We start from the raw sequence: 72,089 nt of genomic DNA on the forward strand, positions 1-72,089 counted from the left end.
ATGGGATAAAACGGACCGTCAAAAAGGTCTAGAGGAGCACATCAGTAGAACCTTAACATTAATAAGTAATACTTACCAAAATTTCTCTAATTAAAGAACTATATAACTGAAATTTCACAAAGATAACGGTAAACATTTTGTTGATGGTGATGATGCTATTATCGATCCGTTGAATTCAGGGTCAACGGAATTTTTTGCGTTGCGTTTAAATCATTGAGGCCATCTATTTTTATTGCGGGTTCCACATATATAAATCGGAATTAAAGAAAAAATGGAATGTTGTTAGCAGAATCAAAACAGAAATGATGAACATTGCAACATTTTCAGCAAAATATAAATAGGATGTAGGATCTGTGTATTCAACATTATTTGTAAAACTCTCCTTATTCATGTGAAGCGTGTGCTTTACATCGAGGCTTGCTATGCTTATCATTGACGCCACAGTACTTCAACCAATCAGACAATGTTTATTTTGGGCATTTGACTTTTTTTAACTCAGATTTTGGAATATTTTAATCGAAATTATAGAAAAATGGAATGTTGTTAGTACATATAAAATAGAAAATGATGAATACTTTTAGCTAAAGATAATTTGGATGGGGGTTCTGTGTATTCACATTATTTGCACAACTCTCCTTACTGATGCCATATTTTGGAATTTCCGTGACCTAAATGGTTCGCGAAAATTAATATTTTTATATATAGTATAGTAACAAAAATATTCCTTTTGGCCTTTTGCCACCTGCCACTTGCTCACACGTGACAGGGAGGAGGAGGGGGATTGAAAGCAGGATAAGTTTATTGCAAGTGTACATCACACTTGAAGTAGCACTTTATAAAATAAGATTGTAACTGTTTGACATAAAAAGCACATTTGCATATGCACAAATCTTTTTTAACTGAGTATTGTCATGCAACACTTCTGTTGAACTGCAACCTTGTGATATCTTCCCTACAATAAAGCATCCCCTTTTTTTATCAAAATTTTTATAAGTTAAAGCCTGTTTTTTTCTTTATGGCATCGGTTCCATATATGAAAGTAAATGTTCGGGTACCAGAAGTGTGATTAAATGATGATACCCATGAGCTCAACATGTGTCTATACACACATTTATCTATATCGTAGCTTGTGTTCATTGAATTGCTGCGTTTGGTTAAACAAGTTTAATTTTATCATCTAAATTTATCAGACCTAACCTTTCGAATCAATTTGGCGCAAATTGAAAAATGTCAATGTGCGCAAATGAAAAAAAATATGCTTTTTCAAAATTGGCGTAATTGTCATACGTACATTCACCGATCACATATTACTGGTTAGATTAAAACATAATATATGATTTAGATTAAGAAGTACTTTAAGAAATTGATTGATTGTTGTTTGCCATCAGTACAGCCGCAAATATTTCAGACAAGTTCAGGGAGAAAACTAAATAATGAATACAATAGGGAATGTTACTGGTCAAATAAATGTCATCGGTCATTCAAAGTGAAGTATAGATACGAAACTTTGGACTGTCGATTGAAAATAGTTTGTTTTGATAACAACCGCCGGTAGGTATAGACAAAAACGGTTGATAGACGGTATATAGGAGCACTAAATTCTATGTTAACCACCGACAGTAGGTATAAAGAAATACTATTGAAAGACGGTATATAAAGGAGCACTATATTTTACGTTAACCACCGACGGTAGGTATAAAGAAATACTGTTAATAGACGGTATATAAAGGAGCACTATATTTTACGTTAACCACCGACGGTAGGTATAAAGAAATACTGTTAATAGACGGTATATAGGAGCACTATATTGTATGTTAACCACCGACGGTAGGTAAATTCAGATACTTCTGACAGACGGTATATATGAGCACTATATACGGACCATATAATACGTTATATTGACCATCGACGGTAGGTATAAATGAAAACTGTTGATAGACGGTTTATAGGAGCACTTTATTGTATGTTAACCACCGACAGTATGTATAGACACATAATTTTAATAGACAGCACTATATTTTACGTTAACCACCGACGGTAGGTATAGACAAATACTTTTGATATACGGTATATAGGAGTACTGTATTGCTTGTTAACCACCGATGGTAGGTATAAACAGGTACTGTTGATATACGGTATATAGGAGTACTATACGTCATGTTAACCACCGACGGTAGGTATAGACTAAATACTGTTGATAGACAGTATATAGGAGGACTATATTGCATGTTAACCACCGACGATAGGTGTAGACAAATACTGTTGATATACGGTATATAGGTGCATTGTATTGCATGTTAACCACCGACGGTGGGTATAGAAACAGGTCAGAAACATAGTGTTGATAGACGGTATATAGGAGAACTATATTGCATGTTAACCACCGATGGTAGGTTTAGAAAAATACTGATAATAGACGGTATATAGGTGCACTGTATTATATGTTAACCACCGACGGTAGGTAGAGAAAAATAGTATTGATAGACGGTATATAGGAGGAGTACTGTAATGCTTGTTAACCACCGATGGTAGGTATAGACAGGTACTGTTGATATACGGTATATAGGAGTACTGTATGGCATGTTAACCACCGACGGTAGGTACAGACAAATACTGTTGATAGACGATATATAGGAGTACTGTATGGCATGTTAACCACCAACGGTAGGTATAGACAAATACTGTTAATAGACAGTATATAGGAGGACTATATTGCATGTTAACCACCGACGGTAGGTATAGACAAATACTGTTGATAGACGGTATATAGGAGCACTATATTGTATGTTAACTACCAACAGTAGGTATAGACTAAAACTCTTGATAGACGGTATATAGGAGCACTATATTGTATGTTAACAACCGACGGTAGGTATAGACAAATACTGTTGATAGACGGTATATACACATGTAGGAGCACCATATTGTATGTTAACTACCGACAGTAGGTATAGACGAATACTGTTGATACACGGTATAAGGAGCACTATATTGTATGTTAACTACCAACAGTAGGTAAAGACTAAAACTCTTGATAGACGGTATATGTAATAGCACTATATCGTATGTTAATCAACGACGGTAGGTATAGACAAATACTGGTGATTAACGGTATATAGGAGCACTATATTGTATGTTAACTACCTACAGTAGGTAATAACAAATACTGGTGATAGACGGTATATAGGAGCACTATATTGTATGTTAACCACCGACGGTAGGTATAGACAAATACTGCTGATAGACGGTATATAGGAGCACTATATTGTATGTTAACTACTGACAGTAGGTATATGTTAACTACCGACAGTAGGTATAGACAAATACTGTTGATAGACTGTATATAGGAGCACTATATTGTATGTTAACTACCGACAGTAGGTATAGACAAATACTGTTGATAGACGGTTTATAGGAGCACTATATTGTATGTTAACCACCGACGGTAGGTATAGACAAATACTGTTGATAGACGGTATATAGAAGCACTATATTGTATGTTAACTACCGACATGCAGTAGGTATTAGACAAATACTGTTGATAGACGGTATATGGGAGCACTACATTGTACGTTAACTACCAACAGTAGGTTATAGACTAAAATTCTTGATAGACGGTATATAGGAGCACTATATTGTATGTTAACCACCGACGGTAGGTATAAACAAATACTGTTGATAGACGGTATATAGAAGCACTATATTGTATGTTAACTACCAACAGTGGGTATAGACACATACTGTTGATAGATGGTATATATAATAGTACTATATCGTATGTTAATCATCGACGGTAGGTATAGAAAAATACTGTTGATAGACGGTATATAGGAGCACTATATTGTATGTTAACTACCGACAGTAGGTATAGACAAATACTGGTGATAGACGGTATATAGGAGCACTATATTGTATGTTAACTACCGATAGTAGGTAAAGACAAATACTGTTGATAGACTGTATCTAGGAGCACTATATTGTATGTTAACTACAGACAGTAGGTATAGACAAATACTTTTGATAGACGGTATATAGGAGCACTATATTGTATGTTAACTACCTACAGTAGGTATAGACAAATACTGTTGATAGACGGTATATAGGAGCACTATATTGTATGTTAACTACCGACAGTAGGTATAGACAAATACTGTTGATAGACGTTATATAGGAGCACTATATTGTATGTTAACCACCGACGGTAGGTATAGACAAATACTGTTGATATACGGTGAATAGGAGTACTGTATTGCATGTTAACCACCGACGGTAGGTATAGATACATACTGTTGGTAGACGGTATATAGGAGCACTATATCGCATGTTAACTACCGACGGTAAGTTTAGAAAAAAAATTAATAAGACGGTATATAGGAGCATTTTATTGCATGTTAATCACCGACGGTAGGTATAGATAAATTCTGTTGATAGACGGTATATAGGAGCACTATATTGCATGTTGATCACCGACGGTAGGTATAGACAACTGTCAATAGAATGTGTAATGGAGCACTGTATTGTATGTTAACCAACGACGGTAGGTACAGACAAATACTGTTGATATACGGTGTATAGGAGCACTATACTGTATGTTAACTACCGACAGTAGGTATAAACAAATACTGGTGATAGACTGTATATAGGAGCACTATATTGTATGTTAACTACCGACAGTAGGTATAGACAAATACTGTTGATAGACTGTATATAGGAGCACTATATTGTATGTTAACTACCGACAGTAGGTATAGACAAATACTGTTGATCGACGGTTTATAGGAGCAGTATATTGTATGTTAACCACCGACGGTAGGTATAGACAAATACTGTTGATAGACGGTATATAGGAGCACTATATTGTATGTTAACTACCGACAGTAGGTATAGACTAATACTGTTGATAAACGGTATATAGGAGCACTGCATGTACGTTAACTACCAACAGTAGGTAAAGACTAAAACTCTTGATAGACGGTATATAGGAGCACTATATTGTATGTTAACCACCGACGGTAGGTATAAACAAATACTGTTGATAGACGGTATATAGGAGCACTATATTGTATGTTAACTACCGACAGTAGGTATAGATAAATACTGTTGATAGACGTTATATAGGAGCACTATATTGTATGTTAACCACCGACGGTAGGTATAGACAAATACTGTTGATATACGGTGAATAGGAGTACTGTATTGCATGTTAACCACCGACGGTAGGTATAGATAAATACTGTTGGAAGACGGTATATAGGAGCACTATATTGTATGTTAACTACCAACAGTAGGTATAGACTAAAACTCTTCATAGACGGTATATATAATAGTACTATATCGTATGTTAATCATCGACGGTAGGTATAGAAAAATACTGTTGATAGACGGTATATAGGAGCACTATATTGTATGTTAACTACCGACAGTAGGTATAGACAAATACTGGTGATAGACTGTATATAGGAGCACTATATTGTATGTTAACTACCGATAGTAGGTAAAGACAAATACTGTTGATAGACTGTATCTAGGAGCACTATATTGTATGTTAACTACAGACAGTAGGTATAGACAAATACTTTTGATAGACGGTATATAGGAGCACTATATTGTATGTTAACTACCTACAGTAGGTATAGACAAATACTGTTGATAGACGGTATATAGGAGCACTATATTGTATGTTAACTACCGACAGTAGGTATAGACAAATACTGTTGATAGACGTTATATAGGAGCACTATATTGTATGTTAACCACCGACGGTAGGTATAGACAAATACTGTTGATATACGGTGAATAGGAGTACTGTATTGCATGTTAACCACCGACGGTAGGTATAGATAAATACTGTTGGTAGACGGTATATAGGAGCACTATATCGCATGTTAACTACCGACGGTAAGTTTAGAAAAAAAATTAATAATAGACGGTATATAGGAGCATTTTATTGCATGTTAATCACCGACGGTAGGTATAGATCAATTCTGTTGATAGACGGTATATAGGAGCACTATATTGCATGTTGATCACCGACGGTAGGTATAGACAACTGTCAATAGAATGTGTAATGGAGCACTGTATTGTATGTTAACCAACGACGGTAGGTACAGACAAATACTGTTGATATACGGTGTATAGGAGCACTATACTGTATGTTAACTACCGACAGTAGGTATAAACAAATACTGGTGATAGACTGTATATAGGAGCACTATATTGTATGTTAACTACCGACAGTAGGTATAGAAAAATACTGTTGATAGACTGTATATAGGAGCACTATATTGTATGTTAACTACCGACAGTAGGTATAGACAAATACTGTTGATAGACGGTTTATAGGAGCAGTATATTGTATGTTAACCACCGACGGTAGGTATAGACAAATACTGTTGATAGACGGTATATAGGAGCACTTTATTGTATGTTAACTACCGACAGTAGGTATAGACTAATACTGTTGATAAACGGTATATAGGAGCACTACATGTACGTTAACTACCAACAGTAGGTAAAGACTAAAACTCTTGATAGACGGTATATAGGAGCACTATATTGTATGTTAACCACCGACGGTAGGTATAAACAAATACTGTTGATAGACGGTATATAGGAGCACTATATTGTATGTTAACTACCGACAGTAGGTATAGATAAATACTGTTGATAGACGTTATATAGGAGCACTATATTGTATGTTAACCACCGACGGTAGGTATAGACAAATACTGTTGATATACGGTGAATAGGAGTACTGTATTGCATGTTAACCACCGACGGTAGGTATAGATAAATACTGTTGGAAGACGGTATATAGGAGCACTATATCGCATGTTAACTACCGACGGTAAGTTTAGAAAAAAAATTAATAATAGACGGTATATAGGAGCATTTTATTGCATGTTAATCACTGACGGTAGGTATAGATAAATTCTGTTGATAGACGGTATATAGGAGCACTATATTGCATGTTAATCACCGACGGTAGGTATAGACAACTGTCAATAGAATGCGTAATGGAGCACTGTATTGTATGTTAACCACCGACGGTAGGTACAGACAAATACTGTTGATATACGGTGTATAGGAGCACTATACTGTATGTTAACTACCGACAGTAGGTATAGATAAATACTGTTGATAGACGTTATATAGGAGCACTATATTGTATGTTAACCACCGACGGTAGGTATAGACAAATACTGTTGATATACGGTGAATAGGAGTACTGTATTGCATGTTAACCACCGACGGTAGGTATAGATAAATACTGTTGGAAGACGGTATATAGGAGCACTATATCGCATGTTAACTACCGACGGTAAGTTTAGAAAAAAAATTAATAATAGACGGTATATAGGAGCATTTTATTGCATGTTAATCACCGACGGTAGGTATAGATAAATTTTGTTGATAGACGGTATATAGGAGCACTATATTGCATGTTAATCACCGACGGTAGGTATAGACAACTGTCAATAGAATGTGTAATGGAGCACTGTATTGTATGTTAACCACCGACGGTAGGTACAGACAAATACTGTTGATATACGGTGTATAGGAGCACCATACTGTATGTTAACTACCGACAGTAGGTATAGACAAATACTGGTGATAGACTGTATATAGAAGCACTATATTGTATGTTATCTACCGACAGTAGGTATAGAAAAATACTGTTGATAGACTGTATATAGGAGCACTCTATCGCATGTAAACTACCGACGGTAGGTTTAGAAAAATACTGATAATAGACGGTATATAGGAGCATTATATTGCATGTTAACCACCAACGGTAGGTATAGACAAATACTGTTGATAGACGGTGTAAAGGAGTACTAATTCGTATGTTAACCACCGACGGTAGGTATAGACAAATACTGTTGATATACGGTGAATAGGAGTACTGTATTGCATGTTAACCACCGACGGTAGGTATAGATAGAATAAAATTTAAAACAGTGTGGCTGTGGCCATTGATTGACACATTAAATTCATCCATTGACTGGAACAATTTACATGAACGTTTGTCTGTAACGACCACTGTTCACGACGTACCTACGATAGACATTTAAACTGTGGGGTCACCAAAGGTTTCTTAACGCCTTTAATTATAAAATAATTCAAAAAAATAATCAGGAATAACCTTTATGTTTTGATTTATATAATTGATATAAATCAAAACATCGTGTTATTTCTGATTAGTTTTTCGAATTACTTTATTAAGTTGTTGAGAACCTTTGGTGACCCCATAGTTTAAGTGTCTTTAAAAAGTACATAGTGAGCAGTCTTAGTTACATACAAACATTCACCTTAATTGTCCCAGTCAATGTATGAATTTAATGTGTCAATCAATGGCCACAGCCACACTGTTTTGAATTTCATTATAAATACTGTTGGTAGACGGTATATAGGAGCACTATATCGCATGTTAACTACCGACGGTAGATTTAGAAAAATACTAATAATAGACGGTATATAGGAGCATTATATTGCATGTTAACTACCGACAGTAGGTATAGACAAATAATGTTGATAGACGGTATATAGGAGCACTATATTGTATGTTAACTACCAACATTAGGTATAGACTAAAACTCTTGATAGACGGTATATATAATAGCACTATATCGTATGTTAATCACCGACGGTAGGTATAGACAAATACTGGTGATAGAAGGTATATAGGAGCACTATATTGTATGTTAACCACCGACGGTAGGTACAGACAAATACTGTTGATATACGGTGTATAGGAGCACTATACTGTATATTAACTACCGACAGTAGGTATAGACAAATACTGTTGATAGACGGTATATAGGAGCACTATATTGTATGTTAACCACCGACGGTAGGTATAGACAAATACTGTTGATATACGGTAAATAAGAGTACTGTATTGCATGTTAACCACCGATGATAGGTATAGATAAATACTGTTGGTAGACGATATATAGGAGCACTGTATTGTTATTGGTTGCTGTCTTTGATATTGATTTTACGTTTTTCGTTTCAGCATTAATCGGGCTGTTAGTTTTCGTTTTTCGTCACATCTAGTCAGGAATGGGTTTTAATAGCATTTTACATGAATACATATGTGTAACTCATGGCTGATTCACATTCGTTTGTCTTTGGTGGATAAGTTTCCCATTGGCAATATTACCACATATCTTCTGAATTTTCATTGCATTATCTAAACATGTAAAATTCGTATATAGAAAATATATACGTATAGATAATATATATATAATATAAAAAAGTAGATGTTGTATGATTGCCAATGAGACAACAGTAGTGTTTGTGGGACAGAATGACCCCAATTAAGGTGGACGTCGGACGCTGACGCCATATTCGAAAGTTGGTGCAGACGCCGACGCCATATTTGGGCCTTAAAGCGGACGCCATAGTCGACCATGAAATCAAGACGCAAACTTCATGTTGGACCATGTTACTCGGACATTGAGACGCCGACCCCATATTTGGGCTTAAATCCTGGACGCTATATCTTAATGTTTGACCAGGCTACCCTCCAGGGTGGATACTTTTAGTGACCCTAGAAAGAGTTTTTTAAGACTTGAGACCTGCTATACATCCATGTAGGTGTTTTAAGATTTTTTTTTCTTTTCATCTGTTTTTTTTTCTTTCTTTTTTCATTATTTTTCATTTAACCAAATAGAGCTACGAGTTTACTGTCATTCTGAATCGTCTCAGTGGATGAAAAGTTGTTGATAATGTCCTTCATCTCGAGTCCCGACATCTCAATTTGACGTAATAAATGCAATACAGGCCACATGTATCTGAATCATCGGGTTGGATTTGATTGCAAACCACACAGTATTTCGGTCCATTGACGATGAGTACATTTCTGAAGTAGCGTTGGTACTTTTCCGGTAATCGTCCTAAGGAGTCGAAAAATTCTGATGGACCCGATGCGGGGAAATGAAATGCAACCCAAATGACTCCCCTTTTGATCACAGTTGTCCGTATTGACCACAAACCTTCTAAGCCTGTCGCTCACATATCTAGGCAAGTCTTCTGCACATCAAACGGTTACGGGCAATCCACTCAAAGCATCCTCTACATCTTTCCCGGTCATCGTTAAGGGCAATGCCGTTTTTATTCCCACAACCTTGCTGACGTTGGGCTTCTAATCCACGTAGGTGAGCAAACACTAAGTACTCCGCATCCTGACAGGCGATGAGATCTTTCCGTGTTTCAGCATCCTCTGACGAACTATGTGTTGTCTCGTCGGCAATATATTCGTCTGATGAGACCAAACTATCGTCTTCAAAAGTATTCGAGAGACGGTCATCATCCCTCTGTCCGTCTGGTGTCTCTCCTTGACCGACCTGCAAGACCTCTGTGTGCAATCTAGAGGCTTCTGGGGTTCTAGCTTTTAGGTCAATAAGAAAGTACCCGAAAGGTGTCCTCTTTGCCTTTTCAAATTTCCGGAGAAAGAAGTCCCCTCGAGAAGGATACATCTGTCGGCCAAGAGTCACGATGGGCTGTCGATCAATGCGGTTATTAAAGAGAATGAGATAATGACAGTTTCGTCTCTGGGTAGGGTCTTTGCCAAAGTATAAATTCTGATTAAAAACGACGACCGATAAATTCCTATGGTGACACCCTTCCGTAAACAAATCATTTATTCTGGAGTCTTTGTCCGATGTCGACATGAGGTCATCTAATAGGATCATGTTTCGAATGTTGGGATCGAAAAAATCGTCCCTTTCGAGATCAAAAGGAATTCCACGAATGAATTCAACGCGTGGAAGCACTGCATGTTCGTTGTATTTCCTCGTAATGAGGTTGCCACCTTTTATACAACCAAACGATCCTGTCTGGACTAGGACTTCACAGTTTTTTTTATGTGTTGAAACAAATAAAATAAAATAAGTTTTATCGCAGGAGGCTGGACCGGACACAATCATGGTGAAAGGGTGTCTAAACACGAAAGCCTTCTGCTGCTGCTTTTGCTGCTGCTGCTTCTTTTTCTGCTGCTTCTGTTGCTGCTTTTGCTGCTGCTGGGTAACACCTGGGTGGTATAGTGGCTCATCGGAAGAATGCTTACTTCTTATATGTCTTTGAAGATCGTGCGACCACACATACACTTTACAGCAAATATTACAATTAAACATACTCGTAATTTCCTAAATGACAGTGAGTAGTTTCCTCTTATAGATTTACTTCACTTCCTTCGAAAATATAGCAAGAGAAATACATGGTCATCTTTTAGACGACATATTTGAAGATGATCGTATCTCAAAACAAGTTCGATGTGATACAATTCATTGCTGGTTACCGTGAAATAGACTGGTTTCCCAAACGTCACGTCCGTGATATCTTCATTTAATCGTATCGACTGGAGAATATGGAGAGATTTTCCCTAACGTACGACTGGTGCACGAAATCGAAACAGAAGTACATACGTCTCGTTTAGGCTTCTAATTCCGGTATGAACGACACCTTCAATGCACATTCCCACGATCCATCCAACGTATAGCGTTTTGCAAGGCGCACTTTGAAATTAACGTACGTTATTTTCAAACGATGGATGAAAGCGAGTTTTCGCTATTAATAAATAAACAAAACTCGCCCATATCATTCTTTATTTATTTTTTGTCCATTATTCTCTATTCTGTAAACCCAATCCAAACTCCTTGTATATAAATATTGATTGATAAATTTTTTTTTCCGTGTATTTTTGAAGATAAAAACCAACTACGACCGTGGAATTTTCAAATATATAGTTAAGATTATGTTAAATGAGAAACAATTTTAAATGACCAGACGTGGTTTTAGTTAATCATTTGGGTTGAAATCCTAATCATATGATAGTAATTATATGTGGTTGAAATGAGTTGGAATGCAATACTACTCAATGTTTACGGTTCTCATGCTTATCTAAAAGATAAAGATAATTATTTAATGTCACAGACTATATTTTTATAATTGGTGTCCGTTAATTAGAACCAAATAAAAAAAGTGTACACCTGTAAACATGTTATTGAAAGAAAGTGTATAAAGATACTTATTTTTAATCACCAGATGTGCTTTATCTCTTAATCTAATTATTTGAGATGTCATGTTAAACAGGACCATAGGATATTAATTAAGTGGTTCAAATAAGTCGGAAAGCTACGGACGCCCATAGGACCTCCCACAAATATAATTTGAATTCGAAATCACGAATTTAAATCGTTATTACGAATTTTATAATTCGTTATAACAGCTTAAATTTGTGAGAACGAATTGTTGGAAATCGTTATATCAGATTTTGTAATTCGTTACGAATTATTACGAATTAAATTCGTTATCACGAATTGTATAAATGGTTATTACAGATTAAATTCGTGATAACGAATTTGTGGAATTTGTTATCACATTTTTTTTTATGTAATTTGTGATTCCAGATTAAAAACATTTTCACCTAAATTTTAACTACCTCACCTGGCACACAGGGTTAAGTGAGCTTTTTTCTCTTTACTGAAACCTTTTGGTCAAAGTTAAACAAACTTGACCACGAGCAATTTAGTTTTAACGATTTCTATTTTAAAAATTAGCAAAATTGATTGGTTGTTTGTTGGTTTTGTTTTGTTTTTGTAAATTAGCGCTGAATGGGGCACAAGTTCAGAACGGTAAAAGTGACGTCACCCAATTTCAAACTTGATCATCAGACTCAGTGTTTTGTGTTAATAAACATTGTGTATTAATTCAATAACATTTGGTTGAGGCAAACTAAATGTAGAGAGCGTAAATTACAGAATAAGCACTACATATTTGACCATTTGTAAAGGGGCATAACTCACGAACTATAAAAGAGACGCCCTTCAATTTCAAATTTTATCTGTGTGTTTTAGTAATTGGCATAGTGTATAAGTTGAATTTATAACATTTGGTTGAGGCAAACGGAAACCATTTCTGGGAACGTACCCGACAAACGGACTAGACTGACGGACAAGGGCTAGACTAAACTTCTCCCACGCCTAGCGGCGGGGGCATAAAAAAATGTGTTTGATACCCATAATTCGTGACAGTAACATTTGTATTCCTTTTTCTTAATTTAAAGTCTTCTTAGACAGGCGATTTCCTTCGTGTGTATCGCCAATTAATATATTTTACACAGAACCAAAAGAATTAGTTTCGGCAACATGGTTAATCGAAGTGTAAAACCTAAGATTTTTATCCCGAGGTTTACATTTCGATAAACCATGTTGGCGAAACTATTTCCGTTGCATCTGTGTAAAATGTATCCAGGTACACACACTAATGATATTCACCGCTTAAAAAAACTTTGGTAGAAAATAAAAAATAAAAATATTTCGGTCAAGAAATATGAGAATTAGACAAGTTTTCCCCCGGAGAGTTTCGGTGTGTAAACTGGGTCGCTGGCTAATAAACCCACCCGTTTACACGACAAAAATTTCTACGTATAGTGTAAAATGCGTTAAAACTAAATTGATTGCGGTCAAATTTGTTTCACTTTGTCAAAAAGGTTTTAATGATTTTTGTAAAAGTAATAAACAGCGATGGGCGCAGAGTGAGGAAGAAAGCTCTCTTAATTCTGTGTGCCATGTGAGCTAAAAATCTGTGATAATGAATTTTAATCTGAAATTACCAATTACAATAAAAACTGTGATAACGAATTCCACAAATTCGTTATCACAAATTTAATCAGTTTAAACAAATTCTACAATTCGTTATAACGATAAAATCGTTATAACGAATTTATCGTTATCACAAATTACAAAAAAATGTGATAAGGAATTTAATTCTTAATAACGAATTACAAGATCTGTTATAACGATTTTCACCAATTCATTATCACAAATTTAATCTGTTAAAACGAATTATAAAATTCGAGATAACATTTTAAATTCGTGATTTCGAATTCAAATAATTTTATACTTTTGGGAGATCCTAAATGGGCTTCCGTAGAAAGCAATACTACTGAATGTTTCACGATTGTCATGTTAATAAGATAAGAAATCCAAAAATTAAAAAGATAAAGACAAATATTTTATGTATTGATATCAAACATTTTAATCCAATTCTTTTTACACGGGAATAGTTCCGCCTACTGCATTGAGTGACAGTTTTTCTGATTAATATAAATAGTATATCTTGGAGAATTCTTACAGTTGTTATAAACATGTATAAGCAGTTAATTATTTAAGAGGTAGAAGATTCTTTTCAGAATTATCTCAGACTTATTACCTAGGGGTTGGGTAAGCGTTTATCAAAGACAAATTCTCGTCCATTTTCGAGAATATACCGTCCACTTTTAAGGGTATGACGTCACTTTAAAGGGAAGTCTGATGCAACATTAAGGTATAGCGTCCAAGTTTAAAGTCCAAATATGGCGTCGGTATCTCGATGTCCGAATCATACGGTCCAACCTCAAATTCGCGTCCCGATTTCATAGTCGACCATGTCGTCCGCTTTAAGGCCCAAATATGGCGTCGGCGTTCACACCCAGGTCCAAATATAGCGTTAGCGTCCGACGTCCACCTTTATGGGTTCATTCTGTCCCACAAACACTACTGACAACTCTCCAAAAGAGACCAAAATGGCACAGAAATTAACAACTATAGGTCACCGTACGGCCTTCAACAATGAGCACAGCCCATACCGCATAGTCACCTATAACAAGTCCCGAAATGACAATGTGAAACAATTTAAACGAAAAAACTAACGACCTAATTTATACACAAAAAAATGAACGAAAAACAAATATGTAACATATAAACAAACGACAACCACTGAATTACAGACTCCTAACTTGGGACAGGCACATACATAGAGAATGTGGCGGGGTTAAACATGTTAGCGGGATCCCAAACCTCCAATAATCTGGGACTATGGTGTAACAGTACAACATAAGAACGAACTATAAAAATCAGTTGAAAAAGGCTTACTCATCAGATGGAAAAAAATACAAATATATAAGATCCATACAATACATACAGACCATATATCGAAACCAATATATACTAAGCATTCAGCCAATCAAACAAAATGCATCTTAGAACCAAAGATCATTTTCACACTGTATATGGGTTAGAGATCTTAAAACAGAGTTTTTTTGGACACTGTATATGGGTCAGAGATACAGTTTGTATAGACTGTATCTAAAAATTAGACCCATAGATAAAGCATACAGAAAATGCATACAGACTGTATATAAGAGCCACAGGCAGTGAAACACTTTATCTTGCAGTAACAGGCAAACATACAGACTTTTATTTCAACTTGGAACAACTTACAATGCATACATACTGTGTCTCTGATCCATAGACAGTGTTAACCGACTAAATCTAAGATATACCGACAATAGAAGTATCTTAGACTCATAGTCAAAGCATATAAACAATGTATATAGACTAAGAACGACGTACAATACATAAACTTAATTTAATTTACAACAAAGAAAATGCATACAGACTGTATCTGGGAAGCACAGACAATGCATTGACTGTTTGTAATCAAAGAACCTTTGTGAGCACGCTCACATACTTCACAGCCCGACACTGTCACTAAGCAAACAAAATTTCAACAGATTATTTAGTTCAAACACGCATGAAATTCTGTTGTGTAATTTCAGAAGATATGCAGAAGTATATTTAGGCCGAAATTCTAAGTTCAGAAGGCATAGTTCCTAATTCCTAACAAGAGTACACACGTTGAAATTTCTCTCCTTATTTATGTTGATAGACCTAAATATAAAGTTTTACTACAATTATCACATAAACTTATTAATAACATGACCAAAGAAAATGAGATCAAGGTCATATGACCAAAATGAGGAATACATTTACCCCTTACAATCATTCAATACAAATGAGGTCAAGGTCAAAATCTTAGACTCATAGTCAAAGCATATCAACAATGTATAAAGACTAAGAACGACGTACAATACATAAACTTAATTTAATTTACAACAAAGAAAATGCATACAAACTGTAAATGGGAAGCACAGACAATGCATTGACTGTGTGTAATCAAAGAACCTTTGTGAGCACGCTCACATACTTCACAGCCCGACATTGTCACTAAGCAAACAAAATTTCAACAGATTATTTAGTTCAAACACGCATGAAATTCTGTTGTGTAATTTCAGAAGATATGCAGAAGTATATTTAGGCCGAAATTCTAAGTTCAGAAGGCATAGTTCCTAATTCCTAACAAGAGTTCACACGTTGAAATTTCTCTCCTTATTTATGTTGATAGACCTAAATATAAAGTTTTACTACAATTATCACATAAACTTATTAATAACATGACCAAAGAAAATGAGATCAAGGTCATATGACCAAAATGAGGAATACATTTACCCCTTACAATCATTTAATACAAATGAGGTCAAGGTCAAATGAGACTTGCGAGGCTGACATCATAAGATATTTCCAGACACCAAATAAAGTTGACCTTTTGCATATAGTATTAGAAAAAACGAACAAAACTCAAAAGCTTAACTTGACCATTGAACCAAGGAAATGAGGTCAAGATCAGATGACACCTGCCAGTTGGACATGTACACCTTACAATCCTTCCATACACCAAATATACAAGACATATTTCATATAGTATCTGAGATATAGAGTTGACCACCAAAAACTTAACCCTTTTCACTGATCCATGAAATGATGGCGACGAGGTCAAGTGAAAACTGTCTGATGGGCATGCTGACCAAGGTACGCAAATACTAAACATAGTTACCCATAATATGAGAGAAATTACAAAAACTCTTAACTTTTTTTCAAGTAGTCACTGAACCATGAAAATGAGTTCAAGGACAATGGACATGTGACAGACGGAAACTTCCAAACTTAAGGCATCTGTATCTAAAGTATGGAGCATCCAGGTCGTTCGCCGTCTAAAATATAAAGCTTTTAAGAAGTGAACTAACGCTGTCGCCGCCGCCGCCGCCGGATCACTATTCCTATGTCGAGCTTTCTGCGACAAAAGTCGCAGGCTCGACAAAAACAAGAATGTGTCCATCGTACACCGTTCCCCACTTGCCCTATCATTTTCTTTGTTCAGTGGACCGTGAAATAGGGAAAAAAACCTTCTTTGGCATTAAGCTTAGAAAAAAACATATTATTAAGTTTATTGGACCTGACCTTCAACAAAAACTACCTTGACCAAAACATTTAACCTGAAGCGAGAAAACGGACGAAGGAGCAGACGCATAGACCGGAAAACTAATGCCCATTTACTATCGTAGGTGGGGCATAAAAAAATTAATCATGATTTTCTGCCAATATGCACATTTACATAGCATGTCCTAACTATCTAAAAAAATCATGAAACTCTGTTGTGGTCTTTAGACAGATTTTATGACAAACTGTTGTAGGAGTATATAGAAAATCAATGAATTGATAATTTCATAATTTCCTCATTATCTACAAAGATTTATAAAACTCTGTTATGTGCTTTCAGAGGAGTTGCAATAACGAGAACAGGACTGACAGACCGATGGATCAAAAACATTGTACCATAAAGAACTTTGTTTGGTTTGGTATAATAAAGGGTCTGCTAAATAATGTAAGGCTGAGATAAATTAGTCATTTGGTCACACCAGTTTTTGGGCGAGGTTCGTTTTGTTCAGTCTGTGATGTTCTTTGTTGTGTTTTGCATTCTGTTGTTTGTTTTTTAATCTTTCTCTTTTTTTTCCGTGGTTTTGTCAGTTTATTATTGACTTATGTGTTTGAATAAGCCTTTAGTATCTTTCGCCTCTCTCTTCGGTCAATTTGATTATGTGGGACATACAGATTTAGACCCAAACTTGTCTCTAATTGTTTTGTGATTATTGCAGATGTAAATCATACTATAAAATTGAGTATGGAAATGGGGAATGTGTCAAGGAAACAACAACCCGACCATAGAGCAGACAACAGCCGAAGGCCACCGATAGATCTTCAATGTAGCGAGAAACTCCCGCACCCGGAGGTGTCCGTCAGCTGGCCCCTAAACAAATATGTATACTAGTTCAGTGATAATAGACGTCATATTAAGCTCCGAATTATACACAAGAAACTAAAATTATAAATCATACAAGACTAACAAAGGTCAGAGGCTCATAACTTGGGACAGGCGCAAAATTGCGGCGGGATTAAACATGTTTTTGAGATCTCAACCCTCCCCTATACCTGTAGCCAATGTAGAAAAAACAAACGCGAAACAATACGCACAATAAAACTCAGTTTAAGAGAAGTCCGAGTCCGATGTCAGAATATGAAACAAAAGAAAATAAACAAAATGACAATAATACATAAATAACAACAGACTACTAGCAGTTATTGACATGCCAGAACCAGACCTTAATTAAACTGATTGAAAGATTATGTCTTCATCATATGAATATCAGGCACAATCCCTCCTGTTAGGGGTTTAGTATTATACCGTCATGAAATATACAACCCTCTTATTTACAATATCATTTGATCAACACCTATTTACAAGGGTCTATTTGATATGATTTTTCTCATTGTTGAAGGCTGTATGGTTGCATATAACTGCTTACATCCACTTTATTTGAACTTGAGTGGATACATGTAGGCGTCTCATTGGCAATCATACCACATCTCCGTATTTTTACAGTATTGTATCAGTACTGTTACCTAATAACAGGACAACACAAGACAGCAATTTGACAAAACTAAAGACATACATACTTGATTTTACTTCTCTAAAGATATAAACAAAATTTTCATAGTTCGTATCTGAACATGAACACAGCCATGGGAATTTTAAGGGACTATATTTCAGTGTGCATATATATTTAGTAGCTAATCTAGCTACTTCCTGTTTATCAGACCGGTACCTTAGAAAGGAATTGTGACAATATATCCAATCTTTTCAAAAACCAAAGACTAACGTCACTAGGAGCAGCAGTTAGTTGTCATAGATACTCTAGATAGAAAGATAATCTGCCACTTTTATAAAAGGGACTACACATAGTTTTTGAAAGGGTATAATCGGTTTGTGCCGAAATTACTTTCTTTACTCCAAAAACTCATTTGTGCTAAATGGTAATCTCCACCCACATTTAGGACTGGCAGTTATTTGTAGTTTTTATCAACAGCTTGCACTTTTTCTAAATTATATTTGCTTCTTTTAAGACTGACCAAAACTGTTTTTTACCATTGTGGTTTGATTAAGGTAGTGTATATCAAACAGCTGTTGGAAATATTTTGGACAACCCTCTTATTTACAATATCATTTGATCAACACCTAGTGGTCTTTGGTGGTATCTCGCATAACATTAATAAGGTCTTTTTTAAAACTTGAAATTATTGGTCCCATATTTATCTGCTATAGCAAATGTATGGGCTGCTGATCTGCATATATGATAGCAATATATTCTTATGTTTTCAATGACCCCTTATTTCTTCACTCCACTTTATAAGATAGAAATAAATGTTATTCCATATTTTATTGGTTTTTTTAAAGGTATCATAAATTAGACATAAAGACACAACTAAGCACAGTGAAAAAAGTCTACTCTGTCCTGTAAAGTTTGAGATGTTTTTGTTGTTCAATCTTTGTCACTTGTATGGAAACACTAAATCTTGATAACCTACAACAGAAATATTATCACTTTTATTTCAATTGAATTGTTGCAGTTATCATGCATGTAATAGAGAAAATGATAAATTAGACCAGATCTCCACATTAATAATATCAAAACTAGAGGCTTCAATGAGCCTGTGTCACTCACATGATACTTTTATTTACAATTGATGCATGATACAGGAATTGTCCATACCAACCGTCAGTGTTTACCATACAATACAGTACTTCTATACACTGTCTGTATACAGTATTTGTTGGATTTTGTCCATACCTATCGTCGATGTTTGACATAAAATACAATACTCCTATATACCGTATATCAACAGTATTTGTCTATACCTACCGTCGGTGGTTAACATACAATACAGTCCTCCTATATACCGTCTATCAACAGTATTTGTCTATACCTACCGTCAGTGGTTAACATACGATATAGTACTCCTTTGCACCGTCCATCAACATTATTTGTCTATACCTACCGTCGGTGGTTAACATGCTATAAAGTGCTCCTATATACCGTCTATCAACAGTATTTGTCTATACCTACTGTCGGTAGTTAACATACAATATAGTGCTCCTATATACCATCTATCAACAGTATATGTCTATACCTACCGTCGCAGGTTAACATACAATATAGTGCTCCCATATACCGTCTATCAACAGTATTTGTCTATACCTACCGTCGGTAGTTAACATACAATATAGTGCTCCTATATACCGTGTATCAACAGTATGTGTCTATACCTACTGTCGGTAGTTAACATACAATATAGTGCTCCTATATACCGTCTATCAACAGTATTTGTCTATACCTACCGTCGGTAGTTAACATACAATATAGTGCTCCTATATACCATCTATCAACAGTATTTGTCTATACCTACCGTCGGTGGTTAACATACAATATAGTGCTCCTATATACCGTCTATCAACAGTATTAATCTATACCTACTGTCGGTAGTTAACATACAGTATAGTGCTCCTATACACTGTCTATCAACAGTATTTGTCTATACCTACCGTCGGTAGTTAACATACAATATAGAGCTCCTATATACCATCTATCAACAGTATTTGTCTATACCTACTGTCGGTAGTTAACATACAATATAGTGCTCCTATATACCATCTATCAACAGTATTTGTCTATACCTACCGTCGGTAGTTAACATACAATATAGAGCTCCTATATACCATCTATCAACAGTATTTGTCTATACCTACTGTCGGTAGTTAACATACAATATAGTGCTCCTTTATACCGTGTATCAACAGTATGTGCCTATACCTACCGTTGGTGGTTAACATACAATATAGTGCTCCTATATACCGTCTATCAACAGTATTTGTCTATACTTACCGTCGGTGGTTAACATACAATATAGTGCTCCCATATACCGTTGATGTCTATCAACAGTATTTGTCTATACCTACTGTCGGTAGTTAACATACAATATAGTGCTCCTATATACCATCTATCAACAGTATTTGTCTATACCTACTGTCGGTAGTTAACATACAATATAGTGCTCCTATATACCGTCTATCAACAGTATTTGTCTATACCTACCGTCGGTGGTTAACATACAATATAGTGCTCCTTTATACCGTGTATCAACAGTATGTGTCTATACCTACTGTTGGTAGTTAACATACAATATAGTGCTCCTATATACTGTCTATCAACAGTATTTGTCTATATCTACCGTCGGTGGTTAACATACAATATAGTGCTCCTATATACCGTCTATCAACAGTATCTGTCTATACCTACTGTCGGTAGTTAACATACAATATAGTGCTCCTATATACCGTCTATCAACAGTATTTGTCTATACCTACCGTCGGTGGTTAACATACAATATAGTGCTCCTATATACCGTCTATCAACAGTATTTGTCTATACTTACCGTCGGTGGTTAACATACAATATAGTGCTCCCATATACCGTTGATGTCTATCAACAGTATTTGTCTATACCTACTGTCGGTAGTTAACATACAATATAGTGCTCCTATATACCATCTATCAACAGTATTTGTCTATACCTACTGTCGGTAGTTAACATACAATATAGTGCTCCTATATACCGTCTATCAACAGTATTTGTCTATACCTACCGTCGGTAGTTAACATACAATATAGTGCTCCTTTATACCGTGTATCAACAGTATGTGTCTATACCTACTGTTGGTAGTTAACATACAATATAGTGCTCCTATATACTGTCTATCAACAGTATTTGTCTATTCCTACCGTCGGTAGTTAACATACAATATAGTGCTCCTATATACCATCTATCAACAGAATTTGTCTATACCTACCGTCGGTGGTTAACATACAATATAGTGCTCCTATATACCGTCTATCAACAGTATTTGTCTATACCTACTGTCGGTAGTTAACATACAATATAGTGCTCCTATATACCGTTTATCAACAATATTTGTCTTTACCTACCGTCGCTGGTTAACATACAATATAGTGCTCTTTGATACCGTCTATCAACAGTATCTGTCTATACCTACTGTCGGTAGTTGGTCCTATATACCGTCTATCACCAGTATTTGTCTATACCTACCGTCGGTGGTTAACATAAGATATAGTGCTCCTATATACCGTCTATCAACAGTATTTGTCTATACCTACTGTCGGTAGTTAACATACAATATAGTGCTCCTATATACCGTTTATCAGCAATATTTGTCTATACCTACCGTCGCTGGTTAACATACAATATAGTGCTCTTTGATACCGTCTATCAACAGTATCTGTCTATACCTACTGTCGGTAGTTGCTCCTATAAACCGTCTATCACCAGTATTTGTCTATACCTACCGTCGGTGGTTAACATAAGATATAGTGCTCCTATATACCGTCTATCAACAGTATTTATCTATACCTACCGTCAGTGGTTAACATGCAATACAGTACTCCTATTCACCGTATATCAACAGTATTTGTCTATACCTACCGTCGGTAGTTAACATACAATATAGTGCTCCTATATACTGTCTATCAACAGTATTTGTCTATACCTACTGTCGGTAGTTAATATACAATATAGAGCTCCTATATACCATCTATCAACAGTATTTGTCTATACCTACTGTCGGTAGTTAACATACAATATAGTGCTCCTATATACCGTCTATCAACAGTATGTGTCTATACCTACTGTCGGTAGTTAACATACAATATAGTGCTCCTATATACTGTCTATCAACAGTATTTGTCTATACCTACCGTCGGTAGTTAACATACAATATAGTGCTCCTATATACCATCTATCAACAGTATTTGTCTATACCTACCGTCGGTGGTTAACATACAATATAGTGCTCCTATATACCGTTTATCAACAGTATTAATTCATACCTACTATGGGTAGTTAATTTACAATATAGTGCTCCTATATACCGTCTATCAACAGTATTTAGTCTATACCTACCGTCGGTGGTCAACATACAATATATTGCTCTTATTTACCGTCTATCACCAGTATTTGTCTATACCTACCGTCGGTGGTTAACATAAGATATAGTGCTCCTATATACCATCTATCAACAGTATTTGTCTATACCTACCGTCGGTGGTTAACATACAATATAGTGCTCCTATATACCGTCTATCAACAGTATTAATCTATACCTACTATGGGTAGTTAATTTACAATATAGTGCTCCTATATACCGTCTATCAACAGTATTTAGTCTATACCTATCGTCGGTGGTCAACATACAATATATTGCTCTTATTTACCGTCTATCACCAGTATTTGTCTATACCTACCGTCGGTGGTTAACATAAGATATAGTGCTCCTATATACCATCTATCAACAGTATTTGTCTATACCTACCGTCGGAGGTTAACATACAATATAGTGCTCCTATATACCGTCTATCAACAGTATTAATCTATACCTACTGTGGGTAGTTAATATACAATATAGTGCTCCTATATACTGTCTATCAACAGTATTTGTCTATACCTACCGTCGGTAGTTAACATACAATATAGTGCTCCTATATACCATCTATCAACAGTATTTGTCTATACCTACCGTCGGTAGTTAACATACAATATAGTGCTCCTATATACCGTCTATCAACAGTATTTGTCTATACCTACCGTCGGTAGTTAACATACAATATAGTGCTCCTTTATACCGTGTATCAACAGTATGTGCCTATACCTACTGTTGGTAGTTAACATACAATATAGTGCCCCTATATACTGTCTATCAACAGTATTTGTCTATACCTACCGTCGGTAGTTAACATACAATATAGTGCTCCTATATACCATCTATCAACAGAATTTGTCTATACCTACCGTCGGTGGTTAACATACAATATAGTGCTCCTATATACCGTCTATCAACAGTATTTGTCTATACCTACCGTCGGTAGTTAACATACAATATAGTGCTCCTTTATACCGTGTATCAACAGTATGTGCCTATACCTACTGTTGGTAGTTAACATACAATATAGTGCTCCTATATACTGTCTATCAACAGTATTTGTCTATACCTACCGTCGGTAGTTAACATACAATATAGTGCTCCTATATACCGTTTATCAACAATATTTGTCTATACCTACCGTCGCTGGTTAACATACCATATAGTGCTCTTTGATACCGTCTATCAACAGTATCTGTCTATACCTACTGTCGGTAGTTGCTCCTACATACCGTCTATCACCAGTATTTGTCTATACCTACCGTCGGTGGTTAACATAAGATATAGTGCTCCTATATACCGTCTATCAACAGTATTTGTCTATACCTACTGTCGGTAGTTAACATACAATATAGTGCTCCTATATACCGTTTATCAACAATATTTGTCTATACCTACCGTCGCTGGTTAACATACAATAAAGTGCTCTTTGATACCGTCTATCAACAGTATCTGTCTATACCTACTGTCGGTAGTTGCTCCTATATACCGTCTATCATCAGTATTTGTCTATACCTACCGTCGGTGGTTAACATAAGATATAGTGCTCCTATATACCGTCTATCAACAGTATTTATCTATACCTACCGTCAGTGGTTAACATGCAATACAGTACTCCTATTCACCGTATATCAACAGTATTTGTCTATACCTACCGTCGGTAGTTAACATACAATATAGTGCTCCTATATACTGTCTATCAACAGTATTTGTCTATACCTACTGTCGGTAGTTAACATACAATATAGAGCTCCTATATACCATCTATCAACAGTATTTGTCTATACCTACTGTCGGTAGTTAACATACAATATAGGGCTCCTATATACCGTCTATCAACAGTATGTGTCTATACCTACTGTCGGTAGTTAACATACAATATAGTGCTCCTATATACTGTCTATCAACAGTATTTGTCTATACCTACCGTCGGTAGTTAACATACAATATAGTGCTCCTATATACCATCTATCAACAGTATTTGTCTATACCTACCGTCGGTGGTTAACATACAATATAGTGCTCCTATATACCGTCTATCAACAGTATTAATCTATACCTACTATGGGTAGTTAATTTACAATATAGTGCTCCTATATACCGTCTATCAACAGTATTTAGTCTATACCTACCGTCGGTGGTCAACATACAATATATTGCTCTTATTTACCGTCTATCACCAGTATTTGTCTATACATACCGTCGGTGGTTAACATAAGATATAGTGCTCCTATATACCATCTATCAACAGTATTTGTCTATACCTACCGTCGGTGGTTAACATACAATATAGTGCTCCTATATACCGTCTATCAACAGTATTAATCTATACCTACTGTGGGTAGTTAATATACAATATAGTGCTCCTATATACTGTCTATCAACAGTATTTGTCTATACCTACCGTCGGTAGTTAACATACAATATAGTGCTCCTATATACAATCTATCAACAGTATTTGTCTATACCTACCGTCGGTAGTTAACATACAATGTAGTGCTCCTATATACCGTCTATCAACAGTATTTGTCTATACCTACCGTCGGTAGTTAACATACAATATAGTGCTCCTTTATACCGTGTATCAACAGTATGTGCCTATACCTACTGTTGGTAGTTAACATACAATATAGTGCTCCTATATACTGTCTATCAACAGTATTTGTCTATACCTACCGTCGGTAGTTAACATACAATATAGTGCTCCTATATACCATCTATCAACAGAATTTGTCTATACCTACCGTCGGTGGTTAACATACAATATAGTGCTCCTATATACCGTCTATCAACAGTATTTGTCTTTACCTACTGTCGGTAGTTAACATACAATATAGTGCTCCTATATACCGTTTATCAACAATATTTGTCTATACCTACCGTCGCTGGTTAACATACAATATAGTGCTCTTTGATACCGTCTATCAACAGTATCTGTTTATACCTACTGTCGGTAGTTGCTCCTTTATACCGTCTATCACCAGTATTTGTCTATACCTACCGTCGGTGGTTAACATAAGATATAGTGCTCCTATATACCGTCTATCAACAGTATTTGTCGATACCTACTGTCGGTAGTTAACATACAATATAGTGCTCCTATATACCGTTTATCAACAATATTTGTCTATACCTACCGTCGCTGGTTAACATACAATAAAGTGCTCTTTGATACCGTCTATCAACAGTATCTGTCTATACCTACTGTCGGTAGTTGCTCCTATATACCGTCTATCAACAGTATTTGTCTATACCTACCGTTGGTGGTTAACATACAATATAGTGCTCCTATATACCATCTATCAACAGTATTTGTCTATACCTACCGTCGGTAGTTAACATACAATATAGTGCTCCTATATACCATCTATCAACAGTATTTGTCTATATCTACCGTCGGTGGTTAACATACAATATAGTGCTCCTATATACCGTCTATCAACAGTATCTGTCTATACCTACTGTCGGTAGTTAACATACAATATAGTGCTCCTATATACCGTCTATCAACAGTATCTGTCTATACCTACTGTCGGTAGTTAACATACAATATAGTGCTCCTATATACCGTCTATGAACAGTATTTGTCTATACCTACCGTCGGTGGTTAACATACAATATAGTGCTCCTATATACCGTCTATCAACAGTATTAATCTATACCTACTGTGGGTAGTTAATATACAATATAGTGCTCCTATATACCGTCTATCAACAGTATTTAGTCTATACCTACCGTCGGTGGTTAACATACAATATATTGCTCTTATTTACCGTCTATCACAAGTATTTGTCTATACCTACCGTCGGTGGTTAACATAAGATATAGTGCTCCTATATACCGTCTATCAACAGTATTTGTCTTTACCTACTGTCGGTAGTTAACATACAATATAGTGCTCCTATATACCGTTTATCAACAATATTTGTCTATACCTACCGTCGCTGGTTAACATACAATATAGTGCTCTTTGATACCGTCTAACAACAGTATCTGTCTATACCTACTGTCGGTAGTTGCTCCTATATACCGTCTATCACCAGTATTTGTCTATACCTACCGTCGGTGGTTAACATAAGATATAGTGCTCCTATATACCGTCTATCAACAGTATTTGTCTATACCTACTGTCGGTAGTTAACATACAATATAGTGCTCCTATATACCGTTTATCAACAATATTTGTCTATACCTACCGTCGCTGGTTAACATACAATAAAGTGCTCTTTGATACCGTCTATCAACAGTATCTGTCTATACCTACTGTCGGTAGTTGCTCCTATATACCGTCTATCAACAGTATTTGTCTATACCTACCGTTGGTGGTTAACATACAATATAGTGCTCCTATATACCATCTATCAACAGTATTTGTCTATACCTACCGTCGGTAGTTAACATACAATATAGTGCTCCTATATACCATCTATCAACAATATTTGTCTATATCTACCGTCGGTGGTTAACATACAATATAGTGCTCCTATATATACCGTCTATCAACAGTATCTGTCTATACCTACTGTCGGTAGTTAACATACAATATAGTGCTCCTATATACCGTCTATCAACAGTATCTGTCTATACCTACTGTCGGTAGTTAACATACAATATAGTGCTCCTATATACCGTCTATGAACAGTATTTGTCTATACCTACCGTCGGTGGTTAACATACAATATAGTGCTCCTATATACCGTCTATCAACAGTATTAATCTATACCTACTGTGGGTAGTTAATATACAATATAGTGCTCCTATATACCGTCTATCAACAGTATTTAGTCTATACCTACCGTCGGTGGTTAACATACAATATATTGCTCTTATTTACCGTCTATCACCAGTATTTGTCTATACCTACCGTCGGTGGTTAACATAAGATATAGTGCTCCTATATACCGTCTATCAACAGTATTTGGCTATACCTACCGTCAGTGGTTAACATAGAATATAGTGCTCCTATATACTGTCTATCACCAGTATTTGTCTATACCTACCTTCGGTGGTTAACATGGAATATAGTGCTCCTATATACCGTCTATCAACAGTATTTGTTTATACCTACTGTCGGAGGTTAAAATGGAATATAGTGCTCCTATATACCAAGAGGGATAACGGATCTGCATCTAGAATTTATCATGCTGCCCTTTTTTTTGGATTTTTAAAATTCTTGTTATCCCTCAATTTTTACATTCATCCCAAATAATACAACAGTAGTCAATTAGGAGCAGAACACCCATTGTATTATGTTTTCTTGCAGTTATATAAAAAAAAATGTATTTAAGAAAGATGGTATATTCTGGATGATATATTAGCACAACCTTATAGTCAATTTGATTTCTCCAGTTACTTAGTGGGCTGTCAATTTTGAAACTAATATTTTTTCACATGAAGAATTTTGTAATACTTTAATTTATTATCAAGTTTGGTTGAAAAGTCTGAATAGTTTCTGCTTTGTTCCAGTAATCAAACATTTTGTTTCATTTGCATCTATGAACATGTTATTCATTTTACACCACTCTTCAACCCTGTATAAATCTTCTTGAACATCATCATTTATATTTTCTAGATGTTTCCCCCTGATTTATGAATAGTGGTGTCATCAGCAATTACAACGATATAGGTCTGTTTCACAATTTTTAATGCATAAGGGAAGGTAATTTATAAATAGCACAAACAATAGAGGACACGGTATAGAACATTGGGGAACACCAAATTTTACATGTTGTTGTTCAGAGTTAACATTACAAATGTATACCTTTTGTTATTCAGGTATGACTTAAAAAAACTAACAATAGTCTCACTAAATCCATACATGTCGAGCTTTAAACAAAGAAAGTCATATTCTACCAAATCAAAAACTTTTTTTTAAATCTTAATAAAATTGCTAGGTTTAAATTACCATCTTTCATTTCTTGCAACCATGTGTCAATGATATTAAATAAATGTCAAGCTCAATCCAGTATATATTCCAAGTTATGGACAAATGAATCGATAATGCTATTAAAAATACCAAATCATAACCAGTGCTTTTCTCTTTTTCTATTTACAGTATATGACTAGGTAATAATGATTACTTTTTTCAACTATTTTCATACTTTTTTGTTCTTTTGTATCAAGGGCATAATTGTTTATGGCAAACTAAGCATCTGCATAATCAAACTATTCCTAACTATACTCTACCTCAAATTCTGGAAACTGCAGAATTTTTGTCATAGCAGTCTTATGGTAGCTGAACTATTTCTATTTTTTGTAAATCTGGATTAATAAGTCTTTTGTCACATTCTGGGGCTATAGAAAAAAAACATTACAGAATTATCAAAATTATGTGTGTATAATGTTTGTGTACAGTCATTCAACTAAAAAAGGACAAAAATTATTTTTTTGTGTATAAATAAATAATTATGATTTTAATGTCTTAATATTATAAAAAAAACTTCAAAAGATTAAATTTAAATTATAATCTAAACATGAAAGAGCACATATAAATCAACCTTTTACTCAGATTTATATCTAAAACCAGTTATAACTAGCTATAATATCTTTGACTTCACAAATATAATAATCTAATTTTACAAATCAGTATTTATTTGGTGGCACTTCCTGCACACTAAGTATGTTATGCCTTAGGTTTAATTTTGATGCAATCACATTTCAGAAGGTACATGTCTTGAACTGTTTTAATGAATAAATTACAGTTTAAAACTCAGTTTAGGCTGACCTGAGGTCAATAGTCTTAAACAATGTCATCAAACTATCAGTTTTACTGTAATATATTGATATTGTGACATTTATGGGAAAGAGCATATGAGTTAGTCATATTGGTCAATACAATGGAAAGTTTATAGCTGAGACTACTATAACACTATGTGTTATACTAGTAGTCTCAGTTTATAACTATGTTAATGTTAATTATATACATGACATAATAATTAAATCATTTAAAAAACTATTCCAAAGATTTCTCTCAAATCATGTTTACATTTTTTTAGAGAAAAGTCTGTCTGAAATATATTCAGGGTTGTCCAAATAATTATGACTTCTTAAAAAGCTATATTATGGGGGAAAGGGGGGGGGGACTATTATGTTTTTTTTCATACAGGAGGAAGACGTCAACGCAAAAAATAACCCAACAAAACAAAATAAAATAATAGCCTGTCAAGACGTCCTTATATCATAATAATTTGGTCTAATTTTGGGATAATACAATTAACTTCCTTTGATGTCGGGGAGGGGAAAAGTTTTGACGATTAATTATTCTTGAAACTAACCATTATTATTTCTTATTGTTATGTGTTAATCGAGCGCGATATGTGGTTCTCGAGTTATTTAAAAAAAAAAAAAAAGGGGGGGGGGGGGTTGTTACTATATCAAATTTACCCAGTTTGGAGACAATAAATATTTAAAATCTAACCATAAACTCCAATGTTCCTGCTTTTTTTAGCAGAACAAACACGATGGCATTCTCGTCTCTGTTATAATCAATAGTTAACTCATTTCTTCTTTCAGGTTATTTCTTAATCAATTATCTATCTATTTACCATGTTTATGTTAAACTGGTCCGTAATTCCATCGTAGTGTATCGATAAGTGAACACAACAGGGATCCAGTTTATTAAACGTCTGTAAACCGAGGTATATAATATACAAGGTTCCTGAGTCAGTAACCGTAACTATCACCGTGCTTTGTGCGCATGCGCAAGAAACACCAACAACAAGGATAAAACAGGGTACATAGTTCCGTAATTTCGTATATTTTTCTTATCTTCATACTAAAGAGCTCCAAAAGTAGGCGTGCTTAGGTGCACTGGGCGGGTCTAAAAACCGACTCTCGGTGGTTAACGTCTCTCGATGGTTAACTTTAAGTGCCTACCCTATTTTGACAGTCAAATAATAAAACCCGAGCCACAACGTAGAACTTAATATAAGCATTGTATTTAATTACTTCATGCAAATTCTATTCGTTGTCTATAAAATTATCGATTTTGATTGGTCTAGACGAGAGGGTAACATTCAAAAAAATTGTCACCCGCTCAGCCATGTGATAGAGTAAATAAACACCCTCGTATTAGCCAATCAAAATATGGCATATTAACGTGAAGTATAAGAAAAGGAATTGTCATTTTCATTTCGAGGACGCCTTATCAAACACCTGAGAAACAAAGTAAAAGCTAAACGGTCAGCAGAACCAGATAATAAGTAAAAAGTCCGCAATACCCTTAAAGGATAGCCGGACGGAAAAACCCATACATCATCATTTCGAGGACATGATGTTTTGTATGGTAAAATTTCCGCTTTTAAAATGTTCATGTGGCAATTTGTGATTGTATAAGCATATGTGACCACTGACGTGTTACTCATTAGTCGAACACATACTGTCAACAATGCCATGGTAAAAACTAAAAATGATCAAATATCAAATAAACAGCAGTATGTATACAATAAACAACAAAGAAACACGAACATAAACAAAAATTGCGGGTGATCTCATGTGCTCATGAAGAGTGGCAATTGTCGTGTTGCTCATGCAAGTACAAACCCGGTGATTGTAGGCTACATTCGAAGAAAAGAGGACAAAATTGTGGTTACGACAATTGGAACATATCCGTCGTCATCCGCGAAACAGATATTCCATAACGGTCAACTGACTCTCGTGAGGGCGCCTGTAAAAGTTCTCGGAGACCCTTCACCACTTGGAACTCTTGGTGAACAGCAACCCTCTACCAAGAAATTTATGATATAAAAATGAACGCAAGCTATGAACTATCGTTATAAACTGGGAGATAAATACTACAAAATTATCCCGGCGCTGAAGGAATATTTCTACATAGAAATGGAACGTTCACAATTTTCCGGGAAGCTGAACTCGTTTTTTTGTCGTAACGTTTTGTTCACGATCGATCTTCATTGTCAATGTGTGTAAATTTAAAAACAAGACAACTCTCCACAAAAGACCAAATAACAAAGAAATTAACAACTATATGTCACCGTACGGCCTTCAGCAATGAACAAATCCGATGACGCACAGTCAGCTATATAAAAGGCCCCAAAATGACCAATGTAAAACAATTCAAACAAGAAAACTAACGGCCTAATTTATGTACAAATAATGAACGAACAACAAATATGTTACACAGCAACGAAGGGCAACCAATGAAATATAGAATACAGAATGGGGCGGGGATGAACTCGTTCAAAGGCGCCAACTATACGCTAACCTGGGACATTGATGGAACAGTACAACATAAGTCAAGTATGTCGAGATATTAGGCAAACCTAACTGTATCTGTTGCATCCTTTATTCCAAGTTTGATGGGATACATGCGTGAAACATAGTACTCCTCAAACTTTGAATTATTTGACACTTTAGGCTATAATGTCTGTTTGTTTTTCTCGTACATTTTTGTCAATATAAAGGCATTCTATACGACTATCATACAAGTGAAAGGTTAAGCTAGCTATGAAAGTTCAGTCAAACCAGGTTTAATCCACCAGTTTCTTCATATAGAAATGAAATGCATTTAATTTGTCAAGAATCAGTATGACAGTTGTTTTCCATTCGTTTGATGTATTTTCATTTTACCATTTGATAAAGGGGTTTCCGTTATGAATTTGCCTTGGAGCTATGTATTTTTGTTATTTTACTTTTAGTGAATTGGCTTCATCTATATATAATACCGAAGCGTGAAATTAAAGGATTAATGCTATCTGTTTTTCATTCTTCATAAGAAGATCCTGTATGAAATCAGCCTGATATGAATAATGGAATAAGTCGGCAAGTAGAGGAGCACAATTGGTCCACATGGGAATATCGGTTGTGTGTTGAAAACACGCCCTTCAAACGGTACAACTATACCGTCAATCAAGAAATCCAGAATCTTGATAACGTCAGTTTTGTTTTGTTTGAGTTAGAGTAATTTTGTAACTAAGTTAGGTGTATTCCTCTCTTACAAAAGGTAATAGTATCTACGTTGACCCGTTGTATTGTTTTGTGCATTAAGTTTAAACTCAAAATTAGGCCCTACATTTTAATATCTGCTTATCACATATGATCACATATATAGTTGAATAGTTTTCGGGGAACCGAAACATACCAATTCGGTCTTGCATCTTTTGCAATAAACCTTGGTGCAATGAATGTTACTTATTTAAATACATTTGCTACAAAAAGTTTCTTTGACATCAAACTTATTGAAAATTGTTTTTGTGGTACCTCTATTCTTATTTCTGGTAAATAAGAATAGAAGGGCATTACATTCATACTTGCTACAATGTATTAACAAACAAAAAAAAAAAAAAAAAAAAAAAAAAAAAAAAAAAACCGTATGTGATCGAAAAAAGTCACTTTAAACTACGACGTTTCTTACCGATACAGCCCGATTGCAAAAATTACTATAAACAATAAAAGGATCCACACGAAGAACACGCATTTTAGACTAAAATTTGGTTATTACTTGCTCAGAAAATAGATGAAAGTATAGTGCTGTAGTAACGCTATAAAAGAAAATCTAATTTGAGAAACTATAACGAATAATATAATGTCTGGTACCTAAAAGCCCTGTTTTGGGGTTCTTGATTATTTTTATTTTCCGGATGTAGTCAGACAATCATCAACTCACAGACAGAATGTTGACCTAATATAACTCTTGGTGTTTTTTATGCTTTTGAGCGTGTAATTTGTCCAACCAAAATAATAGCATTTTCTATTAGGAATCAACAAACAAAATGAGACATATAAGTAACATCAAAAACTGTGGGATGAATAGACACAGAATGAAAATGAAAATATTTTGATTCACAAATATTTTAAACAGGTATGCGTATTTTTACTTATTGCGCTTCATAAGGAAGAAATTATCACACGACGTGACACAATGTGTCATTCTTTTTAGAAGGAAAGACAAACGGATATGTTTGAAAAAAGATCCCGGAAGAAGATCTAGGACAAAAACTGAATAGATAGATTAAATGAATTTACTTAAAAACAATAATTGGCAGTTAAATTCTTACTATTTTCTGTAAAATGTTCGGTTTGCTGACTAACTCAATTTAACAAACTGTGTTTGTGGTTTTGGTTTAAGGTATTAGTATATTGTTTCTTTCAAACAAAACGGGTAATTACACAATAATATTTATAAAATTGATGGATACATATAGGTAAATATAACATGCATAACAAGACGAAAATATATTTATGTGATATGAATATAAACATTGCGTTTTATAATACAGCATGATGAGTCGGCTATTCAATTAACTCGATAGTTCAAACGGTAACAACAGTCCGTATGAAAACATTTTGTTTTACAAATTGTGACTTGGATGGAGAGTTGTCACCTTGGCACTCATACCATATCTTCTTATATCTACTTTATTCTGTCTACGAAACGACCGATCTTTGCTCTTACTCCTAAATACCGCATGCAAAGCTTAGAAGCAGTAAAAACAAATTGATAAGTCTCTGGTTTGTCCTGGCATGGGTTTGAACAATGGATGCCAAGGGGCAGATCCAGCCATTTTAAAAAGGGGGTTCTAAACCCAGAGTAAAGGGGGGTTCCAACTATATGCTTCCATTCAAATGCATTGATCGTCCAAAAAAGGGGGGTTCCAACCCCCGGAACCCCCCCTTTGGATCCGCCACTGATGCCACAATTAAAAAACAACAACATCAGGGAACCAATGATGTATATAAACATACAATTATTTTAAAACAATAAAAATACAAAATTTTCACCAATATGAGATTCATTATTACATCAACAACGGAAACGGAATTGCATTTCTGAGAGCTGTAGAGGGTTTTTCATCCACTCAATTAATTTAGCAGTAGAAACAATATAAACGTCCTTCATTTGCTCAAGTTTGTCTAAAAACATTTCAAAACCTCGCGCATTGTTTCTATAAGCTGAATGAGTAAACCAAATATGGCGAAAGTTAACCCCGAAAGGAGTTTTGTTTGAATTATAAAAATTATAAAAATTGTTCCAGAGAAATTGAAAAGTTTCTTCAGCAGTCTTTGGAGAGAACATACATCCATCCACGTAATTACAAGGATATCTGTTTAAATAATCTTTAACAGGAATATTTGGAACCTCCCAAAGTCCACGATATTTCTTTTTCGGACATTCTGGTATTATGCAATGATCTTTCCATCCATAATCTAATGTAAATGGCCAAACTTTTTCATTTTCTTGCAATACTAGAGTGGAATCATATTGCAACCCTTCCTCAACAAGTCCAGAGTACTGACCGTCCCCAAAGGGTTTAAGTTCCGGACTCCGCCATCCGGTAACCTGCACTCTATTTCGTTTCATTCTACCTTTTTGCTGTGCTAGCTGACGACGAAACTCTGCTATGTTCGCTATGGACGACGAAGATCCCCGCATAGCTATTTCTTGACTCTTATTATTCAAGAAAGAAACAAACGAGTCTCTTGATCCCTCTTGAGACACAAAAAACGTACTTGATATCGGACAGTTATTAGGATTTTTTCTATCTCCAGAAAATATTTTCTTGAATCTAAAAAATACTCTAGAATCTATGTCGCCATCGAATGAAATGTACACGAATTGAGGCGTGTTTTCTCGGCCAAACCCGCCTGGAGTTTTACCTCCCTGACAAAAACAACCTGGCAGTTTACAATTTAATCCCTGTATACAGGTTTCCTTAGAATTTTCAGCACTATTTTGTTCACCGTTTTTTGATTGCACTGCCTGCTGTTGTTGCTTATTAAGAAAACCATTCCACATCCAAGACCAATTGAAATTATTAGATGATGCGCTTGAACTTGCAGGTTGTTGGTATGTTGGTTGACGATGCATTTCTGTTGGTCTATGAGTGGCGAAGTCAGCAAATTTTGTTTGATGAGTCAGTTTGATATATTTATAGGTAAATGGCCATTGTTCAGATAAAATCGGAACAGAAAATGGTGATTTTGTTGATTTTATTGAAGTACTCTTAGTTGTTGTTGATGTTGCAGTTGTCGTCGGAGATGGTGTTGTTGATTTGATTGTTGTCGAAGATGGTGTTGTTGTAGTTGTCGTCGGAGAATGTGTTGTTGTTGTTGTAGTTGACGATGTAGTCCTTGTCGTCGTTGTTGTTGCAGCTGTGCTAGGTATTGTTGTAGCCCTTGTAGTAGGCGTTTTTGTTGTGTGCTTCACTTTCGGTGTAGATTGAGATAGAATAGGGACAACGTTTCCTGTTTTGCATTGCCAGGGTTGGAATTTTTTTATATCGGACAATGAAGTTGGATGTTTCATCCATGCTAAGACATGTTTTACAGGCACAATGTACACATCACTTCGCTTTAAGATTTCGGTGATGAATCTGTCCATAGCTCTAAAATTATACTTTGATACAAACCAAGCCGCATGCATATGTATTCCCAATGGTGCCCTGTTTCCTCTATAAGCATTGTTAAAATTGTCAATTAAATATTTGTATGCTTCAGTTTCATTTTTAGGTCTGTTGAGGCACCCATCAACATAATTGCATGGATATTGGTCCTTAAAATCCATCATTGAGTTAACAGGAAATTCCCAGAATCCTGGATGGGGTTTAGTTAAGCAAGGTTTCATTTGGCATTGATATGGCCATCCGTAGTCCGCAGTGAATGGCCAGGGATTGTGTGCTTTCATATGTCTTCTGGTGTAGGTAAGTGAAATATCATATTCGTACCCCAACTTTCGTAAAACGTCAGGCTGATAGTCCCCAGCTGTTTCCAGGAAAGGGCTTCTCCAACCTATTATTTCAGACTCGGGAATTCCACCAAGCCTTGCCAGATTCTGTTTTTGTAATCTTGCTTCTTTAAATAACGTTTGTTCGGTCCTAATATGAGAATGGTGAACACTATGAGACGCAATCTCCATTCCTCTGCCATAGAACTCTCTGACCTCTGCATATGATGTGTACTGGTTAGATACATACAAGGTCATTCCAATCGAGCATCCGTTAGGATTTGTTCTGTTGGACCGGAACAGTTTTTTATATAGCGGATCAACTAATGGCGTAAGAGCATCATCAAATCCAAAATAAACTATTTGCGGAATTTCTGATACACGCAAAAGAGGATGATTGAATGTAGAACAGAAACAGTTTGGTAGTTTACAGTTTTCTTTCTGTTTGCACTCCAAAGATTTGCAATAAGTTATTCCATATAGCATTGAAGTTACAAAACAGAACATCCATATTAACAGTTTGTCCATAGTTCACACTGTATGTAATCCAAAGTCTCAATTTCAACTGTCAGTTTCTCTTGTAGCATTAAGATCTTTATAAATATTCGTCATTAATATGATCATGTGATTTTTGAGAAATTGATGGTTTTCACCCAGGATGTAGCAGGCACTTGAATGAGAAGTTTATCAGCATGAAGTTAGATTTAACACCGACGTTAAGAACTAATCACTTTTTTGTTTTAGTTTTCAGAGTATTTGAAGGGTTATTTATTTGTGTATACCTATACAAACATTCCATTAGGCGGAGTCTTTTCGATTCCGTCAAGTCGAAAGTCAGTCAAAATCATTAATTGTAAATAGTAAATGCGTTAAAGAATTATACTTTTATATCGATGCACATAGCGTCACTTTCTTGATAATGATATTTTTCATATATATATATATGAAATAAAGTAGTTCACTTCAGGTAAGGCCAAAGTTGTGTTATATTCTGTTAAAGGCCACTTTCTGGTAGCTGAGTTGGCCTGACGGAGACGTTATATTCTGTTGAAAGGTCACTTTCTGGCAGCTGAGTTGGCCTGACGGAGACCTTTAGGTTACACATTTTATTACTTGAAGGGGTCATCGGGAACCAAATTATAAATCGACACGACACGGTCATAGAGTAAATCAAATATTTGTATATATCGGAGATATTGTTCTTGCTTATACTTTTTGGTAATCAAATAATACAGGTACTTTCCTCTGAAAAATAATTATATTATAATTATATATATACTTTGATATAATACAAGGTGGTAAATTAAAGTTTATAGGTTGTTTTTTCGGACACAAGTACTAGTATATTATATTTTTTTCAGAGACAAATGCATTGGCCAAATATGTTTAAATGACATGCCCAAAGTTTGATTTAAGATTAACTTGTTTATTATAGGCACAAATTGTTTTTGGTTCCAATGCAGAAACATTAAATTCTGTTGTGTTGTTGGCTGAATTTTACATTTAAATAGTTCTTTATTAAAGATTGACATCAAACCGAATGCATGTTAAGTTAAATATGGGTGCTTTTTCATGTTTGTGTGTTCTTCGTACGGGCTTTATCGTTGGTTCTAAACCCTTGACATTGCTCGAAGCAAATAAAACAACAAACACGGCCTAAAGAAAAAGATAACGATGTGAATCAATAATGAATATATATCGGGGATACAATGTTACTCCTTAGTGATAATGCATGTTAGTTATGAAATGACATGCCAACATTTTGATTAAAGATTTAGTTTGTTTGCTGTAGTTATAAATGTTTTATACGTGAAGAGAATAAGGGAAAACACATATGATCACTTGGTGTACTAATTACAGGCACACCCTATGACAATCACCGTATATTTGGTATTTTCCTGCTTGATCTGACCAATGAGGGAATTTTGCGCACATCATTTGAATTAATAAAGGATGTTTAAAAGTAAATTAGAAATTAGAAAAATAAAATAAATTGTCGATCGGATATGAGTTGACCCTTTAAGTTAACGAGTCCCATAAATTACTGTGCGACAAAATTTGTTATGAAACCGCAACAGTAAATTCTGACAAAACAAGCAAACAAGCAGTATAAACAGTGTACAAACAGGTGTGCTGTGTCTATGTGTTTCATACTAAGTAAGGTATTTAGACCGATAATACCCATGCGAAAATAACGCTTTTCCCAAATGTTAATTACTTAAAATCTGTTCTTCGATTGATTGATAGTTTATCATATCTGACCTAAACAAACAGTTTTGAAAAGTTCACACTACTAAGCTACAATATTATACAATATCAGATATAATCTTCAAAATTCTCATAACAATTATAGATTGACACTTTTCATCATTTTTGGTAAATAACAATCTGAAATTGGAAATTTAGACATTTCTTCTCAATTGCCATTGGTAAACTGGCAATTATTTACTAATTATTTACAATTATGTACCAAAACAGAAGCAAAAGTAAGACATGATAAAAACAATATTTCATACAACTTTTTGGTCCTCAATGCCCTTCAACTTCGTACTTTATTTGGCCTTTTTAACTTTTTTTGATTCGAGCGTCACTGATGAGTCTTTTGTAGACGAAACGCGCGTCTGGCGTATATACAGATTTTAAGTCCTGGTATCTATGATGAGTTTATTTACTACCACTGGGTCGATGCCACTGCTGGTGGAGATTTATTTCCCCGAGGGTATTACCAGCCCAGTAGTGCTAGCACATTTGTGCTGACATGAATTATCATTGATATGGTTATGTTTATAAATTTACTGTTCACAAAATTTTGAATTTTTGAAATACTAAGGCTTTTCTACCTCAGGCATAATTACCTTAGCTGTATTTGGCAAACTTTTAGTAATTTTGGTCCTGAATGCTCTACAACTTCGTACTTTATTAAGCCTTTTTAACTTTTTTGAATTCGAGCGTCACTGGTGAGTCTTTTGTAGACGAAACGCGCGTCTGGCGTATATACAAATTTTAGTCCTGGTATATATGATGAGTTTATTTCATACAAATTATATATATTGTACGTGATATTTAAAATAGCCTGTCGATAACTTATACCCCCGCTAATCATCTGCCTAATGTAGCGATTACACTAAAAAATGTAGATTCCTTTTCGTTAAAGATTGTTTTACAGATTTTAACCCAAATAGTTTAAATCTCTTACAATATTGCACTCTTGATCAGCTGTTGACACTGGGTGTCACGTTTATAGCACACGATTTATGTTACTCCTTTTGACCTCTTGTCAATAAGAGGTGTGTTACATTTGTAGCATGGTACATATGTCACTCTTTCTAAGACGCTTGACAATAAGGCTGGTGTTACATTTGTACCATAATACATACGTTACTCTTTCTGACTGCTTATAAATAAGGTTGATGTTACATTTGAAGCACGATACATATGTTACTCTTTCTGACCGCTTGACAATTAAGAGGACTGTCCCATTTGTAGCATGATACATATGTTACTCTTTCTGACCGCTTGGCAAAAAGAACAGTGATCATTCGTAACATATATATGTTACTCTTTCTGATCGCTTGACAATTAGAGGGCTGTCCAATTTGTAGTATGATGATGATACATAGAGTGGTTACTCTTTCTGATCACTTTACTTTAAGAGTGCTGCTACATTTAAAGTCACTCTTTTTGACTGCCTGACACTCAGGTTTGTCATATCTGCCGCGTAATAAATATAATGCTCTTTCTGATCGCTGGACACGAAGAAGTTTGTCATATCTGAAGCGTTATATGTATATTATACTTTCTGACCGCTGGACACTAAGAGGTTTGGTCATATCTGTAGCGTAATATATATATCATTCTTTCTGACCGCCCAATTGCCTAACACTTAGAGATGTGTCATGATTATAGTTACGTAAACAGATATATTACTTTTTCTGATCGCTTGACACTAAGGAGTGAAAATTCGTAGCGTTTCATATATATATATAAAAGAAGATGTGGTATGTTTGTCAATGAGACAACTCCCCACAAGAGACCAAAATGACACAGAAATTACCAACTATAGGTCACCGCATGGCCTTCAACAAGGAGCAAGGCCCGTACCGCATAGTCAGATATTAAAGGCCCCGAAATGACAATGTAAAACAATTAAAACGAGAAAACTAACGGCCTTATTTATGTACAAAAAATGAACAAAAAACAAATATGCAACAAATAAACAAACGACAACCACTAAATTACAGGCTCCTGACTTGGGACGGGCACATACATACATAATGTGACGGGGTTTAACATGTTAGTGGGATCCCAATCCTTCCCTAACCTGTGACAGTGGTATAACAATACAACATAAGAACTAACTATAAAAAGCAGTTGAAAAAGGCTTCACTCATCAGATGGACAAACATACAAGTGGACAGTCTTTTGGACCGCCTAGAAAAAAGAAGGATGCGGGCCCGCATTTGTAGCAGAAAAAAACCATATGTAGTATAACGTAATCAGAGATCAATATTTTAATTAGATTGGACGCTTTGGTGTCTTAAGATAAGGCCTTATATCAGGAATGGCATATGATGAACGATTGAATCAAACGCAATCAACGCTTCAATGAACGAAGAAACTGTATATGTATTGTCGATCTTTTGTTTGTTAAAATCGGATGTGGCGTTGCTTTCCCGTTGAAGTTTACCCTACATTTACTTTATTCAATATGAGAGTAGGTTACATGTCGCACTGACTGACTATTTAACCGAGGAATGATTATTTATCCATTTTAAACTATACATGTCGTTTAAAGAGCAGTGTTTATGCTATACATTTTGTTTGCACGGAACTGAAGAAATGACCCTTTAAGTTTCCGTATGACATCTTTTATACAGCTTTTGATGTTTAATCATAATTACTTTATTTACTTTGTCTTGACTAAATAACGTGATATAAACCTTTTACCTTACTGGTACATTAGAAACAAGAGAATGCTACTCTAAGTTTATTCAGTGAAAAAAACAAATGACACCAGATGCACATTTTCATCGATTGACGTGTTGCTGACAGCCAGATATTAATGTTGTATACGTATTTCTATAAGTCAGATAATACTAATCATGTGCATGTGGAAATTGTCAATGAGTTTGCATTCAAACGAAACACAAAGAGAGGTCAAAATATATTTTAAAGTAATATTAGTGTCTAATAGGACAAACAATACGACTTGATATTTATCAGTCTGACATAAATCATTATATAAATACAATACACTTTAGGAATTGTAAGTCACTGTGATTAAATACGTAGGGCGTGAAAAAATTCGAGTCGCGCATGCATTTACAACCTGCAAATAACATTAAATTTACTGCGTTCGACGAATATTCATAGATTATCCAATTCACCAAAAAAAAGAAAATACCCCCAAAATAGAAAATAGAAAAAAGGCAAAAGTAGAAGAAAAATATCGATGACAAGTTATGCTATATGGAAGGTACTCTTCCAAATTGGATAAATACTAGTAATATTTTGGGGGGCACCAGAAACAAGTTTATGTTACCTTTTCTTCACTTTAATAGTTTTCGTCTTCCCTCTTTTGTCTAAAACCATGCAATCTTTTGAAACACCCCAAACAAATTGTGAAGTTATTGTATACACCACCTCCAAAGTAAATTAACGCTTATCAAAAGACAAAGTTAGCCACGTTGGTAATACATAGAGTACCCTGTTTAACCTGATTATGTATCTCATTTTAAACAAATTTAAACCAACAATTTGAATGAACATATTTCTGTCTTTCGGGATCAAAATGCTGCGTTGTCACGATTAATTTTGATTAAAAATCAACAAAGGTATACTTTTTTCAAAAACAAATTGAATTTTTCAAGTAATACCATATTCTTATTTACCTAGACTATCTGACACACTGCTAAAAGTACAAGGAACTGTACTAGGACCTCTTCTCTTCCTATGCAGCATTAACGACCTACCAGATGCAGTTAAATCATCGGTCAGACTTTTTGCGGATGACTGCCTTCTGTAAAGGAACATAAATACTCGACATGACCATACACTCCTACAGCGAGACCTAAATAATCTTGAGATATGGGTCAAATTCTAGTGCATGCGTTTCAATGCAAAGAAGTGCTGTTTTTTTTTAGCACAAAGAACAAAAGACAGAACAGGAATAGCCTAGACGGACATGTACTACAACAAGTCCAACATAATCCATACATAAGCTTGCAAATATATTGGATGACCTGAAATGGACTACACACATCTTAAATTTAGCCAAGAAAGCCAATTTGAGGCTCGGCTTTCGAAGAAGAAATCTACGTTCTTGCTCAAAAGATTGCAAAAAAGACCGCATATATATCGTTAGTGAGATCGACTATGGAATACGGGGCCATAACATGGGACCTATATACACAACATGATAGCAATCCACTGTAAACGATTTCCAGTTAAAAGTAAACCTAAGAGGAACATGAAATCATCTTAAACATTTGATAATTTTGAAAGAGTCAATATTGTGACAAATTCAGTAAAGAATAACACTATAAAATTGAGAAAGGAAATGGGGAATGTGTCAAAGCGACAACAACCCGACCATAGAGCAGACAACAGCCGAAGGCCACCAATGGGTCTTCAATGTAGCGAGAAACTCCCGCACCCGGAGGCGTCCGTCAGCTGGCCCCTTAAAAATGTATACTAGTACAGTGATAATGGACGTCATACTAAACTCCGAATTATATGTACTATTCCATACAACGATCCCACTGGATTGTTTGTCGAATTTTGTGTTTTCTTAAAAAAAAAATACTGCATTTTTATTTAACGTAGTACACACTATTATAAAGAAGTTGAATCATTTATACAGGCATAATTCTATTTCAATATTTGTTGTACCTTTGAAAAGTATCAGTCTATGGAAGAAACGATTCGATAAAAGCTTTTCTTATATCAACGAGCGATATTGTCTTATATCAACGAGTTGCATTGTGGGAAATTTCAGACGAATGTTAGCATTTGTACGAAGAAAGGCAGATTTCTTGGTATAAAGTAATGATTTTTTTCTTAAAACAGGGTGACATTTAACAAGACATACGTCAAAAATTCATGAATGCGATACTTTTCTAATATAACTGCTATAGTTTTCTAATATAAAATTAATACGATGACACGTCACAATGCATGTCAAAAGAACCGCAAACATAATTCACAAACTTAGTTCATGACCGGCTTAATGTTTGAGGATCAATATCACTAAAATTTCGTATCTGTAACAAAATTAACGCTTACTTGAACTTATCATTTTGAAAATGTTGCTTGACCCTATTGATATTTGAAAGTGTTAACAACCTGTTCAGTCTATTGTTTTCAATCACAGGGTTTAACCGACTAATTCTGTTTGAAGTGATGATGCAATGGTGGAATTTTAATGCGGTTGTAAATAGTCTACCAACCTATTAGATTCTAATATAGGTCCAGTGGCCAATCAATGCATTTGAATGGGGACATATGGTTAATTGGACCCCACCCCCTTATCCTAGGTTTGGAACCCCCTTTTGAAAACGGCTGGATCCGCCCTTGAGGTCACACTGCTATAGCCTATCCACATGGGTAATATCGAAACAGACAAAAACTAGATATGTCAAAGCGACACGAATTGTTCCGTCTTAAAATGTTGAAAAATCTGCAATTTCAATAACAAATGTGGACACAAACATGATGGTAGTCTCACATGTCAAAAATCAGCTCAAAATCTAGAGGCTTATAGAAAAAGAGTCTGTATAACTGTGTTTTCAACAATTTTGGAAGTTGTTAACCCTTAATTTTGGCCAAAATTAGCGGAGCAAAACAAATTTAAATGTCATCTGCAAATCATCATAATTAGCTCACATACAAAAAAAATCAGTCCAATATCTGAAAGCATTTAGAAAAAAAGTCAATATAAATGCGATTTTTCAAATATTAAAACTTCTTTGCGGGCCGTATATACATATCATTACTTAAAAGAAGAAGAAAAACATTCATTCAAACAATCCAATCTAATACAGCTCCAAATAACAATGAATATTCAAATGGTAAAATAAATATTCCAAAAAAATTAAAATGTACAAATGCTGATGTCCCGAACTTTGAAGATACCAACTGAGTAGCCTCAGACTATAAATTGAACAACTTCAGATACAACGAAAGTCAAAAATCTTGTCAAACACGTTACAGAAAATGTATTTATTATTTACATGGAAAAAAATATTGAGAAGGAAAACAGTTCTTTTTTTGATATCAAAGACTTTCCCCGTTGGTAAATCGATATCACTATGAACATAATCAGCTCGCCGCCTGGACGCTCTTTTACATCGAGATGACCGTGAGGGCATTCCGATGTATTGTTACCACAGATATTTGACTTGCGTTTTTGACTAGTAATCGATCGTATAAATACGCGAAAATTTCTTAGTGCAAAATAACAATCCGTATCGCTTGTAATAAACTGCAATGAATACTAAAAAAAAATTTAAGAAAATAAATGAATAAGATGTAAATGTCTGTTGACGTTAGAAATGTATATATATTTTTTCTATATTTATACATTTAGATCGTTCAGTGCTGTTTATTTGGTATTTTTATTGACGTTATCGTTCTTGTACCATCATAACTGTCGTTACCTTTAAAGCTTTAGAAGTGTGCTAGTTCATATTGCACTTAACAAAAGATTCAGTACCCAAATGACGTTTTGAAGGACTGGAAAGCAGTTATTTATAAGGAGAAATTTTAAAGATTTATAGATATAAGAAGATGGTGCATGAGTTCAAATGAGAGAACTTTCCACCAAAGTAATAATTTGTTTTAAGTAAACCATTATAGATCAAAGTAGGGCCTTAAACATGGAGCCTTGACTCACAGCGAACACCACGCTATATGGGAACCGAAAACATTACTAGTTTAAACCATTCAAACATGAAAACCAAGTCTAATTTGTATAAAAAGGAGATTCAAAAATGCACAGGCCAAATGTTTTCGAATCAATCTAAACGAGGACAGTATGATTCATCTTTGTCAAAAGTTAGTTTCATTGTAATCAATAAAGAAAGTCTTCCATGCGTGCGTTGGGAGCATATCTGCTATACATTATTTCGGTGCGTTCATTATAAAATTTGCTAAATGTTATATATATGTGAACAATGATTTTGATACTTAGCTATTTGATTACGACATTGTTTATTAAACCCCATCGGTACTGGCATTTTCAAATTTTGAAAATGGTGGATTGAACCTGGTTTTATTGCGCTAAACATGTCACGTGTATGACAGTATCATCAAATTCTTTCATATTTACAACGATGCATGAACAAAACAGACATAATAGGTAAAATTGTCAACCTATGGATACAGTATTCATATATTAATACTAATATGTACTAATATTGATATAATAAAAACACCGCTATGATATTTTAAAAGTATCGCATTGATATTAGAAAAAATAGCATTTGTATATTTATGTATATAAGAAAAACATAACACTTCAAATTTTACACGGACACAAACGTTTGCTTCTTACTAACTTCTGAATGTATAGTTAGACTCAATTGTTGTTTATATTTTAACAATAAGTTTTAAAATTAGTATTCTCTTAACTTTTCGTTGCCGAAAACAACATTTTCCGCAAGGAATGTCTGCATATTTACAATTGATATTATACAAATATAGCCTTTGTATGAGGTCGATACAAGGATATATTGACCTGAAAGAAGTATATTGACTGAGGACGAAGTCCGAGGTCGATATACTTCTTTGGGTCGATATGTCCTGTATTGACCTCATACAAAGGCTATATTTGTTATATTATTAATTGCTGACCATATTTGTATCAAAATCGTCATTTAGGTTTGTTGGAATTTTATAGATATTACATTGTCTCCTTGACAATAACAACATATTAGTTGTTATTTCATTTCCTTTTTTTTGACATCTTATGTATTTGAAGATTTTTTTCGTCAAATAATCGATCACAGATATCATGTGTTTCAAATCCTGAAATTCATTATATGACGTCACAAAGTATATTGGTTTTTAGATATTCTAAAAATAACCGTGCAATATGCTTTTTGCAGGTCAATATGCGTTTTACTATCCGCCGTTTTCTCTCTACCTTCGAAAATATAGTTTAACATGTGACTATCCCTAAACGAATCAAATTTGTTAAAATATACGAATTAATAATATTAGACAATATCGCTATGTAATATAAGAAATTTTTTTTATCGATACGCTTCTTCCATAGACTGAGTATGTCGCAAATTTTTCACAGATTCTGAGGATACATAACACTTTAAAATTGCATTCACGTTCCGATACAAGTTGTCAGATCTTTCACGACCCAATCGAAATGATTGACCATCGATAATTTTCCTCGATATACCGAATGACACCAGTGGTGATGGTTGAATAACAAAAAGGTTTATAACTTTTAAATATCAAAACTAGACCCGCCATAACTGCAATTTCCTTTTCCCTCGTGAATCTTGTTTTTATACACAACACATAGCTCTGCGTCTCGACAGTACTTCGTTTAAATATGATACGATCGATGTTATATGATATGAACAGATAATTTATTTCTCTTTCCTATATCAATAATTAAATAATTACACAAAACAGTACGTTACAGTTAGTCAAATGCAAGCATATTTATTGATTGTACAAATGATATACAACTACCAATGACAGAAGGACTCCAACAAACTATCTTGCATACGTTGAAAAAATACAACACGACGTACACAACATTAAAAAACGTTGCTAGAAATGTGTGGAAAAACAACGGCTCATACTCGAAAAAGTCTGAACCAGAACATTTGCAACAATTGCTTTCAACCTTACAACATCTTTGTCCTTCTTTAGGATCATCTGGATCTTTAAGTGGACAATAGTGAAACGTGAAGAGAAAACAAAAAGGAATTTTACAAAAGAACGGTTCGTCGTAGCATCTACACATGTCGCAAACACACGTCTTTCCAAAGATACAACAAGGTATGGTACATTCATATCTGAAATAGACAATAAGTACTATCTTTGAAAAAGAAACCCGACACTTTATATTTGAAAACATTTGATTTTCATATAATGAAGACATACTCTTTCAATCAGTTTAGTTGAGGTCTGAAGCTGGCATGTCGGTAACTGTTAGTAGTCCTTTGTTAATATATATATCATTGTCATTTTGCTTAGTTTTTTTTTTGTTACTTACTCTGACATCAGACTTCTTTAAACTGAATTTTACTGTGCGCATTGATGTGTGCTTCTTTATTCTACATCGGCTGTTATTTGCTCTTTGGTCAGGTTGTTGTCTCTTTGACATATTCCTCATTTCCATTCTGAATTTTATAGTTACGATAAACAATTTAATGATCTTTTGATCAAATACAATTTGTCTTTACTTGTAAGTTCTGGAAATTTTAGATACAATAAGATATAATACAATTACAATACAGTTGCAATTTTTAACTTGAAATAATCCGTGTCTTATCGGTTAATCGCCATATGAAAGTTAAAGACGTGTACATCACTATATATACATGTACCTTAAAATGATTTAAATTTTTTGTTTTCAAGAGGTCATAGACATACCTATGGAAGCAACACAAACACGGACAACAACATTTAAAGATACTTCTCAGACAAGCTACAAACTTCGATTTTTCATTTCCCTCGTCCACAACAGTCTCTTCACAAAGTGTAGAACATGTCAGAAAACGGAAAGCATTACTAAAAAGTGCCATGCCGCCATTGACTGCAGCTGTTATCCCCTTCTTGATGTTCTTATTTGTCACATTACAACTGCTCACACACGCGTTCTCGTAACCAAGAAGGATAAGTCCTTGTGGAATTTCTATAAATAGCATGGAATAAAAAGTCTCTGTTCGACCATCCAACAGTTTCTTAGGATATTTCATCTTCTCATACAGTTTTTCTCCTAAGGTTTTCTCATCACTACTTTCCCCAGTTTTCATTTCTCTTCGGTATAAAACTTCACAATAAATCTGGAAGGTGATATTTGCAAGTTGAATTACTGAAAGGATTGTTCCTGCTATTGTGAAGTACATATACTTGTTGGCAATATCATCTTTATTTACACAGCCAGTCGCTGACCCATCAAGATCTAGTGGTGGTTTCATACCGTTGTACTGCATCCAGTCAGAAACGCAGTCCATTACAATTAATATAGCCGAGCAGAGTCTTGTGAGTATGACCTTGATGGATTTTCGCTTTGTCTTTCGTGGCTGTTGATTTGTCACTCCATTGGTGGATTCTCCCTTTGTCTTTCGTGGCTGTTGATTTGTCACTCCACGGTCCATCGTTGGAGATAATGGCGGTATTGTTGATGCATGTGTCATGTGTGGTCGTCCTGCTCCTTGTTGGTTACTATCCATCATAAGTACAGAAAACGTGAAACACTAAGATGAAGTAGAAACATTTACCAAATTTCGCGTGCTATTCAATAAAAGCTGCACGACTTCTCATATATCCTTGCCTGATCTTTTAACGGATTTAAATCACGGCATTTAAATTGTTTTTATTTAGTGTTTACATTTGATCCTTTCTTTTTATATTTCTGCTGTGCATGTTGAAGGTTTTATGATATGCACTTGGATATACTTTTATATTATTGATAAATAGCCCTTTTATCAGAATATTATTTGAATTCGAACTATCTATTTTGTTGATATTGGTTATCTCATGAATTATGAAGAAGTAACTTTTCATTTTATTAAAAAAGAATAAACTTAATAAATCTACACTATCTTGTTTGTACTATGTTGTTTACACTCTGTTATTGATACTTTGTTGACATATATATCACTAAAATAAAACAAAAACTCAGGAAAATTGAGACTAATCTTTTATTCAACTGCGTATTTTGTTTAGCCCTTTTAACTTCATCGTTACTGATGAGTATTTGAAAGACGAATAGCGCGTCTGGCGTACAACATTTAAATACTAGTAGTTTAGCCTAGTATCTATGCTATCTTTATTTATCATTTTCCCGACCATAAAACAAGTTTCCAAAAGATGATTAAATATTTACCGGAAACACATTATTATTGGTTTAGTGAGCCGGTCAACGTATGAAATCCTCTAATACCGCCATAAAGATGAAAAATTGTATAACATTTTGACTTTTCTTAGAACTAAATTACATGTTTGCTTATCTGTATCAAAAAGGACTACTCGTATGTTCTCTAGGACGTATTTAAATATGCGTCCTCCATATTCGTCATGTTCAAAATGATTAACATATGAATTAATCTTAATAAGAAGTATAAATGATGTAGTTAGGCTATTTGTTTTTAAAATTCCCAGTTTTCAATTACTAAATCACATATATGAAACTTTTTAATTCAAGCTTCCTTTCGTACAATGTAAATGTATTTGTTAAAGGGCACTAGCTGTCCAATTCATGTTCATCAATTTACCACATTTTAAACGAAAGAAAATTTATTGCGTGTTACTTTCCAAGAATATTTACTCTGATTACACCAATAAGACATGGTTCATATGTGTGCCAAATATCTTTCGTGCAATATTAATCGGTGCGAAGAAAATAGCAGTTTAAAACGCAAATTTAGTGATAATTCTGCCTTGATTCAAACACGCCTTTTCTCGTGCCGTTAATCGTTTTGTAGCTTACACTATCAGGTCATTAACTAGGACGATTGTCACTAACTTAATTTCTCCTTTTTGCTTGTTGTATGGTCGAATCGTATGTTTTGAATAGTCCAGTTAGTTTGAAGATCGTTGTTTTGTTTTAGGAAATATTTTTTTCGTTGTTTTTTATAACTTTAATTGTTTTTTTTGAATTGATTAGTTTTGTTATCATTGTAATATACAAATCAAATCCTTCGGTCACGTTTCAGACCCGGAATATGGGACAAATTCACAGTCCTGTTAAACTATGCCCATCAAGCCCTTAACCAAGTGGAAACGAAATACAATGGGATAAGTATGTTATATGGAATTAGCACAAAAAACAAACTTATCGATGCTATGGGAGCACGAAAAGATCACATATATTTTAATACATGTATAGTGCATGATGCTTTAGACCTAGACCATCTTCGTACTGATGATATAAACAAACTATTGCACCACTATTCTTGCTATAAATCTTACACTAGCAGACACATCTGCAGTTAATTTAAAGCTGAATCAAGTTCTAGTTTGTCTGTTAATGTGTTTCAGGTCATATATAGAAGGTCTTTAAATTCCTTCCTGGAAAAAGTTTCTTTGAGTCAGTGAGAACCAGCAGGCCTTAATCAGATATCTTGGCGAATCGATTGTTCTGCATCATGGTAGATCAACAGTTACCATGATACACGAGGAAGTCGTTTATCTAGCTAGCATCCAAGTACCCTTAATCTGCTCAGAAGGAGTATTCAGATTTTAAGAATTATTTTGTATGCCCGATTAAGTAGATACTAGTACTCGCATGATTTTACATGCTATTCTGTAGACAAAGAGTTCGGAGTGAAAGGAACCAAGAGTAGGATATTTATAAAGTCACAAGATACAGATGTTCATTACCTCCCCTCCTCCCCGCTATATACCTGTCCACGAAATATTTAAAGTCTCGGGTTTGCCATTTGTAACATTCTTCCAGTCGCAGATGCTGTAACATGATGCGGTACAACGTCATCCCTGATCGGTAAGCGCACTGTTTTTAGTCTTGAACGACAATCCAGATGATTTCACCGATTTGTCAAACCTTTATAATTGTGACATCGATGAATCTATAGATGCAGCTCGATATCTTGTTAGGTTGAATGATCTCAAGTCAAAACTCAAAATAGATTATAGTGACCTAAACAAATTGAGCGTAAAATTGGCTACAGTTTAAAATGTCCCCCTTGTCAAACTTCCTCCTTGTGAATCTACTTTTAAACAATATGTACTAGTAATAAGAGCTTCACTCCAGACATAAATTTGATGTCTTCCCATGTAGCAAAACTACCCTTACATTCTCCTCTTCAGTTCGGATGCGAAAAGAAGAATGACTTGCTCCTGTCTATCTCGAAGGTCAGATATCATATGAACTTCTGCAAGATTTAGTTTGTACTTGTAAGGGGAAATCTTTGTTTTCAAAGGGTTGCATTTGCTTCGAACACAATCCATCATGTACCATATAATGCCCATGTCAGCCAAATGACATATGTCAAAATGTAAATACTCGTCTGGTTGCAGTTAGAAATATTCATGATGACGTCGAAGATGACGATGTATAAGATTTCATGTAATTTACCTTATTAATTATTGTTAGCAATCGAATGAAAATTAAGCAGTCCATAATATTTTCTAAACAATAAATAAAAACATCTACTCAATTTTGAAATCGTGGGAAATATAGTAATAATCTATCTAGTGGGGGAAGAAATGTAAAAACAAAACCTGCCATACGTTCTCTGACCTTGACGTGGTTGGAGACCATAGAACGTAGTAGGTAAAACTAGCTTCGATCATAATTTCTTGTTGCATTTTTCTTTTTTTTCTCTCGAATTTTTGCCATGCTGTTGTCAGCTTGTCTTCAATTTATAAGTAAAATGTCCCTTTGGTTTCTCACGCCTTTTTTGTTTGCATTTATTTGTAAAATACATCGGTGTTGTACATAACCACCTTATTATATTATTGGAATACTTGTAAACATTATAGCCAATTGTTGCTCATTTAGTCATCTGTATATGTAGGATGCGGTGTTTTACCTGTTTCTAATAGACGTTTTGTTTTCATAACTTTACCCCCCCCCCCCCTTTTCTCTGTTTGCAGTTATTTTGTACTTCTGTAAAACAAAGCTATACACAGAACCTTATATTGAACCAAGTTCGACGTTAATGTTACACAAATTTCGAACCAAATCATAGAAATTTGATATTCACCTTGAAATTGACAAACACCTTACTATCAAAAGACGTCAAAAACACATTTTGTTTTCGACAAATTATTAAAGTTAAGATCTTAAAAACATCTTTAGATCTTACTTGTAATAAATTGAATACAAAAATTTCAAATTTAGAAATTGAAATAGGTCAAGGTCACTGTTATTTAACAGATGTTTGGAAATTTCAAATTTGCACCCTATATGCAAAAAAAGTCAATCTAAAGTCATTTTTGGCGATAAAAATATAAAATTAGCTCTAAATGTAAATACAAAAGATATTTCTTTGACCTTTGACCCAGATTTAAAAAAACGTGACCACGACAGACAACGACGACAACGGTTTTTCGATGAGGCTTGTTCTCCTCTTTCCAATGATATAAAATATAGCCGTGTGTTATTCCGTTAAGGCAAATCGATCAAATTCGTTGATTGGGCACCCTACTATACTTTATGCAAACTTTTTAAAACATTATTCATTATATATCAATTATTTAATTTACATATTTGAATTGAACGATAAAGAAGGCCGGTTAATCTCGAATGATTTGGTATTTTGGTAATTGTTAGGATCTTTCACTTTGTTTTTGTTATGCCGCTCTCTAAAATGCAAAAATACCGCCTTCTTGGATCGAAACAGAATTCTTGTTAAACTGAAGGGTACATTTTGACTTTGAAAATTTACTATTTTTATTGAAAAATTAAAGGACACTGATCTTGCCCTTTCAATGAAGAAATATGGATGATTGATGTCTGTTATAGCTAATGTAGAAAATATTTCGACCAATTCAAAAATGATACCACTTTACTTATTTTACCTTCTAAGAGGAGATAACTAAGATAAAATAGGTTTACAAGAGAATGTATTACAAATGTAACTAGAAATGTAAGAGCTTTCTTCTCATATTTAATTTCAAAATCCCACCAACTTTTTTTTTCTCTAGTCATATAAATTAAAGTGCGCTTTCGTGTTTAATCCTTAATATAAAATAATTTTGTACAACCTTGTAGCTCACAAAATAAGCTTGGTGAATACTTTAATTAATGTTTTTAATATATACGTTTTGGTATAGCACGCTATTTTGAATTAGACTAAGCCAGAGCATAAACAAATACACGTGTATATATATTTACCCGTTTATACTCCCATATTACAAAGCTAGTATTTCTTTAAGGTGACTCACAGTTTCATTTTCTTTAAAGACTGGATGTCGGACATATTCCAAATGGAGTTATTTGTAAACCCTTTTGTTTGTGATGGGGCAGCCATTAGGCTTTCGAAAAGTTTTAAATTTTTGTGATCATTTAAATGTTTTATCAGAACCTTGCTGCAACCTGAAACTAAAAGTTGCCCACGAAGACATCTATTCCTGTCCATTTTGATCTACATTCAGAACTTGTAGATGGCATTTAACTCCAAATAATGTTCTGTTTACTAAAAGAAATCACCACATGCATACTATAAAAGATGCGCCAATATTAAAATTTTATTTATTATTGGGTCTGAAATAAATACATTCATTGTACCAGTTGTTGGCATGATACGGGTTATGACGGCTCTGTGATTCTCGTATGAAGTATAATTAATGATAGCATGATATTAAATCATAACGAATCGGATTGTGGTATATTCTTAAAGACATAACCTTTTGGTCAGTTTAATTGAGGTCTTGAGCTGGGATGTCTAGAAATAGCACAATACAAAGATTTTTTTACTTCCAATCACTAACTTTTAAAATTCTGTAACTTTCTTACGAATGCAAAAAAAATAATAAATAAGGTATATATAGACGAAATCTGAATCAACACATCATGGGCTTCAAAAGGGTGTCTCAAATTGTCCATATGGTATTTCATTCTCTCCTCAATCTCTAATTAGTGTGAACATCCTAACCACATAAAAGAAGATAATGTTAATTAGGTGTAAAATTTGTTCTATACATTCATTTTTTACTAAGATCATTGTATCAGTCAGGTACAAATATAACTTTTGAATGGATACCGAGTCATGTAGGAATACAAGGCAATGAGTTGGCTGATTTTCATGCTAAACAGGCATTAAGTTTTCAAAATATTAATATCTTTGTACCGTTGTTCAAAGATGATTTTAAAACATTGTGTAAAAATTTTATGAAAAATATGTGGCAAGAAGAATGGGATAAAGAGAAAGATAGAGCATTATATCAAATAAGTCCAAAAATTAATTTTGACATAAAAATACCAAAAATGTCCAGATTATTTGATATAATGCTCTATCTTTCTCTTTATCCCATTCTTCTTGCCACATATTTTTCATAAAATTTTTAAATTAAGAACTGGTTATATACCATTGAACAAACATCTGCATAAAATAGGCATATCTGACACTCAATTGTGTGAGGAGTGTCGTGTTGAAGAAACAGTAGAACATTTCTTACTACACTGCAAATTATATAACGCAGAACGATCTATTTTATTTGATAGTTTAAGAAAATTACAAATACAGAAATTTCAATTAAAAAATATCCTAACTGGATATAATTTTTTACCAATTGATACATACGTAAAAAGCACGAATAGAATGATACTCTAAAAGTATTACTTTTATAACAATAACTTGATTTTATCTTTTTACATAAAATAAAAGGGGTCTACCTACATTAGGAAGAACTCATTGAGATCTGTCCCCACAAAAAAAAAAACCCAAGAAAACTTGTTAATGGATAAAATGTTTGTTAAACTTATTTTAAATTTAAAAAAATAAAATACAGCAAAATAAGTGAAAATAATACTGCTGGTCGCACATGTTTCTTTCATTATACTACAAAGTTAAACACAATATGCCTCATTTGCATCAGGACGCCAATCTCTGGGTCCAAAACGTATGGTATTAGTAGTTCCCGAAATCACGGTGTCAATAATGGGATACAGTTCAAAATTTGATTACCAGATTGATTATTCGGTGGTCCCATGGTCAGTGAGGGCAGTCGGGGTCAATACACAGACCACGACAATCCTCACTGAACAAAGGGACCATGACTCAAACTGGTCTCTTGGTATCTGTGGGAATTTCATATATAACATTTTATTTCTTTTAATAATCCCAATGTAGGTTACAAAAGTATGCGACAGTCTTTTTTTCTGGCGCATACATAATTTTTGGCAATTTTTCATAAAATAATTGACACCGGGCTATCGGGAAGCACTATCTAATCTCTATCTTCAGCGATGGACATTAAGATTCATTTATACACTTGTGTATATTTATTAGCTACTACTACCTTACACATCAAAGCAATCATCTATGTAATTAGCAATACAACGAAACAAAAGCAAGAACGACAAAATAAACATTTTTTTTTTACAAAATTAAAACCACAACACATTAAAGACTTTGGAAAAAAACCCTCACAACTTAAGAACTCACGTGCAGTAAACAAAACACGAAACACTAAGATTTTTTCGATTTTTTTTTGTTCTTCCAAAAAAAATTCACGATAAGTGTAAATAGGGCGCAAGTTCCATATCAGGAAAGTCGCCTCCCAAAATATCAATATAATAAAACTATACATTCTATCTGAAATCTGAGACACGCTTTTGTAGATGAAGGCCATGGGAACCGGGCAACATATCATAAAATCAACCCATTAGGAATACCTATGAGGAAGCTAATTTCAATTGAAAGTGGAATTTTGAGGAAAAATATTTTAGACACAGTTAACATTATAATTGGTTACATAATTGTTGCATTATACTAACATTGCATTAATTTGAAAGAGTAAACTGTTAGCTATCAATAAATACCACGTTTATAAATTTTCAAGCATTATTAAGAAAGTTACAGCATTTTAAAACTTGGGAGTTGGAGTTATAAAATCTTTGTATTGTGTTACCTAAATTCATGTTGATCATCTTCATTGTGCTTACTAGTAGTTTCATCTGTTACCTATTCTCAAATCGTACCTGGACTTCTTTAACAGGTTATCTGTTCGTTTTGTTTATTCTACATTTGCTAGATGTGGATGGCTGAGAACTCACAAGGCATGTTTAACCCCGCCGTATATTCATGCCTCTCCCAAGTCAAGAAGCTATTTCTATTATTTTGGTTCACTGATTTCACTAGTTTAGAGTGGTGTCCATTTCTCTGAAATAGTTTACAGTTATTGTTTTTAGAGGCCAGTTGAAGCCCGTTTTTGAGAAAACATTTTTATCTCTGTTTTGAAGACTCATTGATGGTTTTTGACTGTTTTATGCTAATTGGTATGGCTGTTGTGTCTTTGAGACATTCCCCATTTTAATTCTTTATTCTATGTTATAAATGTAAATAAACTGCTCTTTTTTGTTATGATATTACCAATGTAATTTCAACTGATCGGACGGAGCTTATGTTTCAATTTGCACAAGGACAGTCTATTTGTAGATGTGTGTGTTAATGATAATTGCCGTTATAATAATTATAACTGATTTCTAATCACCTATCAATGCCACCAAAAAGATAAACATAAGAACTGAGCGTACTTTTTCTTTCTTAAGCAGAGTATTTTAAAGTATCGGCTATTGTGTTATTCTGATTAAAACTTTTCTTATTGTAAAATTTATTTTTAACGTGATTTATGAAAAAAAATATATTTTAAAAATAACATATTTAAACGCTATTGTTCCTTCCATAAATATGATCAATTCTATTTGCAAATTATTCCGGTGCACCCCCTCCCCCCAAAAAACATTTGGAATATAAGAAAAAAAAGTCGGCTTTTCAAATCGTTATATAATAACGCCATACTTCATATTTTGCAACTAATGTTGTTTTAGTTTTACTCTCATATTCACAATTAACAAAATTTTACAAATTTTACACGTTTTTAAACCTGGTTTTTATCAAAATGTATTAAAAAACTATAACCGCGATTTATCCTTTCACTGACTCCGAAGACCCAACTGATTTGCTCAACAATTATAACCTTTCGCAAATTATAAGAAGATAAGCTTTAAATCCATAAGTTCCTGAGACACCTAGTTCTGGAACACCTAGTTTCTGAGACAACTAGTTCTGAAATAACAAGTCTCTGAAGCACCTAGTTTAGTGTAGTTTAAACATATTTTATTGTCCAAAAACATTGACAATAGGATTATACACAAGTTTTGCAACTGAGAACGTCTTCTCCATTACATACAAATAATAAATAACCGAACAAATATGAAATAAATAATAATAACATCATAAACAATATTAATATGGAGACATGAAATTAACAAGAATTTAAACGACATGGCTCATCGATTCCTAAAAGTCGAGTTGACCGTAAATTTTTATGATAGACCTACCTAATAGGTTGTTTTAATCTTGGAATAAATATTCACTCAAAAGGTAAGTTTTTATTGTATTTTAAACAATTAAATTAAATTGTTGTTGTCAACTGATGGATTATATAATAAATCAAATTGATGATCCATGTCTTAGGAAAAAATGAACAATTTCATTCAAAGTCAACACAAAGTAATTAACATTGTTATTGGTATATATTTAACCATAATGTCTATAAACTATGAAAAGCGATTGGTCTCTTTAATATAATGCTGCACTTTTATAAAAATTAGCGTGTTTATGTTCATATTAAACAAAGCATTGCCGTACATTAAATTTTCAAAGTCGGTAGGTATATTTTCTTTCCTAAGTTCAAAAAATAATTTATTCCTTTGCACTGTATAATGTTTACACGAGAGGAAATAATGTTGAGCATTTTCGTATAAATAACCACATTGAAACATTGCGTTAGGTTTAATATTTGCGTGATACAGATCCATATTAAGGGCACTGCATTTGTTTCTTAATTTTGCGTGTAAAACATTTAAATATCTATCCCCAATATTGAAATATGTTTTGAAACACCTAGTCTCTGAAGCACCTAGTTCCTGAGACAACTTATTCCCGAAAAACCGAAGTCACCATACTATTACAAACTACCTGTTCGAGGGACTGCGATTTTTCCCGTTGGAAATTACAGTTTCAGAACAACCCGGTAGCTTGCAAAAAATAGAAAACACGTTCAATAGTTTCATGCTTCTGAAGCGCCTTTCTGGATTTACCTTCATCAGGAACGCTCAAAACCAAACATTTGAAATCCGAGGATGTATAAGTACCAAAATCGCTGAAGAGATATATGACAAAAATACCATAAATAAATAGCCCAATTTATACAAAGTCAATTTTGCCTGAGGGAGTTGAAACCTTAGTTTCTTCATAATTTCAAAATTTATAAACGGACAATTTTAGAAAGGTTTGTTAAATCATGTCAGTACCGAAGTACTGTACTGAGCCGATGATACCCTCTGGGACTGATCGTAAAGTCTTCTAAACCGTTTGCTTCAAAACCACAAGCTTTCAACGCGGGCTAGGATTAACAAAAATGTGTCCAACGTACACGGGTGCCCCACTCGCACTATCATTTTTTATGTTCAGTGGACGGTGAAATTAGGGTAAAAATCTAATATGGCATTTAAATTAGAAAGATCATTTCATAGGGAACATGGTTGAACCGAGGATTAGTTTCATTTTATTTTAAAATGTCAAAAATATGACATTAAAGGAAAATTGTATATGAAAAAGTATTATTATACAAATGCATCTGTTTTTAAATAAGTTCAATTATTGTCAACAAACAATGTATCGGAATTGTCTAATTTAGGAAATATCTGAAATACGCCACAGATATAAAATTTGCACGACAATCCTCTGAATTAATTTATACTATGTAGTATTGCCTCCAATTGTATTTAAAATGTTCTGTTATGATATACATGTTTATATTTATGATATACCTATAAGTTGTATTGCTTTTGGTTTGAAATAAACTATTATTTAAACTAAGTTTGAAGTTGAATGGACTTCAACTTCATCAAAAACTACCTTGACCAAAAACTTTAACCTGAAGCGGGACGAACGGACGAACAGACGAACGAACGGACGGGCGCACAAACCAGATATCATAATGCCTCTTTACTGTCGTAGTTGGGGCATAAAAACTGTCCAATTCTAACTTCTTTTATTTGCTGGTATGATTTTTCCGATGCTTCTCCATCAACAGCCAAATAATAAATGTGCGATCTCGCACAATGTGTCTGTGTCTTTATACGAATAAGTATAAGAATATTCTATTTCCAAATTACAGCGTCCATCAAGAGCATGTAAATCAAGTACAATGATCGAAGTAATTAAGTCAACAATAATACATTACAATATAAAATATGTATCATTATATCAAAATAAGTCTCAGTCAGAATCAAAGCCAAAACGTAATTAAAATTTTAAACAACAAACACATTGATATTAAATAATAGTATCAAAACCTGTTCTTCTTAAGTAAAAAAAACTACCAATAAAATCACCAACTTTTTCCATAATAGTCAAGTTTTCTTGTTATATAGTAAGTAAGTAAGTAAGTAAATTGTTTATTATAGTGACATGTGTAAACCAGCATAAATTTGTACAAAATATAATTACATATATAATACACCCGGCCCAATGGACCAATAAGTCACCTTTTACTGTTAGTTCAATATAAATGTTCTAATATCACGTGTCAATTGCCAATTCAAATTTAAATACAGATAATTATAGATTAAGAATTAACGATTGTAAAAGTTCATATATTATTCATCTAATGTTTGTGAAAAAGTTTAAAAATGTTAACTAGAGTATAGCGTGGACCTCAAGGAGAGCACACTAGCATCAACGAGTTCATAGCAACCAAGGATAAAAGGACATTTATCAATTAAGCTTTCGTTAATGTATAGTTCAAACGAGTAATTTATGATAATTACTATTAAACAAAAAACTACAAATTCTATTTTTATGCTTTAACTGCATTTTTGTCACAATACCAATGTCGTAAAGATATATATCAAAGTATCCGTCAGGACAAAATGTAAAACTACATAAAAGAGACAACCAATGGCCTGATTGAGGATAACCAAAAAAATGACGACAGTAACCACCAATTGAATTACAGGATCCTGAATTGGGACAAACACATATAGAATGTAGTGGAGTGAAACCTGTTTGCGAGTGCTCAATCCTTTTTAAAACTTGAGATATTGGTGTAACATCACACAAAAAGAACTAAACAAACCCAATGAAATCAGTTGGAAAGGACTAATCTGGTCGGTACGAATGTTGTGGGTTGAAGGCAGCAAACGTTTTTTGTTTGTTTGATAAATACATTTCGTTTGATTTTTCAGTTTTGTATTTTATTATTTCTATAAGTAAACTTTTAACCACTACATCATTAATTCTTCTCATTTTTAAATAGGAATTTTGGGTGCTGTTATGTACAAACTATAATATTAAAATTAATATTTATTAGGTCTTTTCACTTTTCCGTTTCATCACATTTCTAACTGAGATTTATTATTTTCAACATCAAACTATATCGTATCGGGTGGAAAGACCTTCAATTGTTCTAAATTTATTTGTCATGTTTTCCTTTTCCTGTTGACGGAAATTTAATCATAAAAATCTTATTTTTTTTACTTCAAAACACTTGTTTCCAAAGTCATGATATTTATCAGTTTCTTAATACAATCGTTTTTGTGATCTTTCATATTCTTTAAGAGTAACAATGACAAATGTTCCGGCTTCCTGTTTTCGGAGATTTTATGATACTAGTATGTTTGTACCGCAAGATTCTTTTTTCTGGTCATTTTATTTTGTCAGTTTTCAGTGCAGATATGTTTGTTAGATTATAAATAGTTTTGTTTTTATTTTTATTTTTTTGCAATGTTTTAAAAGATATTGCTCCATCAACTAAATACATTTCCTCGGTTTGAAACGCTTATTTTAACTCCCAGTCCACATTTTTGTTGGTAGACGTTTGCTATACCAAAGATAATGACATTCTAAACTCAAAAGAACACTCATACATTTTTTGTGGCAGTTTTGTTGATGTTAAAACATTAGATTATATTCATTGCAGAGCTTGACTTGACAAACTTGGTAAGCATCTTATTCGTCTTGCTGACAAACCCAATCACGACAGGGATAGAAGTCTTTGTGAGTGAAATACGCCATTTATTACAGATGTAACACAGTTGTTTAGCGAAAAAATACTGAACTCCGAGGAAAATTCAAAACGAAAAATCCCTAATCAAATACTGAATCCGAGGAAAATTCAAAACGAAAAATCCCTAATCAAATGGCAAAATCAAATTATAAAACACATCAAACGAATGGATAACAACTGTCATATTCCTGTCTTGGTATAGGCATTTTCAAATGTAGAAAATTGTGGATTGCATGTTGTTTGATAGCGAGTGCTCTATCCTCCAAATTTGATATATTGGTGTAACAGCACACCATGGCAACAAACCGTATTATACAATAGGTAAAGGCGTTAATCATCTGATCGGTACGAAGTAAAACTTAAAATTTTAACTGAAGTTTCTTTATTTCGAAATGTATTTCAAAAAAGAATATTATATCTGATGATGTTTTCTCTAAATAACTTGTACTGTCTGACTTAACAAATGATTGGACGAATTCCTCAAGGTAATTTGAACTTTCTTTTATCTGTTATTGGGAATCGCTCGAACTCTCGACAGAGCAAGACGTGTTCCGTTGACACAGTCAAGTATATGTCAGTTTAAAAAATAAATAAATTCAGTGACTATTACCGTTACCATGGATAGGTGATTCAAACCCTCAGTAGGTTTTTAAAATCTGTGTAAGCAATTAAATGCCTGGTAGCTTATAGAATTTAGTTGGTGTAAACTATTTGGTAATCGATATTAAAATTGTAATTTATGATGAATCACATTGAATTCTTATATCTTTATATATTTTTATATGTTTTAAAGATTGGAAAAGAAATATAACAAATACTATCCCAAATTGCCCCTTTATTCTTATTGTAACATTGCAGGTGTAGACAATAGTTATCAGAGGTACCAGGATTATAATTTAGTACGCCAGACGCTAATATCAAAATATTTATAAAGCCAAACAAGTACAATGTTGAAGAGCAATGAGGATCCAAAATTCCAAAAAGTTGTACCAAATACGGCTAAGGTAATCTATGCCTGGGGTAAGAAAATCCTTAGTTTTTCGAAAAATTCAAAGTTTTGTAAACAGGAAATTTATAAAAATGACCACATTATTCATATTCATGTCAACACCGACAACATTGTCATATCAAGTTATATGTTAGATTATTTTGTAGCAAAATTATTATGAACAGGGCAAATAAATCGGGATTTGGGGAGGGGTGGATGTGGGACACAGTAAATGTATATTTAAAAAAAATTAGATACATTTTATTTGATTTACCAGTTTTATATTTTGATTATTTATAAAAGTAAGCTTTTGACTACGACATCATTAATTCTTCTCATTTTTTCAATATTAACGTTGGGTGCTGATATTTACAAAACATCTTCAAATTTGTATATCTTACATCCGTCAAATTTCTCCGTTATCCCGTTTACGAAAAATTAATCATTCAAATCTAAGACTCTTCTTCAAAATACTTTTTATCATTGTCATACAATTTTATCCGTTTCCTTCTACAATCGTTTTTGTGATCTGTCACATGCTTTAAGAGTTACAAATTGACAAGTTTTCCTACTTCCTGATTTTGGAGTATTCTGATAAAAATCTATGTTCGTGCCTAAAAATACCTTTTTTTTTCTAGTAATGCAATTTTGTCAGTTTTCCTGTGTAGATATGTTTGTGAGATTTTAAATAGTTTTTTTTGCTCCATTAACGCGAAGATTGTCCCAGTTTTTATGAATTTGTATTAAAAAAACGACGATTCGAACCTCAAATATTTGGTATACCAAAGATAATGATATCATAGATACAAAAGAACACTGATATATTTTCAGTTGTAGTGTTATTGATGTTTTAACATCTATTGCAAAGATTGACTGGACTAACAGTGTAAGAATCTTGTCCATCCTGTCGACAAATCTAATCAACACAGGGAAAAAATAAAATTGGTATCGTTAATGTTAATTACAGTCGACAAATAAAAAGATCAAACAACTCTTTTTAACTTCTAGGAAATGTGATCTTTTGTTTGTTGAGATAAAGTCACGCCGTATCGGTCAAACATTTTCTGATGACTGTTAAAATTGTGTTGTATCATTAACACAGTCTATGTCGTCTGGTACAACACAGCATTTATCACAAATGCGTAGCAACAATTATGATGTTAGCTTCAAGCATGAATGCTCAAAGACCAGTTGGGTATTTTCATTCTAAAATGTACCAATGACATTACAGCAGCCTAAACATATAAACTCTTTTTGTAATATATATTTTTATCATTTTCATATCACTCTCTTATCTCGTCTACAAATAAAGATGTACAAACAATAGTTTTGTAATAACTCATAAATATTATGGTCAACCATAATTGTTACCAACTATACTAGTCAACTAAAGAAACGATACACCACTTTTTTTCAAATTAAAGATGAAGTTTTCCGTTGATAGGACAAATATTGAAGGTAGTAATACTTAATGACCACGGAAATATAAATCCGTTTCCAAAAAAACATTTCTTGCTTTCATGACGTCATTTGCCGAAATTTAATTTTTTTGACAAAATTAACATAAAACGACAATTTCAAAAATTTCCATTATCGATTGATTTACCATAGACAGTATGTGTAAAGTGAAAAGACCAAATTTACAGTGTGTAGTTTTCATGTCTAAAGCATTGATTTGAGACGTAAAAATAAATTTTTTATTTGCATTTTTGGAGATTTAAAAAAAACACTTTTTTACCAAAATTAGAGTTTTTTGTTATTTCAACCCATTATTTACAACATAAACATAACTTGATTACCATATTGAATATTTCTAACCACATTTGAAAATTCATTTTGTACTTAGAAAATTGCGTCGATTTTTTTATCCAACTTTCCGCAAAACAAATTTGCACCCTATGATCGTTTACACGGAATTTAGTTACTTTCCATCAGGTTTTGATTTTCATTATAATGTGTGCATAAATTGCAAATGAAAGTTTTTTAAAATAGTGTATCTTATTTTGTTTTATATTTAATACTTTTTGATAAATTTAATTCCAATGACTTGTATCGTTTCTTTTGTTGACTAGTATATGAAATACTAGGTTATATAATACAGTATATAATACATCTTTATTGAGCTCTATTTCTTGATAATATTATCAATATTCGACCATTTTTCTTTTCTTCTATTTATTGCTTTATTGGTCGAGCACAAACTCATAGAGACCATGTCAATCCTATAATAACATCTAAGCAATTCAATTGCTTCAGCAACATATGGGACTGTGAATTTAACTCTACATAAGTAAACATATCTCTTCAATATGATAATACATATATTAAGAATATCTTTAAATACATGATATTTTACACTCAAGTTTATACTTGATAAGGTTGGATGAAAACTTATTTTACATACCTCTTCCAACTTTTGAAAAAAAATAAGCCAGATTGTTCGAACATATCTACATTAAAAAAAGAGATGTATATATGTTTCTGTAGGTTTTGTACAAAAAGTGCACAACTATATATTTACACTTCATAAGTAAAGTATTTTTTTTTTATAAAAGTGTATTGATACTTTATCCACCGTTTTTATGGCGGTTACAATTTTGTGACCGACAATATTTAGTTTTAAAAATACTTGTGAATGAATACTGGTAACTTTCCCCCATTTCTTTGGAAGTTCAAAGAATGGTCCATAGAACTCTTGGAACGTTGTTTTTATATTGTAGTTTCTAATAAATTCTTCAAAATTGTAAAATTCTCCATTTTCCTTAATGTGATTATTTGTTACAAATATATTATTCTTTATCCAACTATTATAAAAAGCTGTTCTTCCATCAATCATAATATTTTCATTTAAAAATAATGGTTGACACAAAATGTTAATTGAGGCTGTGGGCAGAGGTTTACGAAGTAAAGCCCATGCTGAAATTACATTTTGCCAAAACGGGTTAAATTCTTTTTTAATTTTATTGAGAGCTGATTTTGATCAACGCCAAATTATTTCTCCGCCATTCATTTCAAGATGATCTAACGATAGCATCTTCCATGATGAATAATTTGTGGGGTTTAAAACTTTTTTAACCCAGGATAGCTAAAGTGATTTTACACCACTGGGTCGATGCCACTGCTGGTGGACGTTTCGTCCCCGAGGGTATCACCAGCCCAGTAGTCAACACTTCGGTGTTGACATGAATATCAATAATGTGGTCATTTTTATAAATTTCCTGTTTACAAAATTTTGAATTTTTCAAAATACTGAGGATTTTCTTATCCCAGGCATAGATTACCTTAGCCGTATTTGGCATAACTTTTTGGAATTTTGGATCCTCAATGCTCTTCAACTTTGTACTTGTTTGGCAATATAAATATTTTGATATGAGCGTCACTGATGAGTCTTATGTAGACGAAACGCGCGTCTGGCGTGCTAAATTATAATCCTGGTACCTTTGATAACGTTTTACACCACTGGGTCGATGCCACTGCTAGTGGACGTTTCGTCCCCGAGGGTATCACCAGCCCAGTAGTCAACACTTCGGTGTTGACATGAATATCAATAATGTGGTCATTTTTATAAATTTCCTGTTTACAAAATTTAGAATTTTTCAAAATACTAAGGATTTTCTTATCCCAGGCATAGATTACCTTAGCCGTATTTGGCATAACTTTTTGGAATTTTGGATCCTCAATGCTCGTCAACTTTGTACTTGTTTGGCTTTATAAATATTTTGATATGAGCGTCACTGATGAGTCTTATGTAGACGAAACGCGCGTCTGGCGTACTAAATTATAATCCTGGTACCTTTGATAACTTTTTACACCACGGGGTCGATGCCACTGCTGGTGGACGTTTCGTCCCCGAGGGTATCACCAGCCCAGTAGTCAACACTTCGGTGTTGACATGAATATCAATAATGTGGTCATTTTTATAAATTTCCTGTTTACAAAATTTTGAATTTTTCAAAATACTAAGGATTTTCTTATCCCAGGCATAGATTACCTTAGCCGTATTTGGCATAACTTTTTGGAATTTTGGATCCTCAATGCTCTTCAACTTTGTACTTGTTTGGCAATATAAATATTTTGATATGAGCGTCACTGATGAGTCTTATGTAGACGAAACGCGCGTCTGGCGTGCTAAATTATAATCCTTGTACCTTTGATAACGTTTTACACCACTGGGTCGATGCCACTGCTAGTGGACGTTTCGTCCCCGAGGGTATCACCAGCCCAGTAGTCAACACTTCGGTGTTGACATGAATATCAATAATGTGGTCATTTTTATAAATTTCCTGTTTACAAAATTTTGAATTTTTCAAAATACTAAGGATTTTCTTATCCCAGGCATAGATTACCATAGCCGTATTTGGCATAACTTTTTGGAATTTTGTATTCTCAATGCTCTTCAACTTTGTACTTGTTTGGCTTTATAAATATTTTGATATGAGCGTCACTGATGAGTCTTATGTAGACGAAACGCGCGTCTGGCGTACTAAATTATAATCCTGGTACCTTTGATAAATTTTTACACCACTGGGTCGATGCCACTGCTGTTGGACGTTTCGTCCCCGAGGGTATCACCAGCCCAGTAGTCAACACTTCGGTGTTGACATGAATATCAATAATGTGGTCATTTTTATAAATTTCCTGTTTACAAAATACTAAGGATTTTCTTATCCCAGGCATAGATTACCTTAGCCGTATTTGGCATAACTTTTTGGAATTTTGTATTCTCAATGCTCTTCAACTTTGTACTTGTTTGGCTTTATAAATATTTTGATATGAGCGTCACTGATGAGTCTTATGTAGACGAAACGCGCGTCTGGCGTACTAAATTATAATCCTGGTACCTTTGATACTTTTTTATATAGGATTCAAGATGTGGCATTTTTACCCCGTCATCCTCGTAATTTGAGAAAAGTATATTTCTTTTAAGTTTGTCCCCTTTACCATCCCAATCAAATCTCTATAGCATAGCTTGTATCTTCTTTAATATATCTGGGCATGAATCAGGTAAAACAGTAAACCATTGAATTAGAATTGGTAGGGCTTGAGTTTTCATTCCTAGAAGCCTATTTTCAATTTTATCAAGATATACTTGTAATTGAAGTTCTATATCACTCATATTTTTCAAATCATCAATATACAAAGATACTTTCATACTACTTTTTAAATCCACAGCAATACTTAATTTTCAAACTGAACAATATAACAAACAACATATCACAATGGCCACCAATATCTTGCAGAAGAGAAGGATAGCATAAAGTTAGATCAATAAAAGTATATGCAAAGATAAGTATCAGATCCGTCAAAATGCACAAGCCCTCTTAAGACACAACGTCTTCTATAATTTGGCCTGGTCATTCAAAGATCTGCTCTTCCTTGAATGGTGGTCATTGAAATCTCCCTTTAGAATATAAGGTGAGGGTAACTGGTCAGTTACAATGTTTAGTTTTGCTTGATCACTTTTAGAACTAGGAGATTGAACATAAAGTAATTGTTTCGTTCAAGATTCATTCCAAGACCTCATCAATTACATTGGATAAGATTGGTTATGAATGATGAGAAGGGCGAATAGGATTAAACTTGCCATTATGTTTCACCCAATCACCTTGTGATAGAAATTTTTCTGAACACCATTGCCTTCAATCTGCGAATCCTAAGCATACCTATTTTGAGAAAAGAATACTTTCTCATTTATTTCGATTTGTCTGTAACGCAGTTTGTGCTGACTAGGTAGCGGTGTTATAAGATTTTGGTTTTCTTGGAATTTTGTTTTAACAGGCAATTTTGTTAAAGTGTCAGCATCAATGGGCCATTTCAGTTTGTGTAGTATCGTAACGGAATATACGATAAATTTTAATGGCATCCGATTGGGTATTTGAAACTAGAAGATCATTCGAAGCAGAAGCTACCTGTATAGGTTCTGATTAACTGCTGTTTCCTTCTGTTTAAATTTTAATTATATTTTTTTCTTAAAAGAAAACAAGACGAAAAACATAAAATCCACCACAGCTTGCAGAGATTCAGAGTTACAGGTTGTTTCCACATGCCCTTCAATAGAACATTCAAAGGAAGCATTTCTGCCTGCGACGACTTGTTGGTTCCACGACCTTTTGACAAGTCAATCATCGAACTGGATTAGGGATAAACCTGTCTATTCTGCATCCGAAGCACCCCAATTTAATAGACTGAGGAGTTGTTGACGTTCTTAAGGTCAAACGATTAGTATTTCGTTTTTTTATTTTAATTCTAACATTATCAGGTACACCTTGGTTGAAAGTTCATCTTGTATTTCTTTCACAGAAAGGTCAGTCAGATATTGACTTCTTCCTCGAATGATTTCTTTACTACTGTTTGTACTGTTGGATGAGAGGCAAAACAAGGAAGTTTGTAATGGTTTTTGTCAGAAAATTTGTTGATTGGATCTTTACATAATGTAGCAATAAATCAGGGTCAACTGTCATCTCGCGGAGTCATTACATTTTCTTTTACTATATATTAAACCTGATTGAGATTGTTTTTTTATGTGTCATAGAAAAAGTGAAAAGTAAAACCTTTCTCGTCATCCATCCACCTCTAAGTGCTTATTACAAGGGCGATGATGTGGTTGATTCTGCCACATATTGATGTGACTGTCCAATCAGTTAAAGATTCTAATATGACGTGCTTCTTTCGCTTTGTGAATAAACCCATGTTCTAAATCCAATAAAATTTGTTTGTCCATGCGTATATTGACTACTGCAGAATAATGAATTTTATCAAATTATCATGCATTTAATATATTTCTTTAACTTAAAACACTTCCAAAACTCTTGAACGATGCAAATGTTGTTACTTATTCATTTATTTTGACTGTAATGTGTTGCATCTGGAAATTGACATATGTGACCTAGATACGACGACCGTTCATGCTGGCTGTTCAAAACTGCTCCCTCTGAAAAATTACATTGCCAGTCGTTTGCCTGTTTACAAACAAAAAAGGGGGGTTTATGGAAGAGCCTACAGAAACACTCTACACTAATACACATCGGACATAGAAATTACCTTAATTGTTTTAATCAGAATCGAAATAATTGATGCAAGCTATACTTTATTGTAGTTTTAACATGGGTAGGCATTATATTCGTGTTATTTTAGCCCTCACTATCGGTCGGGCAAAAATAACCACGAATATAATGCCTACCCATGTTAAAACTACAATAAAGTATAGCTTGCATCAGTTATTTCTTAATTTCACTGAGGATTTTAGCAATATCATGATTTTTGAATAATAGACAAACTTTAAACACAAAATATTGGTAAAATTAATCGTCCTTTGAGAAGTCGTCTGAAGTTTTCAAGACCATAGCTAAAACAATTATTTTACCCTTATGTTCTATTGATTTTTAAAAAGTTTTCATATGCCCTATTTCCATTTTTTCTAAAAGATAAATATATGTTTAGTTATGATTATGAAGGAATATAGATACAAAAAATGCAGTTGTGTCAGTAATCACATATTTAAAAATACTGAAACGATATATTTTGTCAAGCATTTCACAAAATTGATGATCAAAATCCATATGAAGAATACAAATCAAGCAAACTATTTGTTTTCTTTGGCGAAGGAACCTTCTGCAGAATACATAACATTTTAAGCACTTATTGGATTGACATAGTTAAACAAGAAAATTCTGTCCAAAGTAAAGTAAATATCCATAGAAATAAGATAGCATGGAAAGATCGTTATTTTGAGACTACATTTTTTTCAAATAAAATGTTATATAACTCTCTAGTGAATAGTAAAAAAGAAACGTCAGTAGGGATAAACAGGTGGCTCAAAATTTTACCATTGCAAGCAGCTTCAAATATGAATTCATTATATAACTTTATTTTCAAATACTTAACTGAAAATAAATTAAAAATATACAGATGGAAACTACTACAGTTTATTGTACCAACCAAAAAGCATTTATTACAATGGAAAATAACTAATAACAGTTTGTGTAATTTTTGTAACATAGAAGAAGACTATGCTCATTATTTTTTCAATTGCTCTTATTTAACAAGATTTTGGCAACAAATAAACGATCTCTTAAAAAAGAGTAATTTAGATTTTTCAATAAAATTAAAACACATGATATTTGGATACAAAATTACAGACAGCAAGTATTACCCAATAAATTTTTTGGTTACAATTATTAGTTTTTCAATATATAAGTCGTAATATGTATCTGAGCAGAAAACAAAAAACATAGACGTATTCAGAATTTTTATTAATGAATACACCAAGAGAGTAGATACCAATATTAATGGACATAAGACAATAAGTCTAATGTTGCTTTCAATTAAAAGAAACATAATTAATGAATAATTTTTATATTGTTAATATAGAGTTTTGTAAACAAAATTTATGTCAATTTATTTAATCAGCTGATTATTTCATGGGTAGTCAGTGGATTGTAACAGGGTACGTCAAGTGAAGCTTGGAATCTTGATGGTTTATGTAACAAGCAATATTTTATGAATAAAATTATTATGTAGTTAAAAAAAAACAAACAACATTCTAAACACGATATGAAAATACAATACCAAATAACCATAATTAACAATAAGTGCAAGTCGCACGTTGCATGCGAGAGGTTCATAATCAAAAGGATTAGAACATGCGTTTGAACATTTCATTAAATCGTCTGAACCACCGCAACATTTTCCATATGAAGATTTAAAACACTCGCTTGGGTCATCGCAGCCTTTTCCGTCAAAACATTTGCATCCATCGCTGGGTTCTCTGGGTTTTCTTTCTGGACACTTCAAACAAGTCCCTTTTCCCGTACGGCAATTTCCGGTTGACCATTCGCAACATCCGATTGTCACAGCGCATTTTCCGTCTGAACTGTTGCAACTCAAGCCTGTCGCATCGCAGCATTTTCCTATTGAACTATCACAACATCCGATTGTCCCATCGAAGCAAGTTCCGTCTGAACATTTACAAAGTCCACTGGTCACATCGCAGCATTTTTGTCCTCCTCCCTCGGGATCATCAGGGTTAATAAGTGGGCAGTAGTGGCAATAACAGAATCCACACAAGGAAAGCTTGTAGGACCACGGTTCAGTAGAACATTTACACTTATCAATGACGCATTTCTTTCCACAAATGCCACACAACATGGGGGATTCGTATCTGCAAAAACAAAATATAAACTGCATCACCCAAATCATAACCTTGCATTGTTATACAAAGGATATTATATGTCTATACTTCAGTACGTTTTTTTTTCTATATAAAAATAACGATATATTTGTGCTATTTCATTCAACAGATCATTTGCAAGTCAAAAGTTTCAAAGATAATTACCCACACTTTTTCATGCTAATTTTTCATTTGACAATTATCACATCATTGACTTTTTAGCTTTATTTGTGTGCTTGAACA

At 33.8% G+C, this 72,089-nt stretch overlaps 3 protein-coding genes and 1 long non-coding RNA gene across 6 annotated transcripts in view; all 4 read right to left on the reverse strand.

The window, feature by feature from the left end:
• Window positions 1-19,426: 19,426 nt before the first annotated feature.
• LOC139518926 (uncharacterized) lies at window positions 19,427-30,910 on the reverse strand. Of its 3 annotated transcripts, none has more exons than XR_011663483.1 (3): window positions 30,596-30,910; window positions 29,238-29,345; window positions 19,427-19,585 (listed from the first exon to the last, which is right to left on the reverse strand). It is a non-coding gene; the product is annotated as an uncharacterized lncRNA (long non-coding RNA). The 3 variants fall into 3 exon arrangements; XR_011663482.1 differs by lacking the exon at window positions 30,596-30,910 and adding an exon at window positions 30,469-30,592; XR_011663485.1 differs by lacking the exon at window positions 30,596-30,910 and adding an exon at window positions 30,435-30,554.
• A 3,811-nt stretch (window positions 30,911-34,721) lies between these two features.
• LOC139518927 (uncharacterized) lies at window positions 34,722-37,470 on the reverse strand. The gene has a single exon (XM_071310619.1). The coding sequence runs from the start codon at window positions 37,255-37,257 to the stop codon at window positions 34,810-34,812; it is 2,448 nt and encodes an 815-aa protein (XP_071166720.1). The 5' UTR covers window positions 37,258-37,470; the 3' UTR covers window positions 34,722-34,809.
• A 9,916-nt stretch (window positions 37,471-47,386) lies between these two features.
• On the reverse strand, window positions 47,387-49,271 carry LOC139518369 (uncharacterized). The gene is made up of 2 exons (XM_071309921.1): window positions 48,352-49,271; window positions 47,387-47,771 (listed from the first exon to the last, which is right to left on the reverse strand). The coding sequence occupies exons 1-2, from the start codon at window positions 49,155-49,157 to the stop codon at window positions 47,393-47,395; spliced, it is 1,185 nt and encodes a 394-aa protein (XP_071166022.1). The 5' UTR covers window positions 49,158-49,271; the 3' UTR covers window positions 47,387-47,392.
• A 21,253-nt stretch (window positions 49,272-70,524) lies between these two features.
• The window catches only part of LOC139518929 (uncharacterized), a 4,173-nt gene continuing 2,608 nt past the window's right edge, over window positions 70,525-72,089 (reverse strand). The window contains exon 2 of the mRNA XM_071310621.1: window positions 70,525-71,837. Coding sequence (XP_071166722.1) covers window positions 71,198-71,837 — 640 coding nt within the window. The 3' untranslated portion in view covers window positions 70,525-71,197. The remainder of the gene's footprint in view (window positions 71,838-72,089) is intronic.

The sequence above is a fragment of the Mytilus edulis genome, chromosome 4, assembly GCF_963676685.1.
Source record: "Mytilus edulis chromosome 4, xbMytEdul2.2, whole genome shotgun sequence".
NCBI classification, from domain to species: domain Eukaryota; kingdom Metazoa; phylum Mollusca; class Bivalvia; order Mytilida; family Mytilidae; genus Mytilus; species Mytilus edulis.

Bases quoted from the DNA above. Each gene is read 5' to 3' on its own strand.
- LOC139518369 (XM_071309921.1), bottom strand. From the start codon at position 49,157: ATGATGGATAGTAACCAACAAGGAGCAGGACGACCACACATGACACAT. The intron at 47,772-48,351 runs GTATGTCTATGA...TGTCTATTTCAG, and splicing joins TGTTTGTGTTGCTTCCATAG to ATATGAATGTACCATACCTT.
- LOC139518927 (XM_071310619.1), bottom strand. From the start codon at position 37,257: ATGGACAAACTGTTAATATGGATGTTCTGTTTTGTAACTTCAATGCTA.